The 72,089-nt window shown below is 43.3% G+C and overlaps 1 long non-coding RNA gene across 2 annotated transcripts; it reads right to left on the bottom strand.

Moving 5' to 3' along the window:
• Positions 1-25,829: 25,829 nt before the first annotated feature.
• Positions 25,830-51,551, bottom strand: LOC128700119 (uncharacterized). 2 transcript variants are annotated; one of them, XR_011394666.1, is made up of 3 exons: positions 51,197-51,551; positions 29,135-29,274; positions 25,830-28,942 (listed from the first exon to the last, which is right to left on the bottom strand). It is a non-coding gene; the product is annotated as an uncharacterized lncRNA (long non-coding RNA). The 2 variants fall into 2 exon arrangements; XR_008408713.2 differs by having other exon boundaries at positions 29,109-29,274; positions 51,197-51,263.
• Between the last annotated feature and the right edge of the window lie 20,538 nt (positions 51,552-72,089).

The raw sequence follows: 72,089 nt of genomic DNA, 5'->3' as shown, positions 1-72,089 counted from the left end.
ACCTGTCCTTACTGCTTATTTTTATTATAATAATAATGTGAAGTCATATAATAAGAGCACTAAGACTGGCGGCGGCTGAAGCATTAAGTCCTACACTGTTTAAGGCTTCACTGAACTAATGAAAATTAAAAATGCTATAAAAATGCGAATCTTTACTATTTCTTAATTTGGATTTTGTAGTTCTCTTATATTTGACTCTATAATACTCCGTGAAAATCATTTAGTTTTGTGTGTTTCGGACATAATTTAACAAAAAAAAAATGGCAAATTGGCATGTACATACAAAGCTAAATTAAATAAAATAATTCTCCCAGTTAACATCAACATTGAAAATTTGTAGACCATCAGGAAATATATTTTCCAGTAATTTCTTCGAATTCAACTTTTGCAAGTTCTTTTTTTTTACAATTTCATTAAAATTTAAAATTTGCACCTGAATCTAAACTTTTACATGCAAGTAGGGGGGAAAAATACTTTGTCTAAGGGTATATATAAAAATAAGCAGCCCTGAGCCCCCCCCCATGCTTCGTAACTACACAAAATATTAAATAAGTGGACAATACTTTAGGTTTGGTTACCAGGAAGGGCACATAAACTCTCCCTTATAAAATAAGCATATACAAAACAATATATATATATATATATATATATATATATATATATATATATATATATATATATATATATATATATATATATATATATATATATATATATATATATATATATATATATATATATATATATATATATATATATATATATATATATATATATATATATATATATATATATATATAATATATATAACACCACTGCAAAAATACCATACACCAGTAGACCTTCACAAGTTGCACAAAGTTAGGCCATATTATTACTATTACAGTTAAAACCAAGAGCCAAACCCACAAGAGTCATAGTTAGGTTATAGGAGAATAAAACATTAATGGATCCTGTAGATCGCCATATTTCAATGTCGGCTTCCAGCCTGCTGTTAAAAGTCAATTACTTTCGCACTCTCCACAACTTACAGAGACCCTACATAAATACCAGGGACTGGCCCAATGCTAGGGGCAACTTAAGAGTACAAGAATTTTACCAAAAACAACCTATGGTCTAAACTTTACCCAAAAAACACCATGCACTACTTAAGATCTGCAACCTTGCTCCAGCACATCTTCCCAGCCACTGCTAGACTAGTGACGTCATACAGCTCTCTCGCCCACTGTACACGTTTAATACATGTCCCACTGACCGTTCAATTCGCGTCCATTAAGCGCTGACACTTTTTAGAGAGAATTTTTACAAACCCCTTACATTATATTCAACAGTTCAATACTTGCTTGATTTGTGGTTGGGCAGAGAAGTGCATGTATAATTTGTTCCTTCTTGATTTGTAGTTAAAGAGAGAAGTACTTACCTATTTGATTAGTGCTTAATGAAGAGTTATTGACAATGTTCTTGTGATGGGAAGATAAAATTTCCCTTAGTAACGGATGGGTTTATCACATGATACTTACCATTAGTGATCCAACAGTCAATAAAACAAACATCTTGAGTTCATATAGAGAGGAGTTTCTTGACGGGATAGAAGTGTATAACGTACACACAGAAACGCCAAGTAGTGACTCAGTATATGTTAGGTTGAGGACGATCCACATGTGAATGTTTAATCTCCGTCGTCACCAACACTTTCTGACCTTTAACATGTGGCACTTTGAGAATAACCCAAAACTCGTTCCTTTTATCTGGATGTATCATGTAAGGAAAAATATTAATGTAAAATTTCTACAGAAAATATAACAATATACAGCCATTTGACCTGGTTATTAGACTCAGTAATGACGAGTTACTTTACCAGACTCAGGTAAATGTTACGCAAAAGGAAGAGCTTTTTCAGGAATATAACAACTCTGAGAGTCTATGAATTCGTGTTTACACACAGGAGTGCGTAGTTGGACATTTTAAGTAGCTTAAATAAATGTGAGTCGATATGACTCATATTAGCCCAGTGGCTAACGCGTCGGTCTGGAGTTTTATGACTCTCTGGTCGTGGGTTCTAACCCCACCCGTGGTATGGTTAAAATATGAGTCATAATTTTTAATCCAATAAAGACATCGGCTGAAAAACTGTTTAATGAACACCTGGAGATGAGTATATTTGGCGCATATTTTTTGTAGATCTCTAAGTTATTTTTTGTTTTATTTTGTGTCAAACAGGAAAGACTGACATTTGACTGGTTGGAATAACACTGTTGGTGAGTGATGTGTTCTTCTCAGCAGTGCCAGCCTCCCCGCTCCCCACAGTGCCAGCCTCCCCGCTCCCCACAGTGCCAGCCTCCCCGCTCCCCACAGTGCCAGCCTCCCCGCTCCCCACAGTGCCAGCCTCCCCGCTCCCCACAGTGCCAGCCTCCCCGCTCCCCACAGTGCCAGCCTCCCCGCTCCCCACAGTGCCAGCCTCCCCGCTCCCCACAGTGCCAGCCTCCCCGCTTCCCACAGTGCCAGCCTCCCCGCTCCCCAGTGCAGTGCTCAGTGCCTCCCCGCTCCCCACAGTGCCAGCCTCCCCGCTCCCCACAGTGCCAGCCTCCCCGCTCCCCACAGTGCCAGCCTCCCCGCTCCCCACAGTGCCAGCCTCCCCGCTCCCCACAGTGCCAGCCTCCCCGCAACCCACAGTGCCAGCCACCCCGCACCCCACACTGCCAGCCACCCCGCTCCGCACAGTGCCAGCCTCCCCGCTCCCCACAGTGCCAGCCTCCCCGCTCCCCACAGTGCCAGCCTCCCCGCTCCCCACAGTGCCAGCCTCCCCGCTCCCCACAGTGCCAGCCTCCCCGCTCCCCACAGTGCCAGCCTCCCCGCTCCCCACAGTGCCAGCCTCCCCGCTCCCCACAGTGCCAGCCTCCCCGCTCCCCACAGTGCCAGCCTCCCCGCTCCCACAGTGCCAGCCTCCCCGCTCCCCACAGTGCCAGCCTCCCCGCTCCCCACAGTGCCAGCCTCCCCGCTCCCCCAGCCTCCCCGCTCCCCACAGTGCCAGCCTCCCCGCTCCCCACAGTGCCAGCCTCCCCGCTCCCCACAGTGCCAGCCTCCCCGCTCCCCACAGTGCCAGCCTCCCCGCTCCCCACAGTGCCAGCCTCCCCGCTCCCCACTGTGCCAGCCTCCCCGCTCCCCACAGTGCCAGCCTCCCCGCTCCCCACAGTGCCAGCCTCCCCGCTCCCCACAGTGCCAGCCTCCCCGCGCCCCACAGTGCCAGCCTCCCCGCTCCCCAGTGCCAGCCTGCTCACAGTGCCTCCCCGCTCCCCACTGTGCCAGCCTCCCCGCTCCCCACAGTGCCAGCCTCCCCGCTCCCCAAACTGCCAGCCTCCCCGCTCCCCACAGTGCCAGCCTCCCCTCCCCACAGTGCTCCCCGCTCCTCACAGTGCCAGCCTCCCCGCTCCTCACAGTGCCAGCCTCCCCGCTCCCCACAGTGCCAGCCTTCCCGCTCCTCACAGTGCCAGCCTCCCCGCTCCCCACAGTGCCAGCCTTCCCGCTCCTCACAGTGCCCCTCCCCGCTCCCCACAGTGCCCCCAGCCAGCCTTCCCGCTCCTCACAGTGCCAGCCTCCCCGCTCCCCACAGTGCCAGCCTTCCCGCTCCTCACAGTGCCAGCCTCCCCGCTCCCCACAGTGCCAGCCTCCCCGCTCCCCACAGTGCCAGCCTCCCCGCTCCTCACAGTGCCAGCCTCCCCGCTCCCCACAGTGCCAGCCTCCCCGCTCCCCACAGTGCCAGCCTCCCCGCTCCTCACAGTGCCAGCCTCCCCGCTCCTCACAGTGCCAGCCTCCCCGCTCCCCACAGTGCCAGCCTCCCCGCTCCCCACAGTGCCAGCCTCCCCGCTCCCCACAGTGCCAGCCTCCCCGCTCCCCACAGTGCCAGCCTCCCCGCTCCCCACAGTGCCAGCCTCCCCGCTCCCCACAGTGCCAGCCTCCCCGCTCCCCACAGTGCCAGCCTCCCCGCTCCCCACAGTGCCAGCCTCCCCGCTCCCCACAGTGCCAGCCTCCCCGCTCCCCACAGTGCCAGCCTCCCCGCTCCCCAGTGCAGTGCCAGCCTCCCCGCTCCCCACAGTGCCAGCCTCCCCGCTCCCCACAGTGCCAGCCTCCCCGCTCCCCACAGTGCCAGCCTCCCCGCTCCCCACAGTGCCAGCCTCCCCGCTCCCCACAGTGCCAGCCTCCCCGCTCCCCACAGTGCCAGCCTCCCCGCTCCCCACAGTGCCAGCCTCCCCGCTCCCCACAGTGCCAGCCTCCCCGCTCCCCACAGTGCCAGCCTCCCCGCTCCCCACAGTGCCAGCCTCCCCGCTCCCCACAGTGCCAGCCTCCCCGCTCCCCACAGTGCCAGCCTCCCCGCTCCTCACAGTGCCAGCCTCCCCGCTCCCCACAGTGCCAGCCTCCCCGCTCCCCACAGTGCCAGCCTTCCCGCTCCTCACAGTGCCAGCCTCTTCGCTCCCCACAGTGCCAGCCTTCCCGCTCCTCACAGTGCCAGCCTCCCCGCTCCTCACAGTGCCAGCCTCCCCGCTCCCCACAGTGCCAGCCTTCCCGCTCCTCACAGTGCCAGCCTCCCCGCTCCCCACAGTGCCAGCCTTCCCGCTCCTCACAGTGCCAGCCTCCCCGCTCCCCACTGTGCCAGCCTCCCCGCTCCCCACAGTGCCAGCCTCCCCGCTCCCCAAACTGCCAGCCTCCCCGCTCCCCACAGTGCCAGCCTCCCCGCTCCCCACAGTGCCAGCCTCCCCGCTCCTCACAGTGCCAGCCTCCCCGCTCCCCACAGTGCCAGCCTCCCCGCTCCCCACAGTGCCAGCCTCCCCGCTCCCCACAGTGCCAGCCTCCCCGCTTCCCACAGTGCCAGCCTCCCCGCTCCCCACAGTGCCAGCCTCCCCGCTCCCCACAGTGCCAGCCTTCCCGCTCCTCACAGTGCCAGCCTCCCCGCTCCCCACAGTGCCAGCCTCCCCGCTCCTCACAGTGCCAGCCTCCCCGCTCCCCACAGTGCCAGCCTCCCCGCTCCCCACAGTGCCAGCCTCCCCGCTCCCCACAGTGCCAGCCTCCCCGCTCCCCACAGTGCCAGCCTCCCCGCTCCCCACAGTGCCAGCCTCCCCGCTCCCCACATTGCCAGATCATGATCTGCGGTCAAGCTGGATTATTACAGTAAAGGTAAGTTAATGTTGTTAGTTAACACTATCTATGAATCTTTGATCCTTAAAAGGAACTTACAACATATTAGTTTTTGTGCATTATTATTTTTTTGTTGACTTATGAAATTGTAATGACACGATTGTAAACAACTCACAGAACAGAAGTTCGAATCCGTGACAAGTCAAGCCTAAAACTAGCAGGAAAGTGTGTTGTAGACTGTACCATGCTGGTCTATTAGACCGACATGGCCATGGCCAACTATGTGCACTTCTTTACAACATTAGAAGGTTAGCATGGGTCCTGCTGCGATTAAAAAAGGAAAGTTTTTGTAGACGAATCTCACATCAGTATGGCAGTGGCGTCCTCTAGCTCAACACCCATTAATGCGGTTATGAATAACGTGAAAAACTAATCTTGGGAGTGCTTTACAGGCCCTCAAAACCTTGACAGGATCAAATTCATAAGGCATCTAGAAACGAAAAAGTTATGTTAACCAACAAACAGATTGGAATGATTTGACAGGAAAACTGAGTCTAGCGGCTTTCTTGATACGATCCGTGAACAATTTGTAACAGAACCAACAAGAGTTAACAACCGGCTTGACTTGGTTCTTGTCAACAAGGAATCACTGAATTTTAATTTCGAGGTTAATGATGATCTTGGGGGAAGTGATCACAAATCACTCATTTTCAATATATCATGGATAAACAGTAGATTAAAGCTTCTCATAGGTCAAAAGAGAGGCAGTAGCAGATTAATCAAAAGAGAAGAGGTGCACTTAAGAAATCGATATAGTCAGTTAAAAGGAGAAATAAAAAAGGAATAAGAAGAGTCAAGAGAGATTATGAAGTTAATCTCAAAGTATTCGAGGATTAACCCCAAAAATTTGTTTCAGTTATGTGGGAGTAAGACTAGAAACAAAGTTGCTCAGGTCAGGTCACTGACAGTGACAAAGTTGCTCAGGTCAGGTCACCGACAGTGACAAAGTTGCTCAGGTCGGAGCAAGTGACAGATGCGATTTAATATTGACAAATGCAGAGTTCTAAGCCTTGAAAAAACGAATAACTATGGCGCTTATGAACTAAATAATGTTTATCTTAATCACTCTGAATGCAAAAAAAAAAAAAAAAAAATTAGAAGTTCTGGTTAGCCAGTAATCTAAAACCCAGACAACAGTGCGCAAGTGTTCGCAATAAGCAAATAGAATTCTTTGCTTCACATGAGGAAGAATAAATAACAGGAGTCCTCAGGTTATTCTTCAATTTTAAACATCGTTGGTTAGGCCTCATTTAGATTATGCTGCACAGTTCTGGTCACCGTAATTCAAAACGGGAAACATATAGAGAAGGATCACAAAGTTGATCTATGAATGAGAAATCTTCATAGGTAAGACACATGTGCAATAGTTGGATATGTTGATTGTTGAAACGTTTCGTCTGTGCAGCAGGCTTCATCAACCAAAAACAGGGAATGTATAGTAGGAAGCAGGAGTGCCGAGGTAAAGGTGATGTAATCAGTCCATCAACCTTCGAAAAATAGCTTGAAAGAATCACTTCTTCAGCCTGGAAGATGCGGGCTTATAAACAACCATCACGGCTTTAGGGATGGTAAGTTCTGTCTCTCAAACTTACGAGTTTTATGAGAAGGTAAGAGAAGTGAGGCAGGAGAAAGAGGGATGACTTATTTTTGGAATTTCAGAAGGCATTTGATAGTGCTGCACAAGAGACAGGAATAACTGGGATAGAACTACAGTGGACGGTCACTCACTGTTTCCTTCCTGTTAACTATTCCTTTATCCACTGCAGTTCTGTCTCTGTTATTCCTGTCTCTTGTGCAACACTATATCAAAAGACTTCTGAAATTCCAAAAATAAGCACTCCCCTCATCCCTCTGTCTCCCGCCTCACGTCTCTTACCTTCTCATAAAACACAAACATATACACACACACACACACACACACACACACACACACACACACACACACACACACACACACACACACACACACACGCACACGCACACGCACACAAAGCCCAGAAAGGATTACATGAGCAGGAACTGGGTAAGAGAATGGTACAAAGTGCGATATGAAGGCTTACCTTCTTGCACCGTTCAGGGTTAGTGACCACTTCGTTCTGACGTTTAACTATAGACACTAAATGTGATGCTGTCAAACAGGGAATATGGGAATGAATTTTGGTGACCAGAATAAAGAAGATGCAGTTATTGCAGAAATAATGAGTTAAATGGAATGACCAACGAAGACAAAAATAAGTTTTCGTACTAAAATTGTTATAAGATAACTGATACATCTTCGCATATAGAGAATAAAATGAGAAGAACAAATATAATACGTGCTTTACGAAAGCTAAACATGTTAAAACTAGCGCTCAGGCTCAAATTCATGACTTTAAGAACCATCGTTATTAACATTAAACATTAGAGCCGAGAAAAACTAGAAGTGTGTTTAATTTAACGTGAAAGAAAACAAGATGTCGGGATGAGGGGAATGTGTCGTCACGGAGTTCTTGATGTTTTTAAGGTTTCCTTGTGTAAGTGGTAGAAGTGATAAGCGGATCCAGAGCGAGAGCGACGCTTCCACTCACAGTATTTAATATTATTATTATTATAATCAAAAAGAAGCGCTAAGCCACAAGGGCTATACAGCGCTGCAGGGTAGGGAAGGAAGCAAGGGAATTGGATGGCAGAAGGGAGGGGGGATGATCAGCAGGTTACAGAAAACAGCGGGGCAGGGGATAGTACGGGGGTAGAGGGTAGCAAGAGATTGAAGTAGAAAGGGCTGAAGGTATCAGAATTTGTGAAGTCAGTCAGTCGTTGTCAAAAAGTCAATGAGAGAGTCCGGATGAAAGGTGGGTCCATCAGCGAGAAGGGAAGGTAAAGAGAGAGCAGCGGAGCGAAGACGACGACAGAGGTAAATTCTGCGTGCTCGTTGATAAAGTGGGCAGTCCAACAGAATGTGGCTGACTGATAATGGAGTTTGGCAATTCTCACAGAGAGGAGCAAGACGCCTCTCCATGAGATATCCATGAGTAAGACGAGTATGACCAATGCGAAGACGGGAGAGAGTAGTCTCCCAACCTCGACACTGGTGATAAGAAGACGGCCAGTAACCTATACTCGGTTTAATAGACTGAAGTTTGTTGCCGAGCATAGTAGACCAACGTTGTTGCCAAGGGGTGTGAAGGTGGGAAGATATTGCAGCAAAATAGTCCGTAAATGGAATACCTCTATAAGAAACTGGTAGGTCATGTACTGCTGACCGCGCAGCAGTGTCTGCCTGTTCATTGCCCTGTACGTCAACATGACCAGGGACCCAACAAAAAACAATATCTTTATGCTTGGTAAAGATGCGGCGTAGCCAAAGTTGGATACGGAGGACTAAGGGGTGAGGTGTATCAAATTTTTGTATAGCCTGTAAAGCACTAAGGGAGTCTGAGACAACCACAAATGATGACACAGGCATAGATGCAATACGGATAAGTGCTGTAAGGATGGCATATAATTCAGCAGTAAAAATACTAGCCGAAGATAGTAAATGCCCTTGTACGACGCTGTCCGGAAACACTGCTGCGAATCCTACACCGTCAGAAGACTTAGAGCCATCTGTGTACACGGCAATGGCATGAGAATGAGAGTGAAAGTGGTCAAGAAAAAGAGAGCGGGAAGCGACCGTAGACAGTTGGGCTTTCGAGCAAGGGAGGGAGAAAGAACAGACTCGAACAGCTGGAACTTCCCAGGGGGGTAGGGAAAAGTGAGATGCTACATGTACATAGAAAGGTGGTAGTTGAAGAGAAGACAAGAGCGAATGAAGGCGAAGAGAGAAGGGACGGAGTAAACAGGGGCGGCGAACAAATAAAGAATGTCTACTAATATCAGTGACCATTCTATAAATGGAAGGATTGCGGAGATCATGAGAGCGTACATAGTAGCGCAGGCAATGGGCATCACGGCGATCGGATAAGGATGGAACGTTCGCTTCTGCATAGAGGCTCTCGACAGGGGAAGAGCGAAAAGCACCAAGGCATAAACGTAATCCTTGGTGATGAATGGGGTTAAGGCTAGAGAGAGTAGCAGGAGATGCCGCTGAATAGATCTGGTCACCATAATCAAGTTTCGATAAAATAAGGGTGGAATGTAGGCGAAGGAGGGTTCGACGATCAGCTCCCCACGAAAGATGAGCAAGGGTTTTAAGAAGGTTCAGCCGGCTGTGACAAGTTGCCTTCAGAGAGGTAATGTGAGGTTTCCAGGATAACCTACGATCAAAGAGGAGGCCCAGAAACTTGACTGTATCACGTTCAGGGATACGGGAGCCATAGAGGTACAAAGGATGATCGGAGATGACAGAGCGTCTAGTGAAAGTGATTTGGTGGGTTTTAGTGCTGGAAAATTTAAACCCACGTGTGGTGGCCCAATTGGAAACACGGTCGACTGCATGTTGGAGAGAAACTGTAAGGAGGTGACAGTCAGCGCCTGCACAGGCAATAGCGAAGTCATCAACATAGAGTGATGACCAAATATTTGATGGAAGACTAGAGGCCAAATCATTAATAGCAAGGAGAAAAAGTGTTGTGCTCAGAACACATCCCTGGGGGACACCTTCAGCTTGGATAAAGTCCGGGGAGAGCACATTATTAACCCGAACACGGAAATGCCTGTCAGTTAAAAAGTTCTTAAGGAAGGATGGTAGATTGCCTCGAAGGCCTAAGGAGTGGGCTTGGGCTAAAATATTATACCTCCAAGTTGTGTCATATGCCTTCTCAAGGTCAAAAAATATGGCAATAACTGAGTGGTTATTCGCAAAGGCATTACGAACATACGTATCCAAGCGTAGTAAGGGGTCTATGGTAGAACGTCCCTTACGAAAGCCATATTGACGAGTGGAGAGACTGTTGTGTGTCTCTAAATACCACACTAAACGTCTATTTACTAGGCGTTCCATTACATTGCAAACTGCACTGGTAAGAGCAATGGGACGATAGTGGGAGGTTTCATGTCCCGTAGTGCCTGGTTTGCGGAAAGGGAGAAGAATGGCGGATTTCCACAGCTGTGGAAGAACTCCTTGTTACCAAATAAGATTGTAAAGGCGTAATAGGACTGCAAGGGCTGACTGTTGTAAATGTTGTAGCATACGAATATGAATGTTGTTGGGCCCAGCTGCCGATGATCGACAAGCTGAGAGTGTTGCCTCCAGTTCTTGAAGTGTAAAAGGCACATTATACTGTTCTTCTCTGAGAGAAGAAAAGTCCAAGGGTGCTAACTCTCTGGCAGACTTTGAGGAAAGAAATGAGGGGCATAGATGGAGTCCCTGAGAAATACGGACCAGATGATTGCCAATTTCATTGGCAACATCTAGTGGGTTTGCTATATCAACACCGGCAACCCGCAGAACAGGAGCCGGGTCAGGAGAATATTTACCACTCAGTTTTCGTACTTTTTTCCAGACTGCACTCATAGAGGAAGCAGAGGTGATGGTGGAGACATAATCTCGCCAGCAAGTGCGTTTAGCGTCACGGATGACACAGCGAGCGGTCGCACGCTTCTGTTTAAAATCAAGGAGTCGCTCTGTGGTTCTATTGTACCGGTACCTGCCCCATGCAGCGCGTTTCAAACGTACTGCATGAGCACAAGCAGGAGACCACCAAGGCACGCATTTCTGAGAATGCCTGCCCGAAGTTTGGGGTATAGAATGAGAAGCTGCGGTGAAAACGGAGGACGAGAAGAGGTGTAAAAGCTCATCGATGGAGGACGAAGAAGGAACCTCTTTAAAAACAGTTAGGTGTGAGTAAAGGTTCCAATTTGCCCGATTAAATTGCCAGCGTGGGGTGCGAAGAGGTGGCGAATATGAAGGGGAAGTAAGAATGATTGGGAAATGATCACTGTCATGTAAGTCCGGGAGAACAGACCAAGTGAAGTCTAATGCGGCGGAGGAAGAGCAGACTGAGAGATCGATGCAAGAGAGAGTATGAGTCCGAGGATCAAAATGGGTGTGAGTACCTGTATTTAAAACATGGAGGGGGTGGGTGGCAAGAAAAGCCTCTAACTGAATTCCACGGGAATCACAGTGAGACCCCCCCCCCAGAGGAAATGGTGGGCATTAAAATCACCAAGTAACAGAATCGGTGGCGGTAATGACGAAACAAGGAAGGCAAAATCCGGAATAGATAATGCCCGAGAAGGAGAGAGATATAAAGAACAGAGCGTATACCACCTATGTAAGTGGATACGGGCTGCTGTGTAATGCAGCGAAGTATGAACAAATAGCTGATGGTACGGAATATCAGTACGGAGAAGAAGGGCACTTTCATTAAAGGTCCCATCAGGAAAAGGATCTGAAGAATACAATAAATTATAGCCTGAGATGTGAGAAATAACAGCAGAGTGTAATTTTGGTTCCTGTAAGCAAACACCAACAGGGGCAAACTGGGAGAGTAACATCTGAAGCTCACCCCGATTACCCCTGAGGCCGCGTATATTCCATTGTAAATAGGCCATGATTGGCAATGATAAAGATACTTGAAATCCGCAGGTAAGGGTTCCTACGGACTAGAAGGGTTAGAAAAGTCTACATGCGGAGGCAGTGGAAAACGTTCAAGCAGCGAAGGAATGGTGCGCTGTGAAGAAAGGAGTTGCGCAGATGGAGCAGAGGAGAGAGAAAGAGCGGAAGGTGGATCAGTGTCCATTGATGGTTTGGTCTCTGCAATATATTCAGAGATTGCTTCAAGTGTTTCGGAATTCAGAGATGTCGTATGGGAGACAATATTGGGAATGGTAGGGGGAGGATGAGTAAAGATTGGAACTGTATTGGACTGTACCAAGGTAGGGGGGGGCGAAAGGGTGGAGGGAACTGGAGAAGCATGGCAGGGGACAAAAGAGGCAGGAACCTGGGAGGTGGCAGAAGAGGAAGAAACTTGGGAGGGAACAGGGGAGGAAGGTATATTACGAGGAGGAGGGTGAACCTCTGCACTTGTAACTGAGCCAGTAAGAGGGGAAGAACCAGGGACAGAGACAGGGAGGGTAAAATGAGGAGGTGGAAGATGGGTAGGAGGTGTTACCGGACCTTTTTTTGACTTTTGAGAAGTAGAGGGACGATTGGGAGGAGGTGTCGTACGAGGTCTCGTCGATACTGAGGCTTGTGAGAGAGAACTCGAAGAAGCGAGATTAGACTGAGGTGTTGAATTACGGACGTCTGAGCCGAGGACAGCAAAAGGATTAGATACAGGAGTGATTATGGGAGAGGTAACCACAGAGGTGGGTGTAGAAGATGGGATACCAGAAGTGGGGGGACGTTTTGAAACACGGGAATAAGAAACACGTGGAGTCTCCCTTGGAGGCGGAGATGAGAAACTGCCATGGCATAAGGGAGACCTTCTGTCTCTTTGAGGTAACGGATTTCCCGCTCGTTTAAATAGACCTGACAACGGCGAGAGTTCAAAGGGTGAGCCTCATGACAGTTAAGGCAAGAGGGAGATTGATTGCAAGACGTATTAGAATGGTCATCGGCACCACAGACTGGGCATTCGGCGATAGATCTGCAATATTTCGCTGGATGGCCAAATCGCCAGCAATTTCTACACTGTTGTGGAGTAGGGATCACCTTTCGAACTTGTAACCGATGTCCTGCTATATAAACTGAGGATAGGAGTTCTCGGCTGTCAAAAGTTAAACGAGCCACATTGCTAGGGTATCGTCTCCGCCAGTATGACCTCTGGACTTCTGTTGCTTACACTTCTTGATATAAATCCCAGTAATCTATTTGCCTTATTACGTACGATTAGGCATTGCTGTCTTGGTTTAAGGTTGCTGCTCACCATAACCCCCTAGTCCTTTTCGCAATCTGTATGGCTAAGTTCTACATCATTTAACTTATAAGTGCTGGGGTTATGGACACTCCCGAGCTTCAGAACCTTGAATTTATCTACATTGAACTGCATCTGCCACTTTTCTGACCAAGAATAGAGTTTGTTTAAATCCTCCTGAAGTTCCCTAACATCTACGTTTGAATCAATTATCCTACCTATCTTTGTGTCATCGGCGAATTTGCTCATATCGCTAGTAATTCCCTCATCAAGATCATTGATATATATTATAAACAACAACGGGCCCAAGACTGATCCCTGTGGAACGCCACTTGTTACAGATCCCCACTCGGATTTAACCCCATTTATGGACACTCTCTGCTTCCTGTCAGTGAGCCATGACTCGATCCACGAGAGCACTTTTCCCCCAATGCCATGAGCTGCCACTTTCTTTAACAGTCTATGGTGCGGAACTCTATCAAAAGCCTTACTAAAATCTAAGTAAATAATATCAAATTCTTTATTGTGGTCAACAGCCTCAAAAGCTTTACTGAAGAAAGTTAATAAATTAGTTAGACAAGACCGGCCTCTTGTGAATCCATGCCGAGTATCATTAATCAAGCTATGCTTATCGAGATGGCTTCTTATAATCTCAGCTATAATTGACTAGTAATTTGCCTACAATTGATGTCAGGCTTATTGGGCGGTAATTTGACGGTAACGACTTGTCCCCTGTTTTAAAAATAGGAATTACATTAGCCATCTTCCACATATCAGACACTACACCTGTTTGAAGAGATAAATTAAAAATATTAGTTAATGGCTCACAGAGATCCATTTTGCATTCCTTAAGTACCCTTGAAAAAACCTCATCAGGACCCGGTGACTTATTTTGCTTCAGTCTGTCTATCTGCTTCACAACCATTTCACTAGTGACTGTGATGTTACATAATTTATCTTCTTCTGGCCCACTATAAAAATTAATTACTGGATTATTAGCGTCTTCCTGTGTAAAAACCGAGAGAAAATAATTATTTAAAATCGAGCACATTTCATTCTCTTTGTCAGTAAGATGCCCATAGTTATTTTTGAGGGGACCTATCTTATCTCTAACTTTTGTTCTATATACCTGGAAAAAACTTTTTGGGTTAGTTTTAGAATCCCTAGCAACTTTAATTTCATAGTCCCTAACTTCCAAACTACGAATTCTCTGCATTATATTCACACCACACATTGCCCTTAGACATGACATCTCTGGAGGCAGTGGAGATGTCATGTCTGAGGGCAATGTATGGTGTGAATATAATGCAGAGAATTCGTAGTTTGGAAGTTAGGAGGAGGTGCGGGATTACCAAAACTGTTGTGCACAGGGCTGAGGAAGGGTTGTTGAGGTGGTTCGGACATGTAGAGAGAATGGGGCGAAAGAGAATGACTTCAAGAGTGTATCAGTCTGTAGTGGAAGGAAGGCGGGATAGGGGTCGGCCTAAGAAAGGTTGGAGGGAGGGGGTAAAGGAGGTTTTGTGTGCGAGGGGCTTGGACTTCCAGCAGGCATGCGTGAGCGTGTTTGATAGGAGTGAATAGAGACAAATTGTTTTTAATACTTGACGTGCTGTTGGAGTGTGAGCAAAGTAACATTTATGAAGGGGTTCAGGGAAACCGGCAGGCCGGACTTGAGTCCTGGAGATGGGAAGTACAGTGCCTGCACTCTGAAGGATGGGTGTTAATGTTGCAGTTTAAAAACTGTAGTGTAAAGCACCCTTCTGGCAAGACAGTGATGGAGTGAATGATGGTGAAAGTTTTTCTTTTTCGGGCCACCCTGCCTTGGTGGGAATCGGCCAGTGTGATAATAAAAAAATTAAATTTTTAATGTCCCTCTTAATGTTAATATACTGATTCATAAGATGACCCTCACCTCTTTTGATACGCCTAAAAATTCCTTTCTTATGCCCTAGTAGATATTTCAGCCTATTATTCAGCCATTTTGGGTCATTTCTATTTGATCTAATTTCTTTATACGGGATAAACGTTCTTTGAGCCTCATATATTGATACCTCTCTTCGTTACCCCAGTCAACAGATGATAAGTGTTCTCTAAGCCCATCGTAATCTGCTAAGCGAAAATATGGGACTGTTACTGAGTTATCGCTACTATCGTACTTCCATTCAATGCTAAATGTAATTGATTTGTGGTCGCTAGTACCCAGTTCCTCTGAAACTTCTAAATTATTAACAAGGGATTCATTGTTTGCCAGAACTAAGTCAAGCAGGTTATTACCCCTTGTAGGTTCTGCCACAAACTGCTTCAAAAAACAATCCTGAACTACTTCTAAGAAGTTGTATGATTCTAAATTCCCAGTCAAGAAATTCCAATCAATATGACTAAAGTTGAAGTCTCCTAGAATTACTACATTATCGTGCCTTGTGGCCTTAACAATTTCCTCCCATAGTAGTCTCCCCTGGTCCCTATCTAAGTTTGGGGGACAGTATATCACACCTAAAATTAATTTTTCATGCCCCTCTGAAAATTCTATCCAAACAGACTCTGTATGTGTTACTTCAGATTTAATACCCGTTTTTATGCAACAGTTCAAGCGATCTCGGACATACAATGCCACCCCACCCCCCTTCCCGACACTTCTATCTACTTGGAACAATTTAAAACCCTGAATGTGACATTCTGCAGGCATGTCCCGACTTTTTGAATTAAACCACGTCTCAGTTAAGGCAAATACATCAATGTTACCTGCACTAGCAACTAGTCTCAACTCGTCCATCTTATTCCTAGCACTGCGACTATTTGTGTAATATATATTTAAAGACCCTCCTCTCTCTTTACCCTTCCTGCTTCTTTCTGTTATTCCACTAAACCTATTACTGTCCTTGTCAATTGGTGCCACTGACTTTCCAATATCCACTTCATTTTGCCTATTACTAGTTCTCCTAGTACTCATATTACTACCCTGCGACTTCACTGTTTTCCCTCCAAAACCCATACCACTAACTATTCCCAGTTTAAAGACCTAACAGCTCCCTCCACTGCGTTGGCCAGTGCTCCCACCCCACACCTAGATAAGTGAACCCCATCCCTGGCATACATGTCATTTCTGCCATAGAAGAGGTCCCAATTGTCAATGAATGTTACTGCATTTTCCTTACAGTATTTGTCCAGCCAGCAACAAGGGATCACAATTGCAAGTTGAAGACTAAGATGAATCAGAATTGTCACTTTCCTGACTTCTCACATTATTAAGAAACTATAAAAATAATACATCAAAGGAAGGTATATAAAGGGTCAAGACTACACATCATCACATCCCACAACAAAGCAACACCTCACACACGCGTGAGAACACCTGACTCTGTGAAACACACCTAATACTCTACCCAAAAATTAAGATTTATTGCTTGTTTAATGTATCATTAAATTCTTCCCAAATTTTATTAATTATACATGAATCCAAAGGAAATATTCACATTATTTTCAAAACTGCTTTTTATAAAACATGATTCAATTATATTCCTGTCGACCATGGACTTGCTTGATACAACTTTCTCAACTTTTTGAAAATCAATTGGATGGCTTAAATCTCTCACATGAATAAATAGAACATTATAATCTTGTCCAGTTCTAATGCTATATTTATGTTGTTTTAATCTTAGTTCGAGATTTTTACCAGTTTGACCGTAAAAAATTTTATCGCAAATTTTACAAGGAATCTTATAGACACATCCATCAGCATTTTGGGGGGAATTCTTTATCAAAAGTTTTTTTTACTGTATCAAGATTTTTAAATACAACTTTGATATTAAAAGTCTTAAGAAGAAAAGGCATATCAACCAAGTTTTCATGGTAAGGGAGAACCAACATATTTTTAGTTGAATAAGGCTGGTTGTCCCTTTTTGGATTATAAAAAGTATTTCTAGCAACTTTAAAAGATTTGTCAATTACGTTTCTTGGGTATTTCAGATCATTAGCTGTTTCATAAATTTTGGATATTTCTTCATCTATGAACTCTGGACTACAAATACGCTAAGCTCTCAAAAACATTGATGAGAAAACAGACAGTTTAACTCTATCTTGATGGGCAGAATAATAGTGGACATAGGAACAGTTATTTGTAGGTTTTCTGTAAATTTTAAATTTGAATTCATTATTACCCTTAATAATTAAAACATCTAGACAAGGCAATGAGTTATTTTCTTCAAACTCAACAGTAAAGTTTATAGAATGAGCTAAGCTATTTAATTTAGAATATTTTATTGTTTTTATAGTTCCTTGATAATGTGATAAGTCACGAAAGCGCTTGGAATTTTACTATTCTTTCACAGCTGCTGTTTTGCATATATATATATATATATATATATATATATATATATATATATATATATATATATATATATATATATATATATATATATATATATATATTTTTTTTTTTTTTTCAACAAGTTGGTCGTCTCCCACCGAGGCAGGGTGACCCAAAAAAGAAAGAAAATCCCCAAAAAGAAAATACTTTCATCATCATTCAACACTTTCACCACACTCACACATTATCACTGCTTTTGCAGAGGTGCCCAGAATACAACAGTTTAGAAGCATATACGTATAAAGATACACAACATATCCCTCCAAACTGCCAATATCCCAAACCCCTCCTTTAAAGTGCAGGCATTGTACTTCCCATTTCCAGGACTCAAGTCCGACTATATGAAAATAACCGGTTTCCCTGAATCCCTTCACTAAATATTACCCTGCTCACACTCCAACTCTCTATTCACTCCTATCTAACACGCTCATGCACGCTTGCTGGAAGTCCAAGCCCCTCGCCCACAAAACCTCATTTACCCCCTCTTTCCAACCCTTTCGAGGACGACCCCTACCCCTCTTTCCTTCCCCTATAGATTTATATGCTTTCCATGTCATTCTACTTTGATCCATTCTCTCTAAATGACCAAACCACCTCAACAACCCCTCTTCTGCCCTCTGACTAATGCTTTTATTAACTCCACACCTTCTCCTAATTTCCACACTCCGAATTTTCTGCATAATATTTACACCACACATTGCCCTTAGACAGGACATCTCCACTGCCTCCAACCGTCTCCTCGTTGCTGCATTTACCACCCAAGCTTCACATCCATATAAGAGTGTTGGTACTACTATACTTTCATACATTCCCTTCTTTGCCTCCATAGATAACGTTTTTTGACTCCACATATACCTCAACGCACCACTCACCTTTTTTCCCTCATCAATTCTATGATTAACCTCATCCTTCATAAATCCATCCGCCGACACGTCAACTCCCAAGTATCTGAAAACATTCACTTCTTCCATACTCCTCCCCAATTTGATATCCAATTTTTCTTTATCTAAATCATTTGATACCCTCATCACCTTACTCTTTTCTATGTTCACTTTCAACTTTCTACCTTTACACACATTCTCAAACTCATCCACTAACCTTTGCAATTTTTCTTTAGAATCTCCCATAAGCACAGTATCATCAGCAAAAAGTAACTGTGTCAATTCCCATTTTGAATTTGATTCCCCATAATTTAATCCTACCCCTCTCCCGAACACCCTAGCATTTACTTCTTTTACAACCCCATCTATAAATATATTAAACAACCATTGTGACATTACACATCCCTGTCTAAGACCTACTTTTACCGGGAAGTATTCTCCCTCTCTTCTACATACCCTAACCTGAGCCTCACTATCCTCATAAAAGCTCTTTACAGCATTTAGTAACTTACCACCTATTCCATAAACTTGCAACATCTGCCACATTGCTCCTCTATCCACTCTATCATATGCCTTTTCTAAATCCATAAATGCAATAAAAACTTCTCTACCTTTATCTAAATACTGTTCACATATATGCTTCAATGTAAACACTTGATCTACACATCCCCTACCCACTCTGAAGCCTCCTTGCTCATCCGCAATTCTACATTCTGTCTTACCTCTAATTCTTTCAATTATAACTCTACCGTATACTTTTCCTGGTATACTCAGTAAACTTATTCCTCTAAAATTTTTACAATCTCTTTTGTCCCCTTTCCCTTTATATAAAGGAACTATACACGCTCTCCGCCAATCCCTAGCTACCTTCCCCTCTTTCATACATTTATTAAACAAAAGTACCAACCACTCCAACACTATATCCCCCCTGCTTTTAACATTTCTGTAATGATCCCATCAGTTCCAGCTGCTTTACCCCCTTTCATTCTACGTAATGCTTCACGTACCTCCACCACACTTACATTCTGCTCTTCTTCACTCCTAAAAGATGGTATACCTCCCTGGCCAGTGCATGAAATTACCGCCTCCCTTTCTTCCTCAACATTTAAAAGTTCCTCAAAATATTCTCGCCATCTACCTAATACCTCCCTCTCCCCATCTACTAACTCCCCTACTCTGTTTTTAACTGACAAATCCATACTTTCCCTAGGCTTTCTTAACTTGTTTAACTCATATATATATATATATATATATATATATATATATATATATATATATATATATATATATATATATATATATATATATATATATATATATATATATCGCCGCTCTCTTGATAAAAGTGAGATGACATCACAGTTCCGATAAACCTTGGAAGTGCAACATTCTCACCCTATCTTCCAAGACTCGTCACTTTGCTCACAATACAACACCACGCTGTCATACAGCATACCTGTCTCTATTTTTATCGACCTAAAATGCTCTCACATGCCTGTTAGATGTTCAAGCCTTTAGCACTCATAACCTCCCTCCAACCCTTCCTGGGACGACCCCCCCCCATACCCTTTCTTAATGTCACCCAAGATTTAATGCTTTCTTAGTCATTCTCTTCTGCTCCTTTTTCTCTAAATGCCCTGACCACCTAAACAACCCCTTCTCAGCCCTCATGATTATACTCTAGGTAACCCGACATCATTTGATCTCCATGATCCTAATTCTCTGCATTATATTCATTCCACGTGTCTCCCTCAAATCACTGCTTCCGGCCTCATTGTCGCTTCAATATTTAAAGCCTACACTTCACACCCATATAACAGTGTTAGTACCACTATACTCTGGTACATTTAAGGATAAGATTCTTTGTCTCCACGGATGCCTTAGTGCACCTCTCACATTTCTTCCACATGTCAGTTCTATACTTTATCTCATTTTTTACTAACCCATCTGCCGACAAGTCCACTCCTCAATATTTGAATACATTTATTTCCTTCCTTCTCCCTCCCTCCCTCCAGTCTTTCATTGCTTAGATTTTTGAATACGATCTTCACAGTGCTCTTTCTCATGATCCTTATTAACTTCCTTCTTTTACATACCCTCCCAAATTCATCTACCAATCCTTACATCTTCTTCTAAGGATCTCCCAAAAGCACCATGTCATCGGCAAATAAACAACTGTGACTACTCCTATTTAGTATTGAGTTCGTTATATTTTAATCACGCTCCTTTTCATTCACTTCTATTACAAACCCTTATATAAATATGTTGAACAACTATGGTGACATCACACATCCCAGTCTTAAATTTATAATGGAAAATAATCCCTCCGTCTCTCTTAAATACCCTAAACTCAGCCTCAGCTTTTAGCAACCTGTTGCCTGTCTCATACACTTGCAACATTTTTACATTGCTTCCTGAGTCATCTCTATTACATAACTTTTCTAAATTCATAAATGCCATAAAAGTTCTTACCTTTTTCACAATAATGTTCACTTATATGTTTCAATGTTAAGAATTGGTTTATACAGCCAGTTTCTCATCCTGCATCTTGCTGGTTCCTCAACAATCTTGCTTTCACTCCTACACTTTACCTGGTGCGTTCAACATGCTTATTTCCCTATAATTCGTACATATATAAAAATGATATACAGTAAAGATAAATAGATTAGTAAGACACAAGTGCAACTGTCAAATATTATTTTCGAAAATTTTCTACTTCAGGGTAGGTTTCTTCAGTCGAATATAGAGGTAACAACAGAAGCAATGAGAAATGATGTACTCAGCCCATCAACACTGAAGAAGTAGTGTTGAGGAGGTCAGTCTCTCACCTGGAGAAGTGTTCACCTCCAGAGTCTTGAAAGCTGTGATTCAAGGTCTCTAATTTTGCAAAAATAGTTAACAATAAATTGCTTTTGGTTTTACAGGGTGAGATAGAGATGTGGTGGCCCAACGGCTATGGTTCTCAGCCACTTTATAATATGACCGTCCTGTGCACCGATATAAATCAATTTTGTTAATTCCAGTGACGAGACGAAAGGTATGTTATATTAATGATCAGTATTCAGAAAACACCATTCGTATTTACTTTAAGTTAGAGTAGCCTATTTAGTTACTCGTTATTTAAGGCTTGGTTAGTACAATTTAAATAACGGTATATTACCTCATTAGACCCAGTGCCATGAAGTGAGCCACTGGTGCTACTTTAGCGTGCGGTCTACCAGCTATGGTTAGGTTAGGTAAGACTAGGTTAAGATAGGTTAGGTTAGGGTAGAATAGGTTAGGTTAGGTTAGGTTAGGTTAGGTTAGGTAAGGGTAGTTTAGGTTAGGTAAGTTAAAAAGGCAATAAACGACCGCACGCTGGTAGCTGGTAGACCGCACGCTAAAGTGTAAATGAGATGGTAGACCGCACGATAAAATATAAATGAGCTGGTAGACCGCACGATAAAATATAAATGAGCTGGTAGACCGCACGATAAAATATAAATGAGCTGGTAGACCGCACGATAAAATATAAATGAGCTGGTAGACCGCACGATAAAGTATAAATGAGCTGGTAGACCGCACGATAAAATATAAATGAGCTGGTAGACCGCACGATAAAATATAAATGAGCTGGTAGACCGCACGATAAAGTATAAATGAGCTGGTAGACCGCACGATAAAATATAAATGAGCTGGTAGACCGCACGATAAAGTATAAATTAGCTGGTAGACCGCACGATAAAGTATAAATGAGCTGGTAGACCGCACGATAAAGTATAAATGAGCTGGTAGACCGCACGATAAAGTATAAATTAGCTGGTAGACCGCACGATAAAGTATAAATTAGCTGGTAGACCGCACGATAAAGTATAAATTAGCTGGTAGACCGCACGATAAAGTATAAATTAGCTGGTAGACCGCACGATAAAGTATAAATTAGCTGGTAGACCGCACGATAAAGTATAAATTAGCTGGTAGACCGCACGATAAAGTATAAATTAGCTGGTAGACCGCACGATAAAGTATAAATGAGCTGGTAGACCGCACGATAAAGTGGCACTGAGCCATTATAATCGCCTGCACCAACAGCGGTTAAACTATGATATGGTAACTCAGATATGGTAAACATGAGGAAATTAAATCTTCATCAGAGTACAAAACAAATTCTGGCCACAAAATAGAGCGAAACACCAACGTCAAAGACCTGGGAGTGATCATGTCGGAGGATCTCACCTTCAAGGACCATAACATTGTATCAATCGCATCTGCTAGAAAAATGACAGGATGGATAATGAGAACCTTCAAAACTAGGGAGGCCAAGCCCATGATGACACTCTTCAGGTCACTTGTTCTATCTAGGCTGGAGTATTGCTGCACACTAACAGCACCTTTCAAGGCAGGTGAAATTGCCGACCTAGAAAATGTACAGAGAACTTTCACGGCGCGCATAACGGAGATAAAACACCTCAATTACTGGGAGCGCTTGAGGTTCCTAAACCTGTGTTCCCTGGAACGCAGGAGGGAGAGATACATGATTATATACACCTGGAAAATCCTAGAGGGACTAGTACCGAACTTGCACACGAAAATCACTCACTACGAAAGCAAAAGACTTGGCAGGCGATGCACCATCCCCCCCAATGAAAAGCAGGGGTGTCACTAGCACGTTAAGAGACCATACAATAAGTGTCAGGGGCCCGAGACTGTTCAACTGCCTCCCAGCACACATACGGGGGATTACCAACAGACCCCTGGCAGTCTTCAAGCTGGCACTGGACAAGCACCTAAAGTCAGTTCCTGATCAGCCGGGCTGTGGCTCGTACGTTGGTTTGCGTGCAGCCAGCAGCAACAGCCTGGTTGATCAGGCTCTGATCCACCAGGAGGCCTGGTCACAGACCGGGCCGCGGGGGCGTTGACCCCCGGAACTCTCTCCAGGTAAACTCCAGGTAATCGTGATTTCTGCTGAGTATTCTCCACATTATCACCCCCACTTCCATCTCTGATGGTTTATCGTGAAATACTCTATCAAATATGTTAGTGATTCCATGTTTACTGTCAGCTTTTGCTGTGTCGTCTAACTTCTGTGTCATCTTCGCTAAAATGTTGCTCAGAGTTGTCAAATATCTGTTATCTTTTCGATAGTCGATCAGACTCTAAGTTCCCTTATTTTGGATCCTCCACAGGTACATGTACTCTACGTGTACGTGTACTTTCCCAGAGCACTCTCACTCCCATGTACTCTCCCAGAGAACTCCCACTCGTATCCTATACTCTCCCAGAGCACTCCTACTCCCATCCTATACTCTCCCAGAGCACTCCCACTTCCATGTACTCTCCCAGAGAACTCCCACTCGTATCCTATACTCTCCCAGAGCACTCCTACTCCCATCCTATACTCTCCCAGAGCACTCCCACTTCCATGTACTCTCCCAGAGCACTCCCACACCCATCCTGTACTCTCCCAGAGCACTCCCACTCCCATCCTATACTCTCCCAGAGCACTCCCACTCCCATGTACTCTCCCAGAGCACTCCCACACTCATCCTATACTCTCCCAGAACACTCCCACACCCGTTCTATACTCTCCCAGACCACTCCCACTCCCATCCTATACTCTCCCAGAGCACTCCCACGTACTCTCCCAGAGCACTCCCACACCCATCCTTTACTCTCCCAGTGCACTCCCACTCCGATCTTGTACTCTCCCAGAGAGCTACAATACCATGGCTAAATACTACCATCTGCTAATACTACCATGGCTGTAAATTCTACCATGGCTGTTAATACTACCTTGGTTTAATAGATACTTCCATGGCTGTAAATGCTACCATGGCTGTATAAATACTACCATGGTTATAAATACTACAATTCCTGCAAGTACTACCATAGCTGTTAATACTACCATGGCTGTAAATACTACAATGGTTAATATTACCATGGCTGTACATACTACCATGGCTGTTAAGCTGTTAATACTATCATGGCTGCAACTACCATGGCTGTTAAGCTGTTAATTCTATCATGGCTGCAACTACCATGGCTGTTAATACAACCATGGCTGTAACTACCATCGTTGTTAATACTACCATGGCTCTAACTACCATGGCTGTTAATAATACCATGACTGTAAATATTACCATGGCTGTAACTACCATCGCTGTTAATACTACCATGACTGTATCTACCATGTCTGTTAATATTACCATGGCTGTTAATACTACCATGACCGTAACTACCATGGCTGTAACTACCATGGCTGTAACTACCATGGCTGTTAATACTACCATGGCTGTTAATACTACCATGACTGTAACTACCATGGCTGTAACTACCATGGCTGTAACTACCATGGCTGTTAATACTACCATGACTGTAAATATTACCATGACTGTAAATATTACCACTTCCGGGTGCTGGTGAACAATGTTCATGTGTAACTATCTCTGCAGGTCGACACTTCCGGGTGCTGGTGAACAATGTTCATGTGTAACTATCTCTGCAGGTCGACACTTCCGGGTGCTGGTGAACAATGTTCATGTGTAACTATCTCTGCAGGTCGACACTTCCGGGTGCTGGTGAACAATGTTCATGTGTAACTATCTCTGCAGGTCGACACTTCCGTGTGCTGGTGAACAATGTAACAATGTTCATGAAAGGCAGTAACTGGATACTGGCCCATGTGTTGCCAGAATCCGTCACTGTAGACTACACTCGCTACCTGCTACAAGCCGCCGCAGACACACAACAGAACTGTATGTCTTGGGGTGGAGGCATCTACGAGAGTGATGCATTTTATGAGGTAAGGCAGCCTAATGAAAAATTAGACACATGTGCAACATCTGGGTATCTATATCGTAGATGTTTCCCCATCCAGTGGCTTTATCAATACAAATTCTAGGACATAATCGGAAGATAGGAGAACTATATACAAAAGATGAGGTAGTCAGTCCCTCAACCTTGGAGTTGGTGTGAAGAGCACCGTAGTTGTGAAGATTCTGAAGTATAGACAAGAAGACTGGCGCTTATATACTGACTTCAGATGGAAGGGAACGGTTATCAGGCGAGAGCAGTCATTGGTAGTCGGGATTACCCAGTGAAAGTAGGTCCTACCCAAGGGATGGGTTAGTGGTAGTAGTGGTAATAGTAGTGGAAGTAGTAGTAGTAGTAGTAGTAGTAGTAGTAGTAGTCGTAGTAGTGGTAGTAGTCGTAGTAGTAGTAGTAGTAGTAGTAGTAGCAGCAGCGTGAAGAAGGTTATGTAGATGTCCCCTTCCATCTAAAGCCAGTATATAAGCGCCAGCCTTCTTGCCTGTGCTCCAGAATCTTCACGACTACGGTGCTCTTCACACCAACTCCAAGGCTGAGGGACTGATTACCTCATCTTCTGTATATAATTCTGCTGTCTTCCAATTATGTTCCTGAGTTTGTACTGATAAAGCCACTGGATGGCGAAACGTCTACAATAAAGATACTCAGATGTTGCACATGTGTCTAATTTTTCATGTTGTCGGTACTGTCTAACGTTCATGTACAAGGCAGATTAATGTTTATGGGCACGAATACAAAATTAGACATTTTTATTTCATACATTAATTATTTTTTAAATGTTTATGCATTACACTAGTTAGCCTACCACAGTGTACAACATAGTGATATCATAGTCCTTCGTGTGGTGAAAATATTGAAAGTGAAGTGTAGTGATAGGTTGTAACCTCAATCACCTGGGATGTAAATAACTGTCAGCAGTCGCCATTATACCCACCACGCCAGTCAAATACGTTTTTTAGTAAACTTTTACACCAGTTAACCTACCTAAGAGATATTTAAAGAGCACCAGAAGCACAGTTGTGTTGGAGTTGCAGTGTAGCGGTGCAGGAGACTGTTTGTAGAGGTCACATTAAACAGACTGTTACCAGATTTATAAAGGTCACGAGACAGGAGATACTTTTCACCAATTGACGGTCATGAAACTGTTATTATAAATCTTTCTGTACCCAACACTGGAAAAAACATCAACTGTAATGAAAACCTGTCCACACTTTATCATTGCTCGCCAGCGAAGTACCAAGAGAGTACATTGTTACGTTTGCCAAGAGTAGTGTCATGTTTCATGAGCAAGTATTTTTTGCGTTTACCAGCACTGATATTAAAACAAGGAACTGTTTTGGATCTACTGGGAAAAACAGGATGGTGGGAGCATATTGTATGCGTACTAAAAGACAGAAACACTAACAAAAAAATGTCGTTTTTGGAGAATTTAACAGTTTTATAAGACTGTTGGGAGAAGTGAAGATAGTTTCCAGCTGGTGGTGTCTGCCCAGGTGCTGCCATGGACGCCAGTGCCTGTAGGGATCTAGATTCAGAAACACAAGACAGTGGCCCAGGTATTGAGGAAACAGGTACAGACCCAAACATACAAGACCCAGGAATACAAAATAGCACTTCAGCAGGCAGTGTCACAGATGCGGATGATGGTGATAAATTACCAGTAATAACTGACGGTGGTACTGATGCTGGTACAGGTGCCGAAGACAGTGGGGAGTCAGAAAGAATTGCACTATTAGGGAAACCAGCCTCAAAATATCATATGCAACGAAAATCACATTTGTGGTGATTCTGTGCCTGGGGTATCTCTAGGTATCGAATATAAGGAAAAACATGTAGGAAATGCAATTTTGACCATAAAAAATGCCGCGACCAAAGTAGTTTGTCATTCTTCTTCCTGTAATGTGTTATTCATCAATCCATGAAAGACAATGCTACAGCTCAAGCTGCGAGATACATCACCTGAAAGGGACCAGAAGGTGCTGATCCCACAAATCTTGGAAAACAAACCATGGTAGTTACAACCACTCAATAAATTTTATTTTGCCAGGAATCAAAAAAATCCTGGCAGGATATGGCAAAATTACTTCACCACCTCGGATCCTTACTGGAGGGGATACACAGTCAGTGACCCTCACTCCAGAACAACACATATTAGTGCCAATGAATAACTCCTCCACAAAATAATCAGTACAAGATTTGTTTTTGAAGATATACAAGGTATAAAGCAGAGTTCCTCAGTGTGGTCAGTATCGAACCCTAGGGCCGATGGGATATCGAAGGGGCCGATAAATGGCTGAGTGTCAAAAAGGGGTTAGTGCATGGTTGAAGCTGGTTTTAGCCATGCAAATGCAATTCTAAACAGATTTTTTTTTATTATTATTATTATTCGTAGTACTATTAGCTTAAGTACTATTTAAAAGATTCTTTTCATTTAGTAATATTTAGGAGTCAAAGAGCAATTTGAACCTTCATGGAAACGTCGATAAGCTGAAGAATTTGGGACCTCTGGTCTAAAGCCATCAACCAACAACAAAATACCTTTCATCAGCAGACTCCTCGCAGAGTCATACGAAGGATAACTTTGACAACGAAGTATGGATACTAGAAAGAACAGGCAACAAGGTAAAAGTGGATGGCTTGTATATCACAGAGTCGCTCATTTACTCAGAATTGTTAAACACCACAAATGATGTAGTTGAAGTTTTGGCAGTAAAGACTGAAAACCAAAACCTTGTCATTGTGGTTGTATACAAGCCACCTGATACAATTCGATCCCAACCCTAAATATCTTGTTGGTGAACGATGACATCTAAAATGAACGAATGTGGCAAACAATGTTATAGCGGAGATAATCCCAGAAGTCAGCTCAGATGAAAACTCACACACACATGAGCTATTATATCTCTGCAACAAATTCCTCTTAAGCCAGGAAATAGTGGGGTCAACAAGAATGGAAAATACACCTGATTTGATACGAAATATAACAGTATCATGTACAAATACACGTTGATCACATCATAATCGAAGTATGTGCATGCGCAGGGCTCTTGACCAGCAAAATGAGATAAATTGCGAGGATGCCTTTACTGAATAATACTAATAACCATAGGGAGGTTAACATGGTTCTCATGCTAACCTCCCTATGGTGTATAAATATAACTAGTTACATGAATCTTATTGTAGTCAGCTGTCTTAGTGGCTTACGAGCTGACCTGGAGTTTTACGACTCACTTGCCACGAGTTCAAGCTCCACCCGTTCCGTGGTTTGTTTGCAATCATGTCAGTACTTTTTCGTGAGTCAGGAATAGAAAGTGTTTGCCCCTGTACACATCCTATTATAAATCTGGGTTTATGTATAATTATTTTTTCACGTTTTGAAATTCAAAAGTAATTATAGTTTTATTGTAATGCTGTTAGATTTGTAAAAAAAAAGTTTCTGCAATCTTTCCAGATTGTTGATGAACTGAGTATTGTGATCTGGGAAGATTTTATTTTTGCATGCATGTATCCTGTATAGCAGGATTTCTTGGACTCGGTAAAAACAGAAGTAACTAGCCAAGTGCGGCGCTTACAGCATCACGCCAGCATCCTCCTCTGGGCGGCGCTTACAGCATCACGCCAGCATCCTCCTCTGGGCGGCGCTTACAGCATCACGCCAGCATCCTCCTCTGGGCGGCACTTACAGCATCACGCCAGCATCCTCCTCTGGGCGGCACTTACAGCATCACGCCAGCATCCTCCTCTGGACCAGCAACAACGAAAATGAAGCTGCGCATAGAGGAAATTGAGTTTCTGATATGTGTTATTTAGCCTGACTTTCAACTCTAGTCCTCTGTGGTCGCTTGAGTTAGCTTTAAAGAAGTCTTTAAATCCTGGCTACAAGGACGCCACTCCTCAGGAAAAAGAGCTCTTGTTTTTCTCTGTGGGAAACATAGAAAAACTTATTCGTGAAAATTAAAAAGAGAGTATTTAAATAACTTTTAAGGAAAACTAATACTTTTATTAAATAAACCAGATAAAGAAGAACATGTATGTCAGTATTACAATGACAATATAATAAATGTAGATGGAGTTTGGCAAGTGCACCGAGGTTATGAGTTACGAAGGTTGACCTGGAGGTGGAGACACCAAGGTCGTTCACATGCTTCCTTGTCACGTGCAAGTGATGAATTGTGAGGAAGTTTTAGATGCTTGAACATCTCCGAAGAGATAGGTTCAGATTCCTTTCAAAAAGTCTACGATGAAATCATATCTGTAGAAAAAATAGATTTTTGAAAAAATCGCGTTCCCGTCCAGTTGTCTCCATGAAGGTAGGACTGTCAGAAAACGAAATATTAAAATACATATAGTTGAAGGCCAAGGCATAATACAATTAATACAGTAAGAAATCCACTTGGAACCATCAATACAAAAAAAAATCCCAACATAGTAAGAATAATGCATATGTGGACTGCTGGGAGGGTGAAGGTGAAGTGACGTAACTCGCTTCCCCAGAGGAAAGAAAAAGTGACAAGAATAAAAGAGAAAGCACTAAAATAAAAGATTAAAGACGGCAGATGACGACATATAAATTAAGAGAATTCCCTCACCTGATGACGTAACATACAGTTCCTCTCTCGAGAGAGAACATGAGAACTAAAATATCTGACTAAAGACACAAAAATTACTTATGATATCTAACCAGTTTCTTTACAATATTTATAGATAGGATTCTGAAAGAAGTGATTAGTAGGGTGTTGGGGAGAAGTGTGGTATTAAAAGTTAATGAATCCGATTCAAAGTGGGCATTTTCATATTTGGTTTTTGCTGATGATGAAGTACTTTTAGGAGATTCTGTAGAGAAATTGAGAAGGTTGTTAGACAAATTTAGGATAGTATGTAAAAGAAGGAAATTAACAGTGAACATAAAGAACAAGGTGGTTAAACTAACAAAGCATGTTGGTAATTAAAGATTGGATATCAGATTGGAGGGAGGGAGTAAATGTGTTTGGTTATTTAGCGGTGGATTTGTTGGTAGATGTGTCTATGATAGAGGTGAATCATAGAAATGACAAAGAGAAAAAAAGGTATTTGGTGCACTGAAGCATCTATGGAGATAGAGAACTTTATCAGTGGTGGTAAAAATGGCAAAAACACTACGAAAAAATCCCAGGACAGTACCCACCAATGAAGAAGACAAGAAAGGCAAATATAAAGATAATATTGAAAACATATGAAATGGAAAGATAGGAGGAGGCAAAGGTTAGATCAAGTCACGAGTGTTTTGAAGTTTAGTGCATTTAACAACATAACAGGAAAGGAAGGCATCTACAAGAACAAAACCAGAACTAAAATTCATGTTAGGATGTTATAAGAGATATTTCAGCAAAGCAGTTCATTTGAAGGCAAGAAGAAGGGTAGGTAGTTTAAGCAGGGGACCCATTATTAGGATGGCTGTGATGTCTCTTTGTGACAGACTTAAAGAACACAAAGGATGTGTTACCCTCGCAACACCAACAATGCTCTCTTTAGTCAATCCCACAGATCATGACTAATATGTGTATTTTTAACATTATATTTTTTAATAGTATATTAAATTTTACCCCACAGATAAGATCAGTTACCCTACTGATGGTAATTTAGTCTTGGTTTGGAACTCCTGAACTAAACCAAGTACTGTGTTTTTGTCATTTCCCTTCTATTATGAGAGTGCCTCCCCAGACTTTCCGGTTAGGCAGCCAATAGTCTCATTAGTTGACTTTCCTTTCATTTCCCTTCCCCACTGCACCGTATTAGGGATTTATTTCTTCAAAGTTTCCTCTACTGAAGCCTGGTTCACTGTGCCTTCCACCTTACCTCAGTGTTTAGTTCCACAAACAACTTGAAATTCAGTAATGTATAGTTGGTAGCACCCAGGGGGATGTCGAGCTCTACTTCTCGTATGTCAGATGTACTTGCAATAAATACTGGATCCAGTCTTGCTGGATGATCTCTCTCACTTGTTATGTCACTAACTCGCAAATAAATTTTTTTTCCTAACCACCCCCATCATTTTAGTCCACCGCACTTCCGGTTCTCCACGTGTGTCCCAGGTCTTTCAATCAATTTATTTTTTTGCTAGAATTCACTTATTATTAGCTGCTAAGCTTTACCCATATGAGCTCTCCCGGCTGCTTCTGCTGTGGTGTCATTCATTGCTTTGTTGAAGTCTTCATTTTTCCTGTTTCTGTTATCTACACTTTGATGATGAGTTGTGGTTCACCTTACAAAAGTCATGACTGTGCCCATTATACAGTCTTCTGACTCATACCTTGTTATTCCCCTCATCTCTTCAAAGCTCTACTGATTTCATTACCTCTAGCAGTGTCACTCCTGTTTTCCTATTTCCTGTATCTTTCATTATTACTTGAAATCCTGTTATTTCTCGTAGTCTAGTCTTTGTGAAAGCTATTATCCCTGGGATTATCTTTGTTATTCGTTCTTTCAATTCATAATATTTTTTGATAATTCATCTGTGTTGGTGTACCACACTCAGTACATTCTGCCCTTTAAGATGCCCTGGTTTGTGTTATATATTCATTTTGCTTGTTGCACATCTATCAGGAGTGGAGGAGATAGGGCTTGGTTAAAGCCCTGTCAGGTTAATGAAAAAGGGCGAGGGGTACATGCTAGTGATGGGAAAGTGGGGGCAGGCCTTCTCGGAGAGGTACAGTGGATGCACCTTGAGAAGATCATTGAGGCTGGGTGTTCCCTCCTGTCTCCCCTATTTGCTACTGTTACTTCTGTTTCTTATATCCAATAGCTTTTTTACATACTTCCTCAGCTGTTCCCTCTCTTTGTTTTCATACTGTCATAATCCAGGTATACTAATGATAGCGTGTGTTCCTCAGTCATGTTTTCTGTCTCAGGATCCTGTTTCAAGCTATGTGTGACCAGAAGGTTTGTTTGATCAGGTGGTATTTGCTTTGGGAGAACCTCCCGATTCTTTGAAAACGTTCCAATTGGTCTATCTCGTTCTCTCCTCCTATACACACAATAACCACTGTTATCTCCCGTTTCTTATCCTCATGTCTCCTACTTACTGATCCAACATTAGCTTCTTGAAGTTCATAGATCAGATCATCATTGACCTCCTTTTTTTTCTCCTGTTGCCTTTCTCTCCACCTTACTTAGTTTTCACCAGTTCCCTTCCAGTGTGTCTTATCAACTCCTTTGTCTTCTCATCCTCAAAGAGCATCTCTGCTAGTGACTTTCCTTGATGCTCTTCCTGGATCCCTCTGCTTCTAGTTAATCTTTCATTGTTACTGCCCCTTCTGCACATCCCTCATTTTTCCCATGGTCTTCAAGTGTTTGATTTCCTCATCCAATCTTTGGATTCCTTCTTCATTATGTTATTTTTTTTTCTATTGTGCGACATCTGTTATTGATTTATTGCACTTTTCCACAATTTTCTTCTGGAGGTGAACTTTCTCCTTCCACATTCTGTTTGTTCTGTAGCCTATTATCGTATTTAGATAATGCCACGTATTGCCTTCACACTCCTCTTCCCATTATTTTAATTTTTCTCTAATTTAACATTTTCTTGCATGCATTAAGGAGGAGCCATTTTTTTCACAACAGCTAATAAAGTCGTGTCTTTTTTGTGTTAACTCATTCACGAGAGCCGAGATGATTGACTGGAGTGTGCTGTTTACCAGTTGATCCCTTGTTTCTGTATCCTCTCTTTGGGACATCTTGTCTCTGTCCACCTTGTCTATTCAACGCAATATTTTGTATGTCGTTATCATGTCTCCCCTAACCCTCCTGTCCTCCAGTGTCGTTAGGCCGTTTTCCCTTAATCTTTCTTCGTAGGACATTCCCCTTAGCTCTGGAACTAATCTTGTCGCAAACCTTTTCACTTCCTCTAATTTCTTGACGTACTTGACTAGGTGTGGGTTTCAAACTGGTGCTGCATACTCCAGTATGGGCCTGACGTACACGGTGTACAATGTCTTGAACGATTCCTTACTAAGGCATCAGAACGCTATTCTCAGGTTTGCCAAACCCCTTATGCTGCAGCAGTTTTCTAGTTGATGTGTTATGCTCACCCCAAGATCTTTCTCCTTGAGCGAGGTTTGCAGTCTTTGACCACCTAGCCTATACTCCGTCTGCGGTCTTCTTTGCCCTTCCCTGATCTTCATGACTTTGCATTTGGCAGGGTTAGATTCGAGAAGCCAGTTGCTGGACCACGTGTCCAGTCTGTCCAGGTCTATTTAAAGTCCTGCCTGGTCCTCATCTGATTTAATTCTCCTCATTAATTTACATCATCTGCGAACAGGGACACTTCTGAGTCTATCCCTTCCATCACATATACCAAAAATAGTATTGGTCCTAGGACTGACCCCCTGTGGGACCCCGCTCGTCACAAGCGCACACTGTGATACCTCATCACGTACCACGACATTCTTGTTGCCTCCCTGTCAGGTATTCTCTGATCCATTGCAGTGCCCTTCCTGTTATACGTGCCTGATCCTCTAGCTTCTGCACTAATCTCTTTTGAGGAACTGTGTCAAAGGCCTTCCTGCAGTCCAAGAAGATGCAATCAACCCACCTCTCTCTCTCTTGTCTTACTTCTGTTGCTTTGTCATAAAATTCCAGAAGGTTTGTGACACAGGATTTGCCTTCTATGAATCCGTGCTGTGCTCACCTAGTTGTACTCACCTAGTTGAGGTTGCAGGGGTCGAGTCCAAGCTCCTGGCCCCGCCTCTTCACTGCTCGCTACTAGGTCGCTCTCCCTGAACCGTCAGCTTTATCATACCTCTTCTTAAAGCTGTGTATGGATCCTGCCTCCACTACATCGCTTCCTAAACTATTCCACTTCCTGACTACTCTGTGGCTGAAGAAATACTTCCTAACATTCCTGTGATTCATCTGTGTCTTCAACTTCCAACTGTGTCCCTTTGTTGCTGTGTCCCATCTCTGGAACATCCTGTCTTTGTCCATTTTGTCAATTCCTCTCAGTATTTTGTATGTCGTTATCATGTCCCCCATATCTCTCCTGTCCTCCAGTGTCATCAGGTTGATTTCCCTAAACCTCTCCTCGTTAGGCCCAATATGGGTCTAACGTACACAGTGTACAGGGTCCTGGATTCCTTATTAAGATGTCGGAATGCTGTTCTGAGGTTTGCTAGGCGCCCATATGCTGCAGCAGTTATTTGGTTGATGTGCGCTTCAAGAAAGAGGTGTGTGTGTGTGTGTGTGTGTGTGTGTGTGTGTGTGTGTGTGTGTGTGTGTACTCACCTAATTCACCTAATTGTGGTTGCAGGGGTCGAGAATCAACTCCTGGTCCCGCCTCTTCACTGATCGCTACTAGGTTCTCTCCCTCTATGCTTCCTGAGCTTTGTCATACCTCTTCTTAAAACTATGTATGGTTCCTGCCTCCACTTCACTTGCTAGGCTATTCCACTTCCTGACGACTCTATGACTGAAGAAATACTTCCTAACGTCCCTTTGACTCGTCTGAGTCTTCAGCTTCCAGTTGTGACCCCTTGTTTCTGTGTCCACTCTCTGGAACACCCTATCTCTGTCCACCTTGTCTATTCCCAGCAGTATCTTGTATGTCGTTATCATGTCTCCCCAGACCCTTCTGTCCTCCAGTGTCGTCAGTCCGATTTCCCTCAACCTTTCCTCGTACGACGTTTCCCTGAGCTCTGGGACTAGCCTTGTTGCAAACTTTTGTACTTTCTCTAACTTCTTTACGTGCTTGACTAGGTGTGGGTTCCAGACCGGTGCTGCATACTCCAGTATGGGCCTAATATACACAGTGTACAGTGTCTTTAACGATTCCTTATTAAGGTATAGGAACGCTATTCTCAGGTTTGCCAGGCGCCCGTATGCTGCAGCAGTTATTTGGTTGATGTGTGCCTCCGGTGACGTGCTCGGTGTTATGGTCACCCCAAGGTTTTTCTCCCTGAGTGAGGTCTGTAGTCTTTTTCCACCTAGCCTATACTCTGCGTTCTTCTTTGTCTCTCCCCAATCTTCATGGCTTTGCATTTGGCAGGGTTGAATTCGAGAAGACAGTTTCTGGACCACATGCCCAGCCTATCCAGGTCTCTTTGCAGTCCTGCCTCATCCTCATCCGATTTAATTCTTCTCATCAACTTCACATCATCTGCGAATAGGGACACTTCAGAGTCTATTCCTTCCATCATGTCGTTCACATATATCAAAAATAGCACTGGTCCTAGAACTGACCCCTGTGGGGCCCCGCTCGTCACAGGCGCCTACTGTGATACCTCTTCATGTACCATGACTCGTTGCTGCCTCCCTGTCAGGCATTCCCTGATCCATTGCAGTTCCCTCCCAGTTATATGCGCCTGATCCTCCAGCTTCTGCACTAATCTCTTGTGGGGAACTGTGTCAAAGGCCTTCCTGCAGTCTAGGAAAACGCAATCAACCCACCCCTCTCTCTCGTGTCTTACTTCTGTTACCTTGGAAATATAAACACAAATGCAGTATAATGTGATCCTTTATTGACAACGTTTCACCCACACAGTGGGCTTTTTCAAGTCACACACGGATCTACCTGGGGTTGGAAGGTACGAGAGTATTTATAGTCATGTCAGAATGTTGAGGTCAGGTGGAGAATGCTGCATCTGATCTACCGGGTGGGGTTATAGAGTCTTGGGTAGCTTGGCAGGGGTATTGGACAAGTTGTAGACCTTCTGCAGTGTTCTATGTTCTTATGTGGGATAGCGATGAAGAAGTTTCTTGGCGAGTGGTTCAGCTATGTTATAGAAGCCATTGTTCTGGTTGAAATTGTTGGTTATAGAGATAAGTCTTGAGTTTCTGTAGTTAATTAAATGGTTGTGTGAATTGCGATGTTGTACACAGGCATTCCTTGTATCGTCAGTCCTGCTTGCATATTGGTGTTCTGAAATGCGTGTTTGGAGGTCTCTTGATGTTTCGCCCACATATAATTTGTTGCAGTCATTACAAGGAATTATGTATACCCCTGCAGAGGATGGAGGGTTGTCCTGTCTACTACTGGTGATGTCCTTGATGGTCGTGGTTGTGGAGGTAGATACTTGGAATGATGTTTTGGCAAAGATGTTGGAAACATGTTTGGCAATGGAGTTGTTGGGGAGGACTATGTATCTCTTCTCGGCAGTGTCTTCTCTGGGTGTGTTGAAGATGTTTAATGCCCGCCGTCTGCAGTCTCTGATGAAGTGACGAGGATAGTGGAGTTTAGAAAATATTTGTTCAATTATAGTGCATTCTTCCTCAAGGAACTCATTGCTGCAGATTCTGAGTGCACGTAGGAAGAAGCCTATAATCACACCACGTTTGGTTTTGGTGTCGTGGTGAGAGTAGAAGTGGAGAAGATCGTTTTGGTTGGTGGATTTTCGATAGACTTTAAAACGAAGTTCGTGGTCAGCTTTGCAGAGCAGAACATCAAGGAAAGGAAGAGTGTTGTCGACTTCTTCTTCAAGTGTGAACTGGATTGAAGGCTCGACCTGGTTGAGCTTTTCTTGGAGAGCCTGAACGTTGAAGCGTTTAGGAGTTATGAGGAGAATGTCGTCAACATAACGGAGCCAGGTGACAGACGAAGGAATAATGGTGAAGAAACGTTCGGCTTCTAGATGTTCCATGTATAAGTTCGCCAGGACTGCACTGAGTGGCGAACCCATGGGTAGTCCAAAAGTCTGCTGAAAGAGGTGATTTTCGAAGGAGAAACACGTAAAGCCAACACATAGTTCAACAAGGTCGATGAAATCGCTGGCTGGAATGGGAAGATCAAGTGAATCGTCAATTTTCCTGCGCAAGAGATCGATGGCTTGTGTAGTAGGTACTTTGGTGAATAGGGAAGTCACGTCAAGGCTGGAAAGTTTCTTGTTCCTGATGTTGATGTTGCGAATGCGATTGAGAAGATCACCCGAGTGTTTGAGATGTGCTGGACTGATAGTGCCCAAGAGTTTAGAGAGGTGTTTGGCGAGAATTCCTGAGAGCTGGTGGGGAGCACTGCCTATTCCCGAGGATATGGGCCTCAGTGGGATACCAGGCTTGTGAGTCTTTGGCAGGCCGTACATTCTGGCAGGTCTGGGGTTGCTGGGCATGGTGTGCAGAAGTTTCTTCCCTTGTTCTGAGCCCCTCAGAATGCGGCGAGTCCTTTGAAGAAAAGTTTTAGTAAGGTTGTCCACTTGGTTAGTTGTGAGAGGTTTGTAGGTATCTGGGTCATTAAGTAGATTGAGCATTTTGTTCCTGTAATCGTCAGTGTTCATGATAACACCACCTCCTTTATCAGCGGTGGTGACCCTAATGGTCGTGTCTTCTGCTAAACCTTTGAGTGCATTGATGTAACGTCGAGGTATGACTGGGGAGCTGCGTGTTGAGATGGCTGCTGAGATGATGCCTTGAAGATAGCCTTTTTGGAAGTCGGAGGCATTTCAGAACACCAATATGCAAGCAGGACTGACGATACAAGGAATGCCTGTGTACAACATCGCAGTTCACACAACCATTTAATTAACTACAGAAACTCAAGACTTATAGCCAACGAAGACAACACTCAATACAGAAGAATCATGGAATCATCGCTTATCTCTATAACCAACAATTTCAACCAGAACAATGGCTTCTATAACATAGCTGAACCACTCGCCAAGAAACTTCTTCATCGCTATCCCACATAAGAACATAGAACACTGCAGAAGGTCTACAACTTGTCCAATACCCCTGCCAAGCTACCCAAGACTCTATAACCCCACCCGGTAGATCAGATGCAGCATTCTCCACCTGACCTCAACATTCTGACATGACTATAAATACTCTCGTACCTTCCAACCCCAGGTAGATCCGTGTGTGACTTGAAAAAGCCCACTGTGTGGGTGAAACGTTGTCAATAAAAGATTACATTATACTGCATTTGTGTTCATATTTCCATTGTGTAGGTATTTTATACCATTTATTTCCATTCTGTTACCTTGTCATAAAACTCCAGGAGGTTTGTTACACAGGATTTGCCTTCCATGAACCCATGCTGGTTTTCATTTATAATCTTGTTCCGTTCCAGGTGTTTCACCACTCTCCTCCTGATAATCTTCTCCATGACTTTGCACAAAATACATGTCAGAGACACAGGTTTGTAGTTTAGTGCCTCATTTCTGTTTCCTTTCTTAAATATGGGGACTACATCTGCTGTCTTCCATTTCTCAGGTAGTTGCCCAGTTTCAAGGGATGGGTTGAAGATTGTGGTTAGGGGTACGCACAGCATCTCTGCTCCTTCTCTAAGGACCCACGGGAGATGTCCGGTCCCATCGCCTTTGAGGTATCAAGGTCACTTAGCAGCTTCTGCACCTCCTCCTCGGTTGCTCGAATGTCATGCAACACTTGTTGGTATATTCCCTCTTGATGCTCCCTTCTGTGCTGTCTTCCCACAGCCCTTCCTGTCTCTACTGTAAAAACTTCCTTAAATCTCCTGTTTAGCTCCTCACATACCTCCTGTGTGTGTGTGTTTGTAGGCTGCACATGGTACATGATGTGATTTATTAGGCTGTAACCTTGACACTTCCTACATGTCTTTTTGTCACATAATGACTGCATGGAAATTTATTAGTATTATGTTAATTAATAAACATTCGATATTCGATACCAAAATAATTTACTAATTGATGCACAGTTCCATCTATTTATTGCTAATTTGTATGATTTAATTCTTATATATATATATATATATATATATATATATATATATATATATATATATATATATATATATATATATATATACACACATTTTTTTTTTACTCTAGGTATTGTACATTTTCCAACTTTGAACAGTATAAAGCAGATTATGTTGTGTTATACTATTATACTATTCGAAGTATAGTTCAAGATTTGGATAGCTTCCGGTCCCTTGCGGTCAGTTCTCCCAGTAATGGTATATCTCCCGGTCCTTTGTGGTCAGTTCTCCCAGTAATGGTATAGAGTTGGAGGAAGAAGGTAACATTGCTAAGAATCCATACAGCAACTTGTACGGAGACGGTGAGTCATCTTATGTTAATGAGTTTAAGATAATAATCTACATACCACATCTTGTATAGTTTACAAAGTAATTAATAGTTTTATCTTTTAATAAATGCATTCTTCTCACGTCTAGTGATAAAGAGTTCACCGTAGTCTAGTGATTAATGACTTCACGGTGGTCTAGTGGTTAATGAGTTCACGGTAGTCTAGTGATAATGAGTTCACGGTAGTCTAGTGATAATGAGTTCATGGTAGTCCAAGGATTAATGAGTTCACGGTAGTATAGTGATAATGAGTTCACGGTAGTCTAGTGATAATGAGTTCACGGTAGTCTAATGATTAATGAGTTCATGGTAGTCCAGGGATTAATGAGTTCACGGTAGTCTAGTGATAATGAGTTCACGGTAGTCTAGTAATGAGTTCACGGTAGTCTATTGATTAATTAGTTCACGGTAGTCTAGTGATGAGTTCACGGTAGTCTAGTGATAATGAATTCACTGTAGTGTTAATGGTTTCACGGCAGTCTAGTGATTAATGAGTTCACGGTAGTCTATTGATTAATTAGTTCACGGTAGTCTAGTGATAATGAATTCACGGTAGTGTTAATGGTTTCACGGTAGTCTATTGAATGATAAGATCACGGTAGTTTAGTGATGAGTTCACGGTAGTCTAGTGATAATGATTTCACGGTAATCTAGTGATTAATGAGTTCACGGTAGTCTAGCGATTAATGAGTTCACGGTAGTCTAGTAATTAATGATTTCACGGTAGTCTAGTGATAATTATTTCACGGTTGTCTAGTGATAATGAGTTCACGGTAGTCTAGTGATTAATGACTTCATGGTAGTCTAGTGATTAATAAGTTCACGGTAGTCTAGTGATTAATGACTTCACGGTAGTCTAGTGATTAATAAGTTCACTTTAGTCTAGTGATTGACTTCACGGTGGTCTAGTGATTAATAAGTTCACGGTAGTCTAGTGATTAATGACTTCACGGTGGTCTAGTGATTAATAAGTTCACGGTAGTCTAGTGATTAATAAGTTCACGGTAGTCTAGTGATGAGTTCACGGTAGCCTAGTGATTAATGAGTTCACGGTAGTCTAGTGATAATGATTTCACGGTAGTCTAGTGATTAATGACTTCACGGTAGTCTAGTGATTAAAGAGTTCACGGTAGTCTAGTGATAATGATTTCACGGTAGTCTAGTGATTAATGATTTCACGGTGGTCTAGTGATTAATAAGTTCACGGCAGTCTAGTGATTAATGACTTCACGGTAGTCTAGTGATTAATGACTTCACGGTGGTCTAGTGATTAATAAGTTCACGGTAGTCTAGTGATTAATGAGTTCACGGTAGTCTAGAGAATAATAAGTTCACGGTAGTCTAGTGATAATGAGTTCACGATAGCCTAGTGATTAATGAGTTCACGGTAGTCTAGTGATTAATGACTTCACGGTAGTCTAGTGATTATGTTCACGGTAGTCTAGTGATGAGTTCACGGTACTCTAGTGATAAGTTCACGGTAGTCTAGTGATAATGAGTTCACGGTAGCCTAGTGATTATTAAGTTTACGGTAGTCTAGTGATGATGAGTTCACGGTAGTCTAGTGATTAATGACTTCACGGTAGTCTAGTGATTAAGTTCACGGTAGTCTAATGATAATGAGTTCACGGTAGTCTAGTGATAATGAGTTCACGGTAGTCTAGTGATTAATGAGTTCACGGTAGTCTAGTGATAATAAGTTCACGGTAGTCTAGTCATAAGTTCACGGTAGTCTAGTGATAATAATTTCACGGTAGTCTAGTGATAACAAGTTCACGGTAGTCTAGTGATAATAAGTTCACGGTAGGCTAGTGATAATAAGTTCACCGTAGTCTAGTGATAATAAGTTCACGGTAGTCTAGTGATAATAAGTTCACGGTAGTCTAGTGATAATAAGTTCACGGTAGTCTAGTCATTATAAGTTCACGGTAGTCTAGTGATAATAAGTTCACGGTAGTCTAGTGATAAGTTCACGGTAGTCTAGTGATAATAAGTTCACGGTAGTCTAGTGATAAAGAGTTCACGGTAGTCTAGTGATTAATGAGTTCACGGTAGTCTAGTGATAATAAGTTCACGGTAGTCTAGTGATAAGTTCACGGTAGTCTAGTGATAATGAGTTCACTGTAGTCTAGTGATTAATGAGTTCACGGTAGTCTAGTGATAAGTTCACCGTAGTCTAGTGATAAGTTCACGGTAGTCTAGTGATAATGAGTTCACGGTAGTCTAGTGATTAATGAGTTCACGGTAGTCTAGTGATAATAAGTTCACGGTAGTCTAGTGATAATGAGTTCACGGTAGTCTAGTGATTAATGAGTTCACGGTAGTCTAGTGATAATAAGTTCACGGTAGTCTAGTGATAATAAGTTCACGGTAGTCTAGTGATAATAAGTTCACCGTAGTCTAGTGATAATAAGTTCACGGTAGTCTAGTGATAAGTTCACCGTAGTCTAGTGATAATGGGTTCACCGTAGTCTAGTGATAATAAGTTCACCGTAGTCTAGTGATTATATATGCTCCGTAGTCTATTGATAATAAGTTCACCGTAGTCTAGTGATAATAAGTTCACGGTAGTCTAGTGATAATAAGTTCACGGTAGTCTAGTGATAACGAGTTCACGGTAGCCTAGTGATTATTAAGTTCACGGTAGTCTGGTGATGATGAGTTCACGGTAGTCTAGTGATTAATGAGTTCGCCGTAGTCTAGTGATTAATGAGTTCACGGTAGTCTAGTGATTAATGAGTTCACGGTAGTCTAGTGATAAGTTCACGGTAGTCTAGTGATAATAAGTTCACGGTAGTCTAGTGATAAGTTCACCGTAGTCTAGTGATAATGGGTTCACCGTAGTCTAGTGATAATAAGTTCACCGTAGTCTAGTGATTATATATGCTCCGTAGTCTATTGATAATAAGTTCACCGTAGTCTAGTGATAATAAGTTCACGGTAGTCTAGTGATAATAAGTTCACGGTAGTCTAGTGATAACGAGTTCACGGTAGCCTAGTGATTATTAAGTTCACGGTAGTCTGGTGATGATGAGTTCACGGTAGTCTAGTGATTAATGAGTTCGCCGTAGTCTAGTGATTAATGAGTTCACGGTAGTCTAGTGATTAATGAGTTCACGGTAGTCTAGTGATAAGTTCACGGTAGTCTAGTGAAGCACCTGATTAGCAGGTATAGGTCAGCAATAGAAATAATTAGAAGTTTTTTTTTTATATTTTATTTAAAACCAACAATAGACACTAGACAAAAGGAAAACCTCAAAAGATGACAATATATGAACAATAACCGAAAAAACGTTACATTAGATATTGAAACATTAACGAATAACATTACAATATAACAAATATGACCACTATTACCTACATATAAAATCAGATACCGAAGCTTAAAATTGTCCTATACTAGCTACATGTGGATAAGTTAACTTTCGCAAAAACATGCAAACCTATATTAACTCTTCCTCAAATTAATCATCCTTGCTCTTAATTTACACTAGAATAATAAAATACAAGTATAATAAAGAGCAGTTTGAATCAAAGAACATTCCACAATTATCATAAATTTACCCTAACCTAAGCCTAGTATTCCATCTGTATTATAAATGTCTAATCAACACGAAAATTTTACCACATTCCCCTAACCATATTTGTTGGTGTACATGATACAACCTTGTATTACCATAAAGAGAAAAAAAGAACAATAAAAAAGGAAAACCCACTCTTCACCTTTAAAATCAGACTTCAATTTACCATTCATGTACATACATATAAATAAGTATATAAAGTATGTTGTCTAATTGAACACAATCACTTACAACGTCAGTTATAATATTACGTCAACTCAACCATGAATAACTTCATCCAATTCTTACAACTTCAAGGGTTCGTAATTATCTTAAACTACATACATAGTATTGCCACCATCTAGACAAATTAAAAAGAAAAACAATACTCAAATATATCAAAACACACTATGCTTCTATTGGCACCAAATCAATTGTGCTTACAAAAATACATTGTAAATTAAACTGAAACATAAAAAGCCATTTTGGCATTTACACATTGTATTCAAAATCATAAATACGCATAGAAAATATGTATTGAATATCATTGAAAATGTTCATGAGAAAAACCATTAAAGGTATATACAAGAAAGTGAACATACATACAATACATACATATATATATATACACATACATATACATACATACATATATATATATATATAAATGTACACATACATATATACATACATACACATACACATATACATACATACATACATACATACATACACAAATACACACACACATACAACACATGCATATATATACACACATACACATACATAGTTATAAGTCGATAATTCCAAATATAACTGTATTGTACTTGAAACACTCAGAACAAATAATGTTAAAATTGTACCCCAGACATACCTCATATAACATTCATCAAACTTATCATGCTACCGACCATTCTAGGAAACCAGCCCATTTCATCCCCCTTACCTGCCTTTCAACTCCCGTAAATCCCGTAAAGTGAAATTCCTATAACCCTCACTTAAATCCCTCTCCCATCTCCCCCCATACACCTCCTTATTTCTACACTTTGTCCTATAAAAAGTTGCCGTTAATGCATTAATTCTTTCACACACGTTCGCTCCTCTCATAGCCCAAGACATATAAATATAATCCGTAATTATATACCCTACCGCATTCTCTACCATCTGATTCACCCCACCTATGTCTAAGCTTAAAACCCTCAACACCTGCAAACCCCCCCCCCTCCCACTAACCTTATTACCTTACCCAACCAAACCCTTATTAGTTCAATACATTCGCAAAAATACACTATATGGAAAACAGTCTCCCATCCACCACAAGCCTTGCATATCCCATCCTCCCGTATTCTCTTATGGAATAAAACCATTCCAGACGGTAAGATCCCATGTAAAAATCTATACATTACTTCTCGTACTTTAGGTTTTAAACGTAATTTGTTCAAGCGCCCCCAGATATTACGCCAATCATACATCGGATAAACACCTTCTACCACTGCCTTACCTTCCACCCCATCAAGGTTTCCCAATTTAATATGTGAAGGATCGCTCATGTTTATGATTACCCGTAACATTGCCTCACCAATTATGAACTCCCTACCCACCCACCACCGTTGCATATCCTGACGTATCTTATGAAGTCCGCCTTCCCTCGCCCCCCCTCCCGCTTATAACTACGTTTCAAATACACACTCATAATCCTCTTTTCAACAGCTATAAGACCCAGCCCTCCTCGGCCAACCGGGAGTGTGACAACCGCTCTACTTAACCATTCGCTTCCAGTACCCCAAATGAATTTAAAACGCGCTTTTGTAACCTTTGTATCTCACTACGAAGTATCGGATATATTGCTGCTACATGCCAAAGTTTACTATATAATAGGACATTCGTTGTAATTACTCTTTGATGCAAAGTTAAGTGTGCAGCTCGTAAACCACTGAGGCGCTTCAGTACACCATCTACAATACGCACTGAATTTATTTGTTGTGCTAACTTGATATCACTTACATAAACGATCCCACATATCAGTAATTGGTCCACCTTTTTCCACCTTTCAACTACTTCACATTCCTCACTTAACCTATCCCCAAGATCCATATACTTCGTTTTCTCCTTATTAATTGACATGCCAGAAGCCTTTTCAAAAACATTTACTAACTTTTCCACCCGAGGCAAATCCCTGTTACCCCTTACTAAAATCGTTGTGTCATCAACATATCCAACAATGCCAGCCCCCCCACCCCTTTCGTCACCAACCCCATTTGCTGCCAATAAGACCCTAATTCCTCTATAAAAGGGATCCTGTAAACACGCAAAAAATATTTGTGAAAGGGGACAACCTTGACGTAGACCCCTGCTCATCTGAATTTGTTCTCCTAACCTTCCATTTACCTGCACCCGCAAGGATGCATCTTGATACATTAATTTGGCCCATGATATAATTTCCTCTCCAAACCCCTGCCATCTCATAATCTTCCATAACGCTTCCCTTTCTACACTATCATATGCCGCCTCCCAATCTATAGCCAACACCCCCCCCACTCCCAATTTTACTCTTTCTTCAATAAAACTTCTAATTAAACCATGCCCGTCATACATAGACCTTCCCGGCACCCCATATTGTCCCTTATCGATCACTTTACCCAGGACCTTTTTTATTCTGTTAGCTAAAATTCTTGCAAAAATCTTATAATCACCACACAATAACGAAATAGCACGATAGTCTTTAACTGTTAATGGCTCACCTTTAGGCACTAGAACGACCACAGCCATCCATTGCTGTGCCCCTAAAACCCGATCCCGCTTAAGGATATTGAATAATCTTACCAAAAATTCTTTTAAAACGCTCCAATTTTGGAGATAAAAGTCACTGGGCAATCCATCAATTCCTGGTGCCTTACCTAATTGCGCCCCGGATAAAGCTTCCCATGTCTCGCACTCCGTTATCGGCCCTTCCAAAACGAATCGATCATGCTCTGTCAACTCACACTGCACAAACCTTCCAATTGACTGTAATGCTATTTCACTTATTCCCACACTGCGTTTTCAACTTAACCCAAGCATCAATATACCCACTCATACCCTCAGTCGTCGTCAACACCTGGTCCACTTTATACCCTTGCATACCTACCTGAACATTCAACCCCATTAACTCCATTGCCTTGCGACGTGTGTGTTGACTCCGCAACACACACGCCGACGGCCGATCTCCCCATAAAACCTCCTCAATCCCGCCCTTAAGCCTTTCCGCATAAAACCTCTCATTTTGTAAATTCCGGATATTTTCCTTCAAACTTTCAATTTCACTAACAGGATAATTAGCATTAATTTGTGCATAACAGTCGCGCAACTGCCCCTCTAAATATTTTTGAAAACCGTATTGTAACTGATTATATCTCTACCCTCGATTAATATAATATTCCTTAATACGTTTTTTAGCTATTGTTTCCCACCAATTAACCATGGCAACATCCCCTGGTGCCTCTACCACTAAACGATCCCACATATGTCCAAAAGACAAAAGACTATCCTCTTCCTTTAATAACTTTACATTCAATTTCCAAAATGATGGACCCCTCCGAGGCACACCCTCAATATCCACATCTATTACCACTCCTCTATGATCCGAAAAAACCACATCTATCACATCCACCCTCCGCACAGTAACCGCACAAGGCACGTACATTCGGTCCAACCTCGCCGCATAACCTCGTTTAATGAAGGTATGCTCTACCATCCCTCCCCCCCCACACACATCCTTTAACCCCACCCCGGTCAATATATCCCCCAATATACCCAAACAACACCCCGCACCTCTGGGCTCTACATCTTTACGACGTATCACGCAATTCCAATCTCCGCCTATTATTGCAACATTCGGTAAACCACGTAAAAAATAGACCAGCACGTCCCGAACAAATTTAGTTTTAATACTCACGTCACCCTCAGCCGGACCATATACACATACTAAACTAATGGGAACCCTACCCCAAGCTCCATCCACTCTAATTACCCTCCCCTCCCCCCCTTCACTACGCCTTACTATAAACGGGCTAGTTTCCTTTACCAAAATGGCAGCCCCACCTTTCAAACGTGTCGCATGTTCCATGTACACATTATAACCACTCATATCCAACTCATAACCAGTCCTAAAATTATGTTCCTGTAAGAATACCACATCCACACCAAGTCGCACCAAATACTCATTAAACCACTTAAGCTTCCTCTCAGCTCTCAACCCGTTAATATTTATTGTAAAACACTTGAATTCAACAAATGGGTTTTCCTTTTGTCCCCGGCATTGACTTTACCCCAGTTCGTTTTGCAACACCTCTGTCCCTCCCCCCTTTGTTGGGAATCACCTTTGCAATCCCTTGATCCTTGGGTTCACCATTCCCTCTCTTCTGTACCTCCACCCAAGACTTTTTCCCAGGGCGTTGGGCAGGAGTTAGCACATCATCAGAATCCGATGATGCTGCAGTCCTCTTTCGTGTCCCGCCCTCCACCTGCATTTTGACATCTGAAGCACCGTCCTGATGCACCTCCACCTCTACTGCATGTACCTTCAATCCTTTAGATTCTCTCGTCGACAAACCGTCATCTTCTGCCATACCATCATTCACAGCCTTCCCCATAACTAAGCCTGGGTCTTCCACCTGATCTAGGACCGATTCCTCTAACAAGTCATCCAACGCCTTTACCAAAGACGCCGCCACTTCTTCACCCATATTAGGTAGTCTCTCCTCAAAAACCTTATGTATGTCCAATGACTGGGATTCTCCTTGAAGCGTTACAATTGGCGATTCGAGCTCCTTTTCTTTGTCCACCTCCTCACTCCATGACAACCGTTGTTGGGGCGGTGTAGCAAGAGACTGTTCTCGCTCATCGCCAACCTCGTCCACTGGCTGCTGTTGCTGCTGTTGCCGTTGCTGTTGTGCCGGGTACCCACTTCGTTTCCCACACTGCGCCGCGATGTGGTCATATGACCCACATAGCCGACACGTACGTTGTTGCCCCGCATACGTTACATAGACTTGAGTCCTTAATTCTTTCAACACAATATATGAAGGAATAGGGTGTCGAAGAGTCATTTTAACTGTATACGCGCCTTCCAGCGCACCTGCATACGGTCCAGTTTCCCATCTCCCTGCTGTGGCTACGTGAACCGTCCCATAAGTACGCAGTTCACTGGTAATATCAAAATCAGTCGCCTCAAAAGGCACATTCCTGATTTTCACCCAGGTGTAATGTCGAGATACATCATGAAGTCTCACCGGCACAGCTGTATTAACCGGTATGATGGTCTCCTGATACTTGTCGACCACTGCCTCGTAGACTTGTGCAGACGTCATTTTAACGAAGATTCTTGTCATTCCATTTAATGCGACACCACATATCTCCTCATTTGCTATACCATAGGTATCGCGAATGATCGCTGGTAATAATAAATCCATGTTGGATCCTGTGACAGCACCACGGATCATCTCAATGCAGACAGTGTTGATTCTTCTTCTGCTATTCAGCGCCATGTTGGAGAAAATAAAGTTTCCACCAACCAACGCTAGGGGCAGCTCAATCAGGTAAACTGCGCAAAACAAACTCAAACAGGAGCGTCTGCGCAGCTCGTCCACACGGCTCGGAGGCGATGAGGACAATGAAATAATTAGAAGGGTGGGAACCCTCTCATATGTGGTATTTTGCCAAGGAGGGGAGTTGGAAATGAATGGTTGTCCAGGGCAATTGGTGTCAATTGCTGGCTGGACAAATACTGTAAGGAAAATGCGGTAACATTCATTGACAACTGGGACCTCTTCTATGGCAGAAATGACATGTATGCTAGGGATGGGGTTCACTTATCTAGGTGTGGGGTGGGAGCACTGGCAACTGCAGTGGAGGGAGCAGTTAGGACTTTAAACTAGGAATAGTTAGTGGTATGGGTTTTGGCAGGAAAACAGTGAAGTCCCAGTGTAGTAATATTACGAGTTCTAGGGGAACTAGTAATAATAAGAACGAGATAGATATTGAAAAGCCAAGGACCTTGAGTGATAAGGACAGTAATAGGTTTAGTAGAAAAATAGAAATGAGCAGGAAGGGTAAAGAGAAAGGAGAGTCTTTCAATGTTTATTATATAATTGCCGTAGTGCTAGGAATAAGATGGACGAGTTGAGATTAGTTGCTAGTGTATGTAACATTGATGTATCTGCCTTAACTGAGACGTGGTTTAATTCAAAAAGTCGGGACATGCCTGCGGAATGTCATATTCAGGGTTTTAAATTGTTCCAAGTAGATAGAAGTATCGGGAAGGGGGGTGGGGTGGCATTGTATGTCTGAGATCGCTTGAAGTGTTGCATAAAAACGGGTATTAAGTCTGAAGTAACACATACAGCGTCTGTTTGGATAGAATTTTCAGAGGGGCATGAAAAACTGATTTTAGGAGTGATATACCGTCCCCCAAACTTAGATAGGGACCAAGGGAAACTACTATGGGAGAAAATTGTAGGAATTTATAGAATTTTTAGAAAACATTCAGCGAAGGATGACTAAATTAATACATAGCATTAGAAATCTTCCTTATGAAGAAAGATTTAAGACTCTTAAGTTACATTCACTTGTTAGACGAAGAATGAGGGGAGACCTGATCGAAGTGTATAAGTGGAAGATAGGTATTAATAAAGGGGATATTAATAAGGTCTTGAGGATGTCTCTCCAAGAGAGAACCCGCAGTAATGGATTTAAATTAGATAAGTTTAGATTTAGAAAGGACATAGGAAAGTATTGGTTTGGAAATAGGGTAGTTGATGAGTGGAACAGTCTACCTAGTTGGGTTATTGAGGCTGGGACTTTGGGTAGTTTCAAATCTAGGTTGGATAAGTACATGAGTGTGAGGGGTTGGATTTGAGTGGGACTTTCACATCAGAGCTTATTTCTAGGGTGGCATTGAAAATTGGGTTGGGCAAATGTTTTGTTAGTGGGATAAATTGTAAAGGACCTGCCTAGTATGGGCCAGCAGGCCTCCTGCAGTTTTCCTCCTTTCTTATGTTCTTATGTTCTTATGTTCTTATGATAATAAGTTCACGGTAGTCTATTGATGAGTTCACGGTAGTCTAGTGATAATGAGTTCACGGTAGTCTAGTGATAATAAGTTCACGGTAGTCTAGTGATAATGAGTTCACGGTAGTCTAGTGATAATAAGTTCACGGTAGTCTAGTGATAATAAGTTCACGGTAGTCTAGTGATAATGAGTTCACGGTAGTCTAGTGATATTGAGTTCACGGTAGTCTAGTGATGAGTTCACGGTAGTCTTGTGATAATGAGTTCACGGTAGCCTAGTGATAATGAGTTCACGGTAGTCTAGTGATAATGAGTTCACGGTAGTCTAGTGATAATGAGTTCACGGTAGTCTAGTGATAATAAGTTCACGGTAGTCTAGTGATAATAAGTTCACGGTAGTCTAGTGATAATGAGTTCACGGTAGTCTAGTGATATTGAGTTCACGGTAGTCTAGTGATATTGAGTTCACGGTAGTCTAGTGATGAGTTCACGGTAGTCTAGTGATAATGAGTTCACGGTAGCCTAGTGATAATGAGTTCACGGTAGTCTAGTGATTAATGAGTTCACGGTAGTCTAGTGATAATAAGTTCACGGTAGTCTAGTGATAATAAGTTCACGGTAGTCTAGTGATAATAAGTTCACGGTAGTCTAGTGATAATGAGTTCACGGTAGTCTAGTGATTAATGAGTTCACGGTAGTCTAGTGATAATAAGGTCACGGTAGTCTAGTGATAATAAGTTCACGGTAGTCTAGTGATAATAAGTTCACCGTAGTCTAGTGATAATAAGTTCACCGTAGTATAGTGATAATAAGTTCACCGTAGTCTAGTGATAAGTTCACGGTAACACTCACGCGGTAACACTCACGCGGTAACACTCACGCGGTAACACTCACGCGGTAACACTCACGCGGTAACACTCACGCGGTAACACTCACGCGGTAACACTCACGCGGTAACACTCACGCGGTAACACTCACGCGGTAACACTTACGCGGTAACACTTACGCGGTAACACTCACGCGGTAACACTCACGCGGTAACACTCACGCGGTAACACTCACGCGATAATACTTCCGCAATAACACTTCCGCGATAACACTCCCGCGATAGCACTCCCCCGATAACACTCCCCCGATAACACTCCCCCGATAACACTACCGCGATAACACTCCCTTAATAACCCTTCCGCGATAATACTCCCGCAAAAACCCTCCCGCGATAACACCCCCGCGATAACACCCCCGCGATAACACTCCCCCTATAAAACTCCCCCGATAGCACTCCCGCGATAACACTCCCGCAATAACACTCCCGCAATTTATAAACATGTTATATACACTGGTATACACCAGTATATACACAGAGATGTATGTCTCTGTGTATACACTGAGTGGTGTACACTTCTCAATGTATATACTCTCATAACTGAAATATAAATTAAAGCATATACACCTAGTTACACACCGATGTGTGTATACACAAATACACATCATTGGGTGTATATAAACTGAGAGATATGCACATTTCAGTGTATTTTACCTGTAGGTAGGAGAGTGTAGTGACGCGACCGTCCTGTAGTAGCTGCTACAACCACAGTGAGGGAAAATAAGCTTCGTGAACCTCAGCTTCGAGGCTTCGAAGCTGAGCTTGAACCCTTTGAATGAGTCATTTCTTCACGGTGTTTTTAACATCTTCCTGAACACAGGATTCATACACCCAGAGTTTTTTTTTATATTTTATTTAAAACCATACACAAACATGAGTCACAAGAAAATTCAAACAAATATATTGCACTGAGTGAAAATCCTGACATCGGATATTGAAACAATACCTATTACCATTACATTGTTAACATTATAACAACTATAACCAATACTGTATCTGATGCCGAAGCTTAAACTGTCCTAAACTACATACACGTGTATAAGTTAACAATAGTAAAAAATGCAACCTAATTCTTCATCAAATTAAGCATTCTATCTCTTATTTTTTTTTTATATTTTATTTAAAACTCAGGTACAAAAAATATATGGGTACATATTCAATATGTAACAAGATACAGGCAGTAAAACGATAATCTGCAGTGACTACACAAATACCAAAGAAGCTCTTATATAATAACATCAGAATTGGCTGCTGCACTCCAGTCAAACACTACTTTTATGTACTGGGCTTCACGTGAAAAGATGGTCTTATAATAAAAACGATAGTCCTACCTAGTAATGCTTACACTCCCCCCCCCCTTGAAAAACATACCACTTTCACCTGAGTATACTCATTGACATCTCTTATACATTTATTAGAGCATTAAGGACATCATTGACATATATAAACACAATCCAGCCATCTAAAAGGCTTACTATAATACAAGAAAAGTCTGAACATGATGGCACACATCCACCAAAGAAACCAATCCACACCCTAACCCTCATATACCCCATGATAACAATATCGTGCACGGTGGTGGATTTAATACACTACCGCTGACTCTTCACCCCTCCCCCCACATGCCTAGTAACTGTGTCTGCCGTCACCACTCATAACCTCCATCAGTCATTGAATTTAAAAATACATTAAAGTACAATAACATAAAGGAATATGAGAACCCCTTATCGTCTCCGCCACAGAAAAATAAAATTGTTACATTTTCTAAATACATACTGCTGATTCATCTTTGTGCTGACAAAATATCCCCCATCCCCTATGCTTTTTATCTCTTTACTCCAAAGCTAAAAACCAGATTATACATTTCATCAATCAAATTATATTACAATAAGCATAATAATATCAATACTTATCATCCGACTAATAGGTGTACATTATTATCACCCTGAGTTCCATGAAATTTACATAAGAATTAATACATATATTGACAATCCTCACAATCCTTCCCGTCTTCTAAATACAGTGTACATATATCCAATGACATTTCGTTATGATCCAATCATATTTACTTTACACTTCCCCTTTTCCCCAGTGCAAGATAAATGCCACTTGCACTAGAGTCACAACAACTTACATTTGTTCACTTAAAACGTATAAAATAAGAACTAACATGAATAACTTATAACAATATATAGATAGTAATTATTTGACAAAGTGAAGAATACCAACTAATATGGTAACAGTACACTAGAAATTGTAACTCACTCACTAATACATATTCCCATTTTTTATGTATTATGTTCAACAAGATATATATATTTATTAACAATGTTCCAGAGCAATATCAGACTTACTCTGTCACGCACTAAGTTACACAATATAACTTATGGCTCCTAATAAAGCATGTACCGGGCAGTACTACCTCAATCATTAACAAAACCAACCTGGCAAAAGACACTTCAGAAAGCCACCCCCTGCCATCCCCTGACCCCATGCTATCTGTATTAAAAAAACACAAACTCACGTTCCCTTCCATGCTCAAGTTCGTACCTGACGTCGAAAGTCATAAAACCCCTGTCTCTTAACCAAATGTCACCAGTTCACCCTCCCCCTACGCCCCCCCTCATTCCTAACTACTTTACACCCATATGCTCCACTACCACACACTTTTATTCCACCTTCCGTCCTCCACTAATCTCAAAAAAGAACAAGAATGCCAGTTTAGGGAGAACCAGCCCAATCCAGTTCTAAACTACACCCAACCCTAACATTACACCTACCGACAGATTACGATAACCCAAGGGAAAACTATTTACCCACAACCTCCCATATAGTAGCCTATTTCTGCATACTGTACGATACACACTCGCCGCTAGCGCCCGCACCCTATATTCACCCCCCACCTCCCGCATGCACCAAGACACATACAAAAAATCTGCCACTACATACATCACTGCCCTCCAAATGTCCTTGGAAACCCCTCCCACATCAAAATGCAAAGCCCTCAAAGTCGAAATGTTTCTCCCCCCTCCCGCCACTATACCCAGAACTCTCGCTAACCATGCCCTTACAAAACCCAAGTTTTCACAAAAATATATGGCATGAAAAGCCGTCTCCTCTTCCTCACAATGCAAACAAGTGCCAGCACCTACATAACCCATTCTATATAGCACTGACCTTGTAGCTAGAATTCCCATAAAGAATCTATAAACCACTTCACGAACCCTTGGCTTTAATCTAATCTTCCGAAAGTCTTCCCAAATGCCCCTCCAATCATACATTGGGTATGTAGCTACTCCCTGTATCACTGTACCCTGCCAACCTGTCCTCCCAAGCCTACTTACCCTTACCTTTTTTGCTTCCCTTACTGCCAACAAATTTCGCACCATATCTTCACACTCCAGTAGTGCCTTTCCCTTCCACCATTTTCGCACATCCTTCATGACCTCTCCCACCCTTCTACCCCTCTCCCCTCCCACCCTCAAGTATCGCTGCTTCACACACACTGCCTTCACTCGTGTGTCCAAAGGTATAAGACCCAGCCCACCCTGCCGCACGCCCATCATCACCACCACCTTCCGTAGCCATGGCTTCCCATAACACCACACATACCTCAAAACCACCCTCTCCAGTTCCTGAATATCACACGACTTCAGGGGATATATTTCTGCCGCGCCCCACACTTTACTGTACACAAGTGTATTTACTACCACCACCCTCTGCTGCAATGTTACATCCCCAGCCCTCCACCCGCGCATCCTACCCATCGCTCTACTCACTACTTCCTTGGAATTTATTCTCTGTGCCTCCCCAGCGTCCGCCATATACACAACCCCACATATCTTAATTCTATCCACTACGTTCCACCCATACTGTTCCCCCAACCCCCCACCCCACCCACGTGCCTACTTCTAATAACTTTGACTTTGCTCCATTAACCCTCATCCCTGTCGCCCCACCAAAAATCTCTATTATACGTCCCACATTCCCCAATCCTATTTCCCCTCCTACCAAAACTGTGGTGTCATCCACATACCCCACAATACCACATCTCCCAGGACCCACCTCTCCCTGTTCCCACACTCCTTCCTCTATAAGCCTATAAAAAGGGTCCTGCATGCATGCAAAGAGGATTTGAGACAAGGGGCAACCCTGTCGCAAACCCATCCCCATCTGCACCGGCAACCCTAACTTCCCATTAACCTGTACCCTGACCGTTGCAGGCGTATACAAAGTAGTCGCCCAGCGCACAATCTCATCACCAAAACCCTGTTTTTTTAAAATACACCACAACATATGTCTATCTACACTGTCATAAGCCTGCTTCCAATCAATCCCCAAGATCCCCCCCCATTGTCTACCCTCCACAAAATCCTTAATTCTTCCATGCCCCTCACGCATACTTCGACCTGGAATCCCACACTGTCCTCTATGTAGGACTCGGTCAAGCACCTTTTTCATACGGTTACCTAAAACCTTCGCAAAAACTTTATAATCTGCACACATGAGGGAGATCGCCCTAAAAGCACCCAAGGTCTTCCCCCCCCTCTCTCTTATAGACCAAAACTACTACCCCCGTGCCCTGCGATTCCCCCAACACTCCCCTTTCCTTCATACAGTTAAACAACCGGACCAGACATTCCTTCATACAATCCCAATGTGTAATATAGAAATCATTAGGAATTCCATCAATGCCCAGCGCTTTTCCCCTACTCAAGCCCATTATCGCCTCCTCCACCTCCTCCTCACTGATCCTACCCTCTATTACCGCACTCTCCTCCTCCCCTAAAATACCTCGAATTCCTTCTCCCAGAATCTCTCCCTCCCTCTCTCCTCCCTCCCTCTGCTTAAAATTCTCCCTAAACCAATAATCAGCATAATTGCTCATTCCATCGGTGGTACTAAGTACCTGCCCCACCCTATATCCCCCCACCCCTTTACACACCTTTAATCCCATAATCGTGGTCATCTGTTGCCTATTCCTAAATCTCCTCAAAACACATCCTGACGGTTTGTCACCCCATAGAACCTCCTCTAAACCTTCCCTCACACATATCGCATCAAAACGAGAATTTTGTATATCCCTCAATCTTCCCCTTAAAACCTCTATTTCTCCATGTCTAGCTCCCCCCCCCTTCATAACAATCATTTAGCTGCCCCTCTAAATATTTCTGTAAACCATACCTCCACCTCGCCTCATCCCTTCCTCTATGCTGGTAATACTCCCTACTCTGCAATTTAGGGTGCTTCTCCCACCATTCCAAGACATCCTCCTCTTCGTTGCGAGCCTCCCAAAGTTGCTTCCACCATTCCATAAAAAACAACCCCTCCCCCTCTCCCTGAAGTAGCCTCACATTCATTTTCCAATAACCCACATACCTACAAACCATCCCTTCCCATGCCATCTCTGCCAAAACGGCACGATGGTCCGAAAAACCTAAATCTATCGTCATTACACGTTCTACTGTTATATCTCGAGTTATATATATACGATCCAACCTGGCAGCATAACCCCTCCGCATAAACGTGTGCTCTACTTTCCACCCATCGCCCCTGACTGTCATAAACCCCTGCATCCCTCAACAAATCCCTCAATACTCCAAGCACACACCCTGCCCCTCTCGGCTCCACATCCTTATTCCTGATTACACAATTCCAATCCCCACCTATTACAGAAACCATTGGTAAACCCCGCATGTAGAAAAGCAAATTATTATTATTATAATCAAAAAGAAGCGCTAAGCCACAAGGGCTATACAGCGCTGCAGGGTAGGGAAGGAAGCGAGGGTATTGGATGGCAGAAGGGAGGAGGGATAATCAGCAGGTTACAGAAAACAGCGGGGCAGGGGATAGGACGGGGGTAGAGGGTAGCAAGAGATTGAAGTAGAAAGGGCTGAAGGTATCAGAATTTATGAAGTAAGTCAGTTGTTGTCAAAAAGTCAATGAGAGAGTCTGGATGAAAGGTGGGTCCATCAGCGAGAAGGGAAGGTAAAGAGAGAGTAGTGGAGCGAAGACGACGACAGAGGTAAATTCTGCGTGCTCGTTGATAAAGTGGGCAGTCCAACAGAATGTGGCTGACTGATAATGGAGCTTGGCAATTCTCACAGAGAGGAGCAGGACGCCTCTCCATGAGATATCCATGAGTAAGACGAGTATGGCCAATGCGAAGACGGGAGAGAGTAGTCTCCCAACCTCGGCACTGGTGATAAGAAGACGGCCAGTAACCTATACTCGGTTTAATAGATTGAAGTTTGTTGCCGAGCGTAGTAGACCAACGTTGTTGCCAACGGGTGTGAAGGTGGGAAGATATTGCAGCAAAATAGTCCGTAAATGGAATACCTCTATAAGAAACTGGTAGGTCATGTACTGCTGACCGCGCAGCAGTGTCTGCCTGTTCATTGCCCTGTACGTCAACATGACCAGGGACCCAACAAAAAACAATATCTTTATGCTTGGTAAAGATGTGGCATAGCCAAAGTTGGATATGGAGGACTAAGGGGTGAGGTGTATCAAATTTTTGTATAGCCTGTAAAGCACTAAGGGAGTCTGAGACAACCACAAATGATGACACAGGCATAGATGCAATACGGATAAGTGCTGTAAGGATGGCATACAATTCAGCAGTAAAAATACTAGCCGAAGATAGTAAATGCCCTTGTACGACGCTGTCCGGAAACACTGCTGCGAATCCTACGCCGTCAGAAGACTTAGAGCCATCTGTGTACACGGCAATGGCATGAGAATGAGAGTGAAAGTGGTCAAGAAAAAGAGAGCGGGAAGCGACCGTAGACAGTTGGGCTTTCGAGCAAGGGAGGGAGAAAGAACAGACTCGAACAGCTGGAACTTCCCAGGGGGGTAGGGAAAAGTGAGATGCTACATGTACATAGAAAGGTGGTAGTTGAAGAGAAGACAAGAGAAAATGAAGGCAAAGAGAGAAGGGATGGAGTAAACAGGGGCGGCGAACAAATAAAGAATGTCTACTAATATCAGTGACCATTCTATAAATGGAAGGATTGCGGAGATCATGAGAGCGTACATAGTAGCGCAGGCAATGGGCATCACGGCGATCGGATAAGGATGGAATGTTCGCTTCTGTATAGAGGCTCTCGACAGGGGAAGAGCGAAAAGCACCAAGGCATAAACGTAATCCTTGGTGATGAATGGGGTTAAGGCTAGAGAGAGTAGCAGGAGATGCCGCTGAATATATCTGGTCACCATAATCAAGTTTCGATAAAATAAGGGTGGAATGTAGGCGGAGGAGGATTCGACGATCAGCTCCCCATGAAAGATGAGCAAGGGTTTTAAGAAGGTTCAGCCGGCTGTGACAAGTTGCCTTCAGAGAGGTAATGTGAGGTTTCCAGGATAACCTACGATCAAAGAGGAGGCCCAGAAACTTGACTGTATCACGTTCAGGGATACGGGAGCCATAGAGGTACAAAGGATGATCGGAGATGACAGAGCGTCTAGTGAAAGTAATTTGGTGGGTTTTAGTGCTGGAAAATTTAAACCCACGTGTGGTGGCCCAATTGGAAACACGGTCGACCGCATGTTGGAGAGAAACTGTAATGAGGTGACAGTCAGCGCCTGCACAGGCAATAGCGAAGTCATCAACATAGAGTGATGACCAAATATTTGATGGAAGACTAGAGGCCAAATCATTAATAGCAAGGAGAAAAAGTGTTGTGCTCAGAACACATCCCTGGGGGACACCTTCAGCTTGGATAAAGTCCGGGGAGAGCACATTATTAACCCGAACACAGAAATGCCTGTCAGTTAAAAAGTTCTTAAGGAAGGATGGTAGATTGCCTCGAAGGCCTAAGGAGTGGGCTTGGGCTAAAATATTATACCTCCAAGTTGTGTCATATGCCTTCTCAAGATCAAAAAAATATGGCAATAACTGAGTGGTTATTCGCAAAGGCATTACGAACATACGTATCCAAGCATAGTAAGGGGTCTATGGTAGAACGTCCCTTACGAAAGCCATATTCACGAGTGGAGAGACTGTTGTGTGTCTCTAAATACCACACTAAACGTCTATTTACTAGGCGTTCCATTACTTTGCAAACTGCACTGGTAAGAGCAATGGGACGATAGTGGGAGGTTTCATGTCCCGTAGTGCCTGGTTTGTGGAAAGGGAGAACAATGGCGGATTTCCACAGCTGTGGAAGAACTCCTTGTGACCAAATAAGATTGTAAAGGCGTAATAGGACTGCAAGGGCTGACTGATGTAAATGTTGTAGCATACGAATATGAATGTCGTCGGGCCCAGCTGCCGATCATCGGCAAGCTGAGAGTGTTGCCTCCAGTTCTTGAAGTGTAAAAGGCACATTATTCTGTTCTTCTCTGAGAGAAGAAAAGTCCAAGGGTGCTAACTCTCTGGCAGACTTTGAGGAAAGAAATGAGGGGCATAGATGGAGTCCCTGAGAAATACGGACCAGATGATTGCCAATTTCATTGGCAACATCTAGTGGGTTTGCTATATCAACACAGGCAACCCGCAGAACAGGAGCTGGGTCAGGAGAATATTTACCACTCAGTTTTCGTACTTTTTTCCAGACTGCACTCATAGAGGAAGCAGAGGTGATGGTGGAGACATAATCTCGCCAGCAAGTGCGTTTAGCGTCACGGACGACACGGCGAGCGATCGCACGCTTCTGTTTAAAATCAAGGAGTCTCTGTGGTTCTATTGTACCGGTACCTGCCCCATGCAGCGCGTTTCAAACGTACTGCACGAGCACAAGCAGGAGACCACCAAGGCACGCATTTCTGAGAATGCCTGCCCGAAGTTTGGGGTATAGAATGAGAAGCTGCAGTTAAAACGGAGGACGAGAAGAGGTGTAAAAGCTCATCGATGGAGGACGAAGAAGGAACCTCTCTAAAAACAGTTAGGTGTGAGTAAAGGTTCCAATTTGCCCGATCAAATTGCCAGCGTGGGATGCGAAGAGGTGGTGAATATGAAGGGGAAGTAAGAATGATTGAGAAATGATCGCTGTCATGTAAGTCCGGGAGAACAGACCAAGTGAAGTCTAATGCAGTGGAGGAAGAGCAGACTGAGAGATCGATGCAAGAGAGAGTATGAGTCCGAGGATCCAAAGGGGTGTGAGTACCTGTATTTAAAACATGGAGGGGGTGGGTGGCAAGAAAAGCCTCTAACTGAATTCCACGGGAATCACAGTGAGACCCCCCCCCAGAGGAAATGGTGGGCATTAAAATCACCAAGTAACAGAATCGGTGGCGGTAATGACGAAACAAGAAAGGCAATATCCGGAATAGATAATGCCCGAGAAGGAGAGAGATATAAAGAACAGAGCATATACCACCTATGCAAGTGGATACGGGCTGCTGTGTAATGCAGCGAAGTATGAACAAATAGCTGATGGTACGGAATATCAGTGCGTAGAAGAAGGGCACTTTCATTAAAGATCCCATCAGGAAAAGGATCTGAAGAATACAATAAATTATAGCCTGAGATGGGAGAGATAACAGCAGTGTAATTTTGGTTCCTGTAAGCAAACACCAACAGGGGCAAACTGGGAGAGTAACATCTGAAGCTCACTCCGATTACCCCTGAAGCCGCGTATATTCCACTGTAAATAGGCCATGATTGCCAATGATAAAGATACTTGAAATCCGCAGGTAAGGGTTCCTACGGACTAGAGGGGTTAGAAAAGTCCACATGCGGAGGCAGTGGAAAACGTTCAAGCAGCGAAGGAACGGTGCGCTGTGAAGAAATGAGTTGCGCAGATGGAGGAGAGGAGAGAGAAGGAACAGCGGGTGGATCAGTGTCCATTGATGGTTTGGTCTCTGCAATATATTCAGAGATTGCTTCAAGTGTTTCGGAATTCAGAGACGTCGTATGGGAGACAATATTGGAAATGGTAGGGGGAGGATGAGTAAAGATTGGAACTGTATTGGACTGTACCAAGGTAGGGGGGGCGAAAGGGTGGAGAGAACTGGAGAAGTGTGGAAGGGGACAGAAGAGGCAGAAACCTGGGAGGTGGCAGAAGAGGAAGAAACCTGGGAGGGAACAGGGGAGGAAGGTACAGTACGAGGAGGAGGGTGAACCTCTACACTTGTAACAGAGCCATTGAGAGGGGGAGAACCAGGGACAGAGACAGGGAGGGTAAAATGAGGAGGTGGAAGATGGGTAGGAGGTGTTAACGGACCTTTTTTTTGACTTTTGAGAAGTAGAGGGACGATTGGGAGGTGTCATACGAGATCTCGTCGTTACTGAGATTTGTGAGAGAGAACACGAAGAAGCGAGATCAGACTGAGGCGTTGAAGTAGGGACGTCTGAGCCGAGGACAGCAAAAGGATTAGATACAGGAGTGACTATGGTTAATGTAACCACAGAGGTGGGTGTAGAAGATGGGATACCAGAAGTGGGGGGACGTTTTGAAACACGGGAATAAGAAACACGTGGGAGTCTCCCTTGGAGGCAGAGATGAGAAACTGCCATGGCATAAGGGAGACCTTCTGTCTCTTTGAGGTAACGGATTTCCCGCTCGTTTAAATAGACTTGACAACGGCGAGAGTACGAAGGGTGAGCCTCATGACAGTTAAGGCAAGAGGGAGATCGATTGCAAGACGTATGAGAATGGTCATCGGCACCACAGACTGGGCATTCGGCGATAGATCTGCAATATTTCGCTGGATGGCCAAATCGCCAACAATTTCTACACTGTTGTGGTGTAGGGATCACCTTTCGGACTTGTAACCGATGTCCTGCTATATAAACTGAGGATGGGAGTTCTCGGCTGTCAAAAGTTAAACAAGCCACATTGCTAGGGTATCGTCTCCGCCCGCGGGCAGGAAGAACGTAAGTGTCTACCTTGAGGATTGGGAGATCTTGGAGTTCCAGCTGTTCAAGAATGTCAGTGCCACATGCCTGGAAATTTTGTTGAACTATGGTATGGGGCAGAATGACGGTACCACTACAAGAATTGAGGGAATGATGTTTTTCAAGAGTGACAGGAACAGTATCGATATGGGAAAGACGAGAGAGCTCATGAGCCTGGGTAGCATTCTGTACGGTGATGATGCACGTACCGCTCTTAAGAGCATGAAAAGAAATATCTTTATCAACATGGCGTAGGAGTGCCTTGCCAATACTGTGGTCAGAAAGATAGACAGTAGAGGAAGTCGGTCGTAAAGTGAAGAATTTAGTCCATTGTTCAGTCTGAAACTGAGCGTGGAAAGGTAGTGAAGGACGTGTCGATCGTTTCTGAGAGGAACGAGAAGGTGGAGAAGTATCATCAGCAGGTAATTGTCGTTGGCGTTTAGGCGTGGGACCAGAGTTGGTCCGACGTGGAACGGGTCGGCGATTTGAAAATTGCCGCACCATAGAGGGAGAGGCCGGAAGCATAGTCAGAGGAGAGCGAAGGTCCGATAAATCGAAGGAGTCAGTCGAGGCCTCAGTACCTGAAGTGGGTGAGGAAACAGCACCGGCAAGAGGTACAGAGGCATGAGGTGTGTCTGAAGAGTGTTCCAAAGACGAGGCGGGGTCAGAACGGGGTGCGGTATCAAGAAGGGGCTCGGGGGTAGGAGGTTCATGGACTAGGGCTGCCATGGTTAGGTCACTTCTTTCTTTTTGTTTTTAAGAAAAAAAAAGAAAGAAAAGAAAATAAAAATAAAAAAAGAATAAAAAAAAGGGGGGACCGGGGAGGGATAGTTCCTAGGAGGAATGAAAGGGCCAGAAATCTCCCTCCATGCCCAAGAGGACCTCAGCACCGCAAGTAGCGCAGATGCAGCATGGAACCCGTGCCATACCCTACCCATCATGCTAGTAAACTAACAATCCAGGATAGTAACCTCACATCTGCCGAGTTACCTCGGTGGACAAAAGAGAGGGCGGCCGGATATCCGCCACAAAGCATACCTCCTTCGGCCACCACCCCCGCAATCCGAAAGGTGGCTTCCAGAGATACACCCGTCGCCCGAAAGACACCCAAAACTACTCCAGGATACCGGAGAGGGATCGGGACATCCCCAGGCGATCCAGATTCCACGGCAAACTACGCCACCGCCAAGAACCTCAACGGAATGGGATGGACCCCGGTATCCTTTCCCCTACCTAGGAACTAGCGCGCCTGTGGGAGAAATCCCAAAGGCCGAAAAAAGGAAGGGCAAAAGGGAGGGGTGGGGAGGAGGAGGAGGAAAGGAAAAAGGGGAGGATGGGGAGGATGAGATAGGGGAGGGGAGATTGGGGGGTAATTAGGTTCGGTCTGAGGAAGAAGATCGACAGGTCTAATTCCTCAGACCAAGAGCCTCTTCACCACGCCAAGGAGCCCCCCTTGAAGAGGTAGAAAAGCAAAACCTCCCTTACAAAATTCACCTTTACCCGTATGTTACTATCTGCCGGCATATATATCCCCAGAAAACATACTCTAATCTCACACCATATCCCTTCCACCCTCACCACCCTCCCCTCCCCTCCCTCTTCCCACTTGAGCACGTGGAATGGGCTGGACTCCCTCACTGCCACTGCCACCCCGCCCTTTAATTTCCCTGAACTACCAACATACATCCTAAAACCGTTCAGCCTCAACTCTCTGCCATACTTGAAATTGTGTTTTTGAATAAAACACACATCAATGTTAAAACACCGCAAAACATCCTCCAACCATACTCGTTTACTGTCAGCTCTAAGGCCATTCACGTTTATCGTTAGACACTTAAAGATTCAGAAAGGGTGGCTTTCCTCTATGTCTCTGTGTCCTGTCTGTTCCACTTTTTGCTGCTTCTGTCTTTTCCCGTGCACTCTTTCCCGCCTGTACCCCCTCCCCCCCCTGTGCACTACTCTTCCCCTTCTTAATCACTCCTGCCCACGTCTTCTTCCCTGTACGCTGAGCTGGTGTTATAACCTCCTCATCCGACGAGCCTCCAGCCCTCTTTCTAGATGTGCCCTCAGTTTCCATATCAGTATTTCCATTGCCCTTGTGCACCTCAGCTTCCACCTGTAGCAACTGCAACATGCCAGGCTCTGACCCCAGAGGCTCTGGAATCTGCTCAATCAAGTCCTTCTCAACAATCAGAATTCTCCTGTCTGTAGCTGGGTTCTCCTCCGCAGGCACGTCCAGGAAAGACTTAATCATCTCCTGTAGGGGCGTAGATAACTCCTGTGGATCACCGGTCTCTCCCACCCCCACAGGCTGCTGCTCAACTCCCGGGCCCGTTTGCGGGGGAGCATCCGAAGCCATGGTAGTGTCACACAATTCTCTAACACGCCCTCCACTTCGTCCGCCCAATTACCTTTGCCTGCTGCACTCAAAGTCTTCGGCAGAGGTTCCGCCTGAGACTCTGTGACTACTTGCCGTTCCCAAGGCCGCGGCGCTGCTGCTTTACCACATCCGGCCGCCATGTGGTCAAAAGCACCGCACAGGCGACACGTCTTTCGTTGTCCCGCGTAGGTCACGTACAGCTGTGTCCTAAAATCCTCCAGGACAACATACGATGGAATAGGTCTTCTTAAAGACATCTTGACGGTGTAAGATCTAGCCGGCAACCCTTCATAGATTCCCTCCGTCCATCTACCTAAAGTTATAGCATGCACCTCACCATATCTTTGAAATGTCTCTCTGATATCTACATCGTCTGCCTCGAAAGGAACGTTGCGGATCCTCACCCAGGTGTAGTATTTTGAGGCATCCCGCAGGCGTACCTCCAGACCAGATGATACGGTGATGTTCTTCTCCTGGTACTGAGTCACCGTCCTTTCATATGCCTCCACTGTGCAGAACTTTATGAAGATTCGTGATGATCCATTAAGTGCTATTCCGTGTAATTCTTCAACTTCAATGCCAAACGTGTCCCGTATAATCGTTGGTAATAAAACAGAGGCATTCGTAGGGTAAATTGCCCCTTTAACAAGGTCAACACACACGGTGTTGCTCCTCCTGCGGTAGCTGGCAGCCATCTTGATGAAAACAGGAAGTTGCGCACCAGAGAAAGCAGGAGCTGTTTGCGCAGTGCGTCCACTCAGCCCGAAAGCGAAGAGGACAATGATCTCTTAATTAACTCGGAATTGATATATGTACAGTACAATTATCCTTCATTTTTTTTTCTTTTCTTTCAAATTCCTTCTGCTCTGAACACAAGAAAGGAATATAGAATAAGAATGGACCCACATAAATTTAGAAACCTCATATGCAAACCCCCACACTAATCAGCACATGTCTATTGATACATCCCTCTCTTTATGAGAATACGTTCAAATTTTTTCCAATAAATTGCTTGCCATAAAAACATTGAACCACCTTGTTATAATAGTCTTGTAATGTCAAGAAGCATTACACCATTATCATAAGTTATACCATTTACCTAAGCCTAGTATTCCTACTACAATATGATTATCGTAACAAACAATAAATTTACCAAAAACCCACTAACTATTCTAAATCATTGATGTACATATTTACAACGAATAAAAACAATAAAAAGGAAATCCCACTCTTCTTATTCTAAATATTTCTGACTGTCAGTTCTCCTACATGTGCTAAACAAAGGAATTTTAATATTAAACATACTGACATATTTAACACATTCACATCCACCTTCAATTATAATGATACCTCCATTCAACCAAGAATAATGCAGTCACCTGTATTAACTCCAAGAGTACAGAAATTTTTCCGTTAACAAATCTTAGCAATATTCATCATATTGCCTCCATCGATAAATACATTAAAAGGAAAAAACAACCTTAAAATATCAAAACTACCTATTTTCTAATTTAGACCATTTAAGTTGTGCTTTACATAAGAAAAAACTCTGTTATTAAACTGAAAATAAAGATCTTTTTACCATTTACAATTGAATCAAAATCATTAAAGACACCTATAACATATTTGAATCTCATTGAAAATTTTCATCATAAAGTCCTTGAAATGATTTGTACACGAAAAATAATAATATGCAATCGTAGTGCAACACACTTCCAAATGATAACTGTGTAGTACCTGAAACCCTCGGGGCAATAACCCTATTGCTCCTAGATATCAAAACTCAATTATACATCCATATAAACAGCTCTCCATGCTCACACCCATTCTAGGAAAATAGCCCGTTGTGTCCCCTTACCCACTTTGCAAATCCCATAAATCCCTTAATGTGAAATTTCGATAACCCTCACTAAAATCTCTCTCCCATCTCCCATATTCCTACACTGTGTCCTATAAAAAGTTGCTGCCAACGCATTAATTCTTGCCCGCACGTCCGCCTCCCTCATAGCCCACATCATATATATATAATCCGTAATCATATACCCAATCGCATTCTCAACCCTTTTATTCACCCCAGTTATATCTAAACTTAAAACCCTCAAGACCTGCAAACCCCCTCCCCCCACTAACCTTAAAACCTTACCCATCCAAACCCTTATAAGTTCAATACAATCGCAAAAATACACCGTATGATAAATAGTCGCCAATCCTCCACAATCCTTGCATTCCCCATCCTCTCGTATTCTCTTATAGAATAAAACCATTCCTGACGGCAAGATTCCATGTAAAAATCTATACATAACTTCTCTGACTTTAGGTTTTAAACGCAATTTGTTTAAACGCCCCCAAATATTACGCCAATCATACATCGGATAAACTCCTTCTACCGCCGCTACCACAGCCTTACCATCTACCCTATCAAGATTTCTCAATTTAATTTGTGAAGGATCCCTCACGTTTATGAAGATGAACTCCCTACCCGCCCCACCACCGTCGCATATCCTGATGTATCCTATGAAGACCGTCTTCTTTCGCCCCCCCTCCCTTCCCGCTTATAACTATGTTTAAAATACATACTTATTATCCTCTTTTCGACATCTATAAGACCCAGCCCTCCACGGCCAACCGGGAGTGTGGCAACTGCTCTACTTAACCATTCGCTCCCTGTTCCCCAAATGAATCTAAAAACACTTTTTTGTAACCTTTTTAACTCACAACGAAGTATCGGAAATATTACTGTAACATGCCATAGTTTACTATATAATAGCACATTCGTTGTAATCACCCTTTGTTGCAAACTTAAATTAGCAGCTCAGAACACTATCAACGATACGCACGGAATTTATTTGTTGTGCTAACTTGATATCATTTACATAAACGATCCCACATATCTTTATTTGGTCCACCCTTTCCCACCTTTCAGCAACCATTCCTTCCTCACGTGACCCTTTTCCAAGATTCATATACTTTGTTTTCCCCGTATTAATCGTCATGCCAGAAGCCTTTCCAAAAACGTTCACTAACTTTTCTACCCGAAGCAAATCCATGTTTTCTCTCGCCAAAATCGTCGTATCGTCGACATATCCAACAATGCCCGCTCCCCCACCCCTTACATTACCCATCCCATTTGCTTTCAATAAAACCCTTATCCCTCTATCCTTATCGATCTCCCAACCTCCCATTCACCTGCACACGCAAGGTTGCCTCCTGATACATTAATTTGGCCCATGATATAATTTCCGCCCCAAACCCCTGCCATTTCATGATCTTCCATAACGTCTCCCGTTCCACACTATCATATGCCGCCTCCCAATCTATAGCCAGTACCCCCCCCTCCCAATCTTACTCTTTCTTCAATAAAACTTCTAATCATACCGTGACCTTCATACATAGACCTGCCCGGCACCCCATATTGTCCCTTGTCAGTCACTTTGCCCAGGACTTTTTTTATTCTGTTAGCCAAGATCCTTCCAAAAATTTTATAGTCCCCACATAATAACGAGATTGCACGATAATCTTTAACCGTTAATGGCTCACCTTTAGGAACTAGGACGACCACAGCCAACCTTTGTTGTTCCCCTAAAACCCCATCCCGCTTCATTATATTGAATAAACGTACCAAAAAACCCTTTAAAACGTTCCAATTTTGAAGATAAAAGTCGCTGGGCAACCCATCAATTCCTGGCGCCTTACCTAATTGCGCCCCAGATAAAGCCTCCCAAGTCTCACACTCCGTTATCGGCCCTCCCAACATCAAACGATCATGCTCCTCCAGCTCACAACGCACAAACCTACCGATTGACTGCAATGCAATTTCACTTATTCCAACACTTTGTGTTTTCAATGTAACCAAAGCATCAATATACCCACTCATACCCTCCGTCGTCGTCAACACCTGATTCACTCTATACCCCTGCATACCTACCTGAACATTCAACCCCATTAACTCCATTGCCTTGCGACGTCTGTGTTGATTCCTCAACACACGCCGACGGCCGATCTCCCCACAAAACCTCTTCGATTCCACCCTTAAGCCTTTCCCCATCAAACCTTTTGTTTTGTAAATTTCTTAGTTGCTCCTTAATTCTTTCAATTTCTATAACAGGATAATTAGCATTCGCTTGTACATAGCAGTCGCGCAACTGCCCCTCTAAATATCGTAACTGTAACTGATTATATCTCACCCCTTGACTAATATAATATTCCTTAATTCGCTTTTTTGGATATCGTTTCCCACCAATTAACCAAAGCCACATCTCCAGGTGCTTCAACCACAAGGCGTTCCCACATATGCCCAAAAGGCAAACGACTTTCCTCTCTCTTCAATAACTTTACATTCAATTTCCAAAATGACAGACCCCTCCTAGGCACACCCTCAATATCTACATCCATTACAACTCCTCTATGATCTGAAAAAACTACATTTATCACATTCACTCTCCGCACTGTAACCGCACTAGACACGTACATTCTATCCAATCTCGCCGCATAATCTCGTCTAATGAAAGTATGCTCCACCATGCCACCCCCCCCACACACATCCATTAAACCCACACTCGTCAATAAATCTCCCAGGAACCCCAAGCAACAACCAGCTCCTCGAGGCTCCACATCTTTTCGTCGTATTACACAATTCCAGTCGTCCCCTATTATCGCTACATTTGGTAAACTACGTAGATAATATACTAATACATCTTGTACAAAATGAGTTTTAAGTCGTACATCTCCCTCGGCCGGCCCATATACACATACAAAACTTATGTGTGCTCTACCCCATAAACCATCCACCCTAATCACTCTCCCCTCCCCCCTTTTACTATGCCGTACTACAAACGGGCTATTTTCCTTTACCAGAATGGCGACGCCCCCTTTTAACCTCGTCGCATATTCTAACTCATATCCAATTCTGTAATTGTATTCTTGGAGAAATACCACATCCACATCTAGACACACCAAAAATTCATTAAACCACTTTCGCTTCCGCTCAGATCTCAAACCGTTAATATTTATTGTCAAAACCTTAAAGTCAATTAATGGGATTTTCCTTTCGTTCTAGGTATAGACTTTTCACTTATACATTTTACAACACCTCTATCCCTCCCCCCTTTTTTGGGAACCACCTTGATAAACTCTTGTTTCGTGGATTCACTGTTCCCTTTCCTCTGTACATCCGCCCAAGACTTTTTTCCTGGCCTTTGGGCAGGAGTAAGTACGTCGTCTGAGTCCGATGGGGTCGCAGTTCGCTTTCGCGTCCTACCCTCCACCTGCATTGGGATTTCTTTAGTACTATCGTGATGCACCTCCACTTCTGCTACATTCACCATCATACCATGCGACACACTAGACTCAATGCTTTCATCCGTCGCCTCACCATGATGCTCAACCGATCCCAAAATTGCACCTGGATCCTCCACACGGTTGACGATCGACTCGTCTAATAAAACATCCAGTGCCTTCACTAAAGACGCCGCTACATCCTCTTCCCCCATAGTGGGCAGAGTCTCTTCAAAAACTTTATTTATGTCCAGTGACGGTGATTCTTCTCGCTGTATTGCATCCTCCAAAGCATTCTCCTGTGCTTTTCCTACCTCATCACTCCAAGATGACCGTTGATAAATTAGACACATGTGCAACTCTTGGGTATCTTTATTGAGGAAACGTTTCGCCACACAGTGGCTTCATCAGTCCATACGTAGGAGAAACTTGAAGAACAGGAGGAGAATGAGGTAATCAGTCCCTCAACCTTGAGTCGATGTGTTCAGTCCATCAATCTTGATAGACTGAGCACATCGACTCAAGGTTGAGGGACTGATTACCTCATTCTCCTCCTGTTCTTCAAGTTTCTCCTACGTATGGACTGATGAAGCTACTGTGTGGCGAAACGTTTCCTCAATAAAGATACCCAAGAGTTGCACATGTGTCTAATTTATCAACATGTCGGTTCTCTGAACCATTCATCTACAAGATGACCGTTGTCGAGACAGGTTAGCATAAGACTGCTCTCGTCCCTCGCCTTCCTGGACCTCTTCCGATTGTCGCTGTTGCGATAGTTGGAGATTCCCACGACGCTTACCACACTGTGCCGCTATGTAGTCATACGACCCACACAGCCGACACGTACGACGTTGCCCCGCATATGTTACATATACTTGAGTTCGAAATGCTTGCAACATAATATAGGATGGTATGGGATGGCGTAAGGTCATTTTGACTGAATATGTTCCCTCCAAACTTCCAGCATAAGGTCCAGCGGCCCACCGACCTGCAGAGGCCATATGAACCGTACCATAATTACGTAGTTCATCTTTTATAACAAAATCAGTCGCCTCAAAAGGCACATTCCTGATTTTTACCCATGTGTAATGTCGTGATACATCATGAAGACGTACTGATACAGCTGAATTGACGGCTATAATGGTCTCTTGATACTTATCAACCACCGCTTCGTAGACATTTGCTGACGTCATTTTAATGAAGATCCGTGCCGTCCCATTAAGTGCTACACCACATATCCCTTCATTTGCGATACCGTATGTATCACGGATAATCGCCGGTAGTAACAAATCCATCGTGGCTCCCGTGATAGCTCCACGGGTCAACTCAACGCAGACAGTGTTGATGCGCCTGCTGCTATGCAGCGCCATGTTGGAAAATAAAGTTTTCACCAGCTAACGCCAGGGGTAGCAGCTCAAACAGGTAAACTGCGCATTAGCCAACTCAATCAGGAGCGTCTGCGCAGCCTGTCCGCACGGCCCAATAGCCATGCGAACAATGCTGTGTTCAGAAAACTGTTATATTGATAGCTCTCTTCGTTACCCCAGTCAACATATGATAAGTGTTCTCTAAGCCCATCGTAATCTGCTAAGCGAAAATCTGGGACTGTTACTGAGTTATCCCTACTATCATATTTCCATTCAATGCTAAATGTAATCGATTTGTCGTCGCTAGCACCAAGTTCCTCTGAAACTTCTAAATTATTAACAAGGGATTCATTGTTTACCAGAACTAGGTCAAGCAGGTTCTTACCCCTTGTAGGTTCTGTCACAAACTGCTTCAAAAAACAATCCTGAACTACTTCTAAGAAGTCATATGATTCTAAATTCGCAGTCAAGAAATTCCAATCAATATGACTAAAGTTAAAGTCTCCTTGAATTACTACCTTATCGTGCCTTGTGGCCCTAACAATTTCCTCCCATAGTAGTCTCCCCTGGTCCCTACCTAAGTTTGGGGGACGGTATATCACACCTAAAATTAATTTTTCATGCCCCTCTGAAAATTCTATCCAAATAGACTCTGTATGTGTTACTTCAGACTTAATACCCGTTTTTATGCAACAGTTCAAGCGATCTCGGACATACAATGCCACCCTACCCCCCTTCCCGACACTTCTATCTACTTGGAACAATTTAAAACCCTGAATGTGACATTCCGCAGGCATGTCCCGACCTTTTAAATTAAACCACGTCTCAGTTAAGGCAAATACATCAATGTTACCTGCACTAGCAACTAATCTCAACTCGTCCATCTTATTCCTAGCACTACGGCTATTTGTGTAATATATATTTAAAGACCCTCCTCTCTCTTTACCCTTCCTGCTCCTTTCTGTTATTCCGCTAAACCTATTACTGTCCTTGTCAATTAGTTCCACTGGCTTTCCAATATCCACCTCATTTTGCCTATTACTAGTTCTCCTAGTACTCATATTACTACACTGCGACTTCACTGTTTTCCCACCAAAACCCATACCACTAACTATTCCTAGTTTAAAGACCTAACAGCTCCCTCCACTGCGTTGGCCAGTGCTCCCACCCCACACCTAGATAAGTGAACCTCATCCCTGGCATACATGTTATTTCTGCTATAGAAGATTTCCCAGTTGTCAATGAATGTTACCGCATTATCCTTACAGTATTTGTCCAGCCAGCAATTGACACATTCATTTCCAACTCCTCTCCTTGGCAAAATGCCACATATGACAGGTTTCCCACCCTTCCTCCTAATTTTTTTTTATATTTTATTTAAAACTCAGGTACAAAAATATATGGGTATATAATCAATATGTAACAAGATACAGGCAGTGAACAATAATCAACTGTGACTACACAATACTGAAGATGAAGAAGCACATATATAATGACAGAACTGGCTGCTGCACTCAAATCAAACACAGCTTGTACGTACTGTGCTTCACATAAAGAGGTGTTCATATAAAAAACGATAGAACCTACCCAGTAATGCTTACACTCGCCCCTCATGAAAACGTGCCACTTTCACCTTAGATACACAGTGACAAATCTCTTATACTTATACATTTGTAAAAGCATTAA

This window comes from Cherax quadricarinatus, chromosome 5 (assembly GCF_038502225.1).
Source record: "Cherax quadricarinatus isolate ZL_2023a chromosome 5, ASM3850222v1, whole genome shotgun sequence".
In the NCBI taxonomy this organism is placed as follows: Eukaryota; Metazoa; Arthropoda; class Malacostraca; order Decapoda; family Parastacidae; genus Cherax; species Cherax quadricarinatus.
This window is presented reverse-complemented; position numbering and strand designations above follow the sequence as displayed.